The sequence below is a fragment of the Carassius gibelio genome, chromosome B3 (assembly GCF_023724105.1).
Source record: "Carassius gibelio isolate Cgi1373 ecotype wild population from Czech Republic chromosome B3, carGib1.2-hapl.c, whole genome shotgun sequence".
NCBI classification, from domain to species: Eukaryota; Metazoa; Chordata; class Actinopteri; order Cypriniformes; family Cyprinidae; genus Carassius; species Carassius gibelio.
In genome coordinates, this window is record NC_068398.1 from 1,084,941 (window position 1) to 1,156,751 (window position 71,811).

At 40.5% G+C, this 71,811-nt stretch overlaps 6 protein-coding genes across 7 annotated transcripts in view; 2 read left to right on the plus strand and 4 right to left on the minus strand.

Annotated features, from left to right (window-relative positions):
* Positions 1-13,288: 13,288 nt before the first annotated feature.
* LOC127952180 (E3 ubiquitin-protein ligase TRIM39-like) lies at positions 13,289-22,345 on the minus strand. Its single transcript, XM_052550574.1, has 6 exons — positions 21,723-22,345; positions 21,126-21,221; positions 20,660-20,890; positions 20,551-20,573; positions 20,359-20,480; positions 13,289-14,010 (listed from the first exon to the last, which is right to left on the minus strand). The coding sequence occupies exons 1-6, from the start codon at positions 22,116-22,118 to the stop codon at positions 13,517-13,519; spliced, it is 1,362 nt and encodes a 453-aa protein (XP_052406534.1). The 5' UTR covers positions 22,119-22,345; the 3' UTR covers positions 13,289-13,516.
* A 6,166-nt stretch (positions 22,346-28,511) lies between these two features.
* Positions 28,512-29,535, minus strand: ndufa6 (NADH:ubiquinone oxidoreductase subunit A6). The gene is made up of 3 exons (XM_052550639.1): positions 29,368-29,535; positions 28,785-28,900; positions 28,512-28,713 (listed from the first exon to the last, which is right to left on the minus strand). The coding sequence occupies exons 1-3, from the start codon at positions 29,507-29,509 to the stop codon at positions 28,582-28,584; spliced, it is 390 nt and encodes a 129-aa protein (XP_052406599.1). The 5' UTR covers positions 29,510-29,535; the 3' UTR covers positions 28,512-28,581.
* A 587-nt stretch (positions 29,536-30,122) lies between these two features.
* Positions 30,123-38,194, minus strand: triobpb (TRIO and F-actin binding protein b). Its single transcript, XM_052550534.1, has 12 exons — positions 37,997-38,194; positions 36,266-36,322; positions 36,103-36,171; positions 33,857-33,946; positions 33,648-33,757; positions 32,692-33,109; positions 31,864-32,092; positions 31,579-31,681; positions 31,342-31,501; positions 31,008-31,118; positions 30,796-30,882; positions 30,123-30,707 (listed from the first exon to the last, which is right to left on the minus strand). Exons 1-12 carry the CDS (start codon positions 38,000-38,002, stop codon positions 30,534-30,536), a joined length of 1,614 nt encoding a protein of 537 aa, XP_052406494.1. The 5' UTR covers positions 38,003-38,194; the 3' UTR covers positions 30,123-30,533.
* An 8,920-nt stretch (positions 38,195-47,114) lies between these two features.
* nol12 (nucleolar protein 12) lies at positions 47,115-49,420 on the minus strand. Its single transcript, XM_052550625.1, has 6 exons — positions 49,221-49,420; positions 48,718-48,823; positions 48,595-48,643; positions 47,653-47,792; positions 47,499-47,581; positions 47,115-47,402 (listed from the first exon to the last, which is right to left on the minus strand). The coding sequence occupies exons 1-6, from the start codon at positions 49,325-49,327 to the stop codon at positions 47,192-47,194; spliced, it is 696 nt and encodes a 231-aa protein (XP_052406585.1). The 5' UTR covers positions 49,328-49,420; the 3' UTR covers positions 47,115-47,191.
* An 8,015-nt stretch (positions 49,421-57,435) lies between these two features.
* LOC127952159 (zinc finger protein 845) overlaps positions 57,436-71,811 on the plus strand; it is a 177,127-nt gene continuing 162,751 nt past the window's right edge. Inside the window, exon 1 of the mRNA XM_052550520.1 lies at positions 57,436-57,575. The gene's annotated coding sequence lies outside the window, so the exon portion shown is untranslated. The remainder of the gene's footprint in view (positions 57,576-71,811) is intronic.
* LOC127952147 (zinc finger protein 501-like) overlaps positions 57,436-71,811 on the plus strand; it is a 106,464-nt gene continuing 92,088 nt past the window's right edge. The window contains exon 1 of one of the 2 annotated variants that reach the window (XM_052550475.1): positions 57,436-57,575. In XM_052550475.1, coding sequence (XP_052406435.1) covers positions 57,473-57,575 — 103 coding nt within the window. In that variant the 5' untranslated portion in view covers positions 57,436-57,472. The remainder of the gene's footprint in view (positions 57,576-71,811) is intronic. The other variant, XM_052550480.1, reaches the window with a different exon arrangement.

Genomic DNA, 71,811 nt, shown 5'->3' on the forward strand with positions numbered 1-71,811 from the left:
ATCTCTCTATTAGTGCTTTTGGATCTTAGTGCTGCGTTTGACACAATTGACCGAAACATTCTTTTGCATAGACTTGAACACATTGTTGAGATTAATGGAAGTGCATTAGCATGAAGAGGTATCATATCGATCACAAGTGCAGTATATGCAGTATGGAGTACCTCAAGGCTTAGTACAAATGCACAAATGTTAAACAGTGCAGACTTGGGTCCTGAACTCACTACTGCGCAGACTTGGGTCCTTACTCATACAGGTTTTGAACAACTGAAAGGGTGAGTAAATTATAACATAACTTTTATTTCCTCGTGACCTACCACTTTGTTTGCATGTTAAAATGTATAGCTGAATACATTAACCCTTAGATATTGATACAAGATGGATAGGCCTTTCATTTTGTTGATCATTTTGTAGATTATAAGTCTACACATTGTAATTGTAATTTGTCCAAGAATGGTTAAAATTTTTACATCCAAAATGAGCCAATATTTGGCATGACATTTCAAAATGTTGTTGTAAACGTGTTGTATTTACTTACTGAATGTGAGCTACAACTTATATCAATGAGATAGAAGAACCTTGGTGACCCCCAATTCTTATTCATTGTTTAAATGTGATGATTTTGGCTCACATTTAACAAAAACACACCGAGTTGAGGCAGTAATTAAAGCAAAAGGAGCACCTACCAAGTATTGAGTTCTTGTACAGTAAATGAACACTTTCCAGAAGGACAACAATTTACTATTTTTTATTTTTTGGTCTTATGAAGTATTCCCATTGGTTGAGATTGTGAATTGGTGGGTGATTGTTAAATATGAACCAAAATCATCACGATTAAAAGAACACAAGACTTAAACTACTTCAGTCTGTGAGCTGAATTTATTCAATACACAAGTATTACAATTTGAGTTGAATTACTGAAATAAATGAACTTTTTAATGGCATTCTAATTTATTGAGATGCACCTGTATACTCACCTAAAACTCATGAGAATGAATGGAATAAAGAGTGGCTGTGTATTTGGGTACATATTTAATTAATCATCTTGAGTCATTACACTTTACAAATCTGACGAAACCAATGAATTCGTACAGGGTCAAGACACCTTTCTTGTATTTCCTGAAAAAGACTGGGAATTATTTTCAAATCACATCTGTTCTCCATTATAAAGAACCGTAAGTCAGCCCTTCCCACCACACATTTCCACCATGTCTGAAGAAGTCTCTTTACAATGGGATTATGTTCCTTTCAACCTCAAAGTCTCTGATGACAATGCTAGCAATTATATTCCGACAGGAGAACACCACTTAACTGCGTTACGAATCAATCAGACTAGTCAAAGAAACCATGCTTTGGGGGTCAAACACGGACAGTGTGAGTTTATCCTAACAATTCAGTTATTACATGTTGACTGCTAACTAACTGTAAGAATTACAATGAATAGTTATGTAAAAAAGTCACTTATAAAAAATAAAAAAAAAATCGATAATTTATCAAAATATTTAAAAATGTTTGTTGCATGGATAAAAGACTCTATGCCTATAAAAAAGTTTTTAGAGAGAGAGAAAAAGTTGAATTTTTTATTTCATGCAGATATAGGCCTAATGGCGATGCAAAATGTTTACAGTCATTACAATAAACACTGTAAACATAGATAGGCTATTTTAGTGCCCCTCTCTTTAGAAAAGAACAAGAATTAAACATATAAGAATTGATAGCTACATAAACGGCAAGCCAAAACTAATTAATTTAGGCTAAAACTAAACTGAAACAAACGTTGCATCTATCATTCGACACAAAATCAAATGTTTCCATATTTGCAATGTATTTGAATGGCAAATGATTATATATGTACTTCACTCGTGTTCTAATGTACAGGTAAAACAAAATGCTTTTCATAACATCATGTTGGTATGGTGATAATGCTTAATGGCACAGATTTTACAACATATTTCAACTGAGCAGTGTTTTTCTCCATATGATAGACCGAATGTATTCTATTATGATAATGAACAGTGATTAATTGATTTAAAAAAAATGTTTCTTTTTTACATACTATATGTGTGTGTGATAGACTGTATGCAAGTTTTTCTTTCCGCGGTGAAGAAGCAACAAATCTCACGGTTATGAGGTTAATCACAATCTTCAATAAATTTTGATTATGAATGCATGCAGGTTGTAAATAATAATTAAGTAGTCTCCTTTATTATAAAAAAAAGCAAAGTATATCAACAATATTAAGACAAAATGTATTTAGATATCTTTTGAGTTTAATAGGGATTATGGAATTTAAAAACACAAGTAAAGAAGAAAAAGAATCAACAGATACTAATGTGATACTAGATACTAGATACTAGCCAGTTATTTTACTCACTTTAACTGAACATCCACACAAGGACAATCTGAAAACATGAGTTTTTGTGTTTGGGAATGAAAAATAAAGGTATTGCCCGGTTCAAAACGGCTCCAAGAATTACAAACTGGTGTCTTGTGGATAAATACCACAAAAACACCATTAGAAATAAACCCTGTCTTTCTACAGAGCACACACCATCTGCTCCTTTACATGTTGAGCAGCAATCTAGCACAAACCTGAGGAATATTTCTAGACAAAGTCATTAAAACAAGTGTGTTAAATACTATTTAAGAGCATTTAAAATTGTGTTCATTAATGAAAACGTCATGTAATACAGCTGAACGTTTCAAAACAATAGTCAAGCCATTAAAACTATATTAAAACCAAATGTGAATTATATTCAGTAATATAAATGTAATACAGGAAGATATTAAAGCAGAAGATACTGTTACATGATAGTCTTGTAAAACAGTATTAAAACGAATTAAAATAGTATTTACACAGTTCATTTGTTCAGTAATTAAAATGTAAATACAGCTAAAACTGATTAAGACGATGCTCAAAGTGATAAATTCATATAAAGGCAAGTTCATTTGTATTAACACATTTTATACACAATGGTTATTCAAAGTGCTTTAGATGAAAACAAAATAAAAGTAACCACAAAAAAAAGTAATGGATTAAAAAACGCTCTAAATCAAGCCTTCAATTATTACAGCTTAATAGGAAAAAAAAAAACCTTATTCATTTAAACCTTTTGATATTAAAATCATGTTTAAATAGTTTACATTTCACAGGTCATATACAGTATTCTGGGGCTGTTCTCAACAGAGGGGAATATATGACCCTATCTATCTGCTTCTGGGAAACACACTCCTGGCCTAGGATCTGATGATATTAAACTTTTCATATTCCCTTTTGTCTTCATTTTCTGAATATGTGGACACAGACATCTGTCCATGATTTTAAATCCAGTTCTCTTGTATTTTGTATGGATTGATGTTCGTCTTTGCTCTTCCAAAACACTGTCTTCTGTCTGCTCTTTTTCTTGTAGTTGTGTCTCATTCTGGTCAGGATTTGTGCATCTTGTCGTCCATCTGTGTTTTCTAAAATGACATTATTAATATTATTACTATTACTATTATTATTATTATTATTATTATTATTATGTTATAATTCTTCCAATTGTAAGGTTTTAAACCCACATAGTTGCATTATTGTATTAGGGATGTTTCACCTAAAAATTAACGTCTACTCAACATTTAATAATAGAAAAGAAATCATAATATGGAAGTCAACGGTGACCAGCGGCGGTTCTGGGATTTTTCTGTAATTGGGGCCAATAAGGGGCCACATGTGACATTCAGGGGCCAAGTACAGGGTACAAGGGTATTCAAGCACACAAAATAATTTATTCAGTAGGGTGCAAATACATTTCAGCTCTAATAAAAAAATATGAGCCAGTAAAGTTATTAATGATTTTTTTCAATTATTTATACTGTGGATAAAGGACACAACGCATCACGTTTCACACATTTCATTGACTAACCTGTGCTGTGTCCAAGCAAACACAACACTTCTGTGATGTTCTGCTGATTTGCAATGATCTCTAAAGCCACCATTTCTGCACAGTGCTTTTTTCAACTAGAGAACCCGGATTCTGACCTGAATATAGACATTGGGGCATTTGGGAGCGAAACGTGGCGACAAGCAAAAAACTGAGTCTCTAAAGAGAATACTCCAGCCACGTAAAGAATGTACCGTCGGCCCTGATGGTAGGACACGCTATCAGCTTCCAGGGGAAAGCCTTCAAGACTTCAGAGGCGCGACAACAGCGTTGTAATGAAAACAGCGCTGTACTGGCCAAAGTAAGTTTATTCACATGTGTTTTAGTGTGTTGTAATTACACATTGCATTTAGCAGACACTTCTTAACCAAAACGACAAAGTAACTTAAATAATCTTGACAGTTTCGTAAAGAATTGATTGTAACGAGATGTTCAATGTACACAAACGTTTCCAACATGTTTTGATGTTGGCTAAAGCTGTGTATGTTTAGTTATGATTTGATTTTAGCCCAGTGACACATACTGTACCAGGTTTTTGTGTTGGGGGCTGCAAAGTGGACAAACCAGTTCTGGGTTAGCTAGGGTAGTTAAATGTGTGATTACGAGATGTAAATGTCTGGGTTAGATTAAAGCCATTAACAACGTGAACGCAAGGTGTATGAGATTCAGACGAGGCTGCAGACTGATGCTGTGTCCATATGTATCGTGAGAGGTACTGGAGCAGTTTTTAACGCAGCAGTAACTTCCAGGAATGGTAAAACAGTGTGGAATTGCGAGAACCTCCTCTACTACAGAGATAAAAACACATGTAAACAATCCTGTTTCGCCGCCGGTGTCCTGCTAACATGGCAGAGACTGTGATATCGAGGGGAGGGGCTGTGTGCTATGACCACAACTCCTCACTCTCAATAGCGGGTGATGGGTGCCGCCATGTTGGTTCACGCTGAATCAGAGTTGTGGGATTTACATTCATCCGAATGTCTATAAATGCTGATCCCAATGCATCTTTTTCATTATCAACATGGATATTAAAACCACCAACTATTAAAACTTTATCTGCAGCCAGAACTAACTCAGATGTAAAATCACCAAACTCTTTAATAAAGTCTGTATGGTGCCCTGGTGGCCTGTATACAGTAGCCAGTACAAACATAACAGGGGATTTATCATTAACATTGGTTTCTCTGGATAATGTTAAATGAAACACCAATATTTCAAACAAGTTATACTTGAAGCCTGCCCTCTGAGAAATCCTGAAAACGTTGTTATAAATTGAAGCAACACCTCCACCTTTGCCTTTTAGACGCGGCTCATGTTTATAACAGTAATCTTGGGGGGTGGACTCATTTAAAATAATGTAGTCATCAGGTTTTAGCCAGGTTTCTGTCAAACAGAGTACATCTAAATTATGATCAGTGATCATATTATTTACAAAAAGTGTTTTCGTAGAAAAGGATCTGATATTCAATAAGCCAAGCTTTATCATTTGTTTATCCATATTGCATTTGTTTTTTATTTGTTCAACCTCAATTAAATTGTTAATCTTAACTTGGTTTGGTCGAACATCATTAGCGCCAGCATGAATAACAATCTTATTGTATTTACATTTAGCATTAGCCAGCACTTTTAAATTTGCCAAGATGTCAGGCGCTCTGGCTCCCGGTAAACATTTGACTATGGTGGCTGGTGTCTCTATATTTACGTTCCGTACAATAGAATCACCAATAACTAGAGCACTTTCATCAGGTTTCTCAGTGGGTGCATCACGTAGAGGGGAGAACCTGTTTAATCTTTTGATCGAAACAGAAGAGCGGTGTTTTGACCCACGACTACGCTGCCTCACCGTCACCCAGTTGCCCTGCTGCAGGGGCTCTGTTTCCAGAACCGAACAATGTACAGGAATCCCTGAGCTAGACGCATCCAAAGCCGTATCTAGAGCCCTAACATTCTTACTGTCCTCAATTAAAGTTTGGATGCATGTCTCTAATTCTGAAATCTTCTTTGTCAGCCTAACCATTTCCCTGCATTTATCACATGTGAATCCCTCATCAGCGACAGAAATAGATAAACTGTACATGTGGCAAGAGGTGCAAATAACGATAGCAGGAGAAGCCATTACTCACCGTGCTTGATGAAATATTCTTACTGCGGTTGTTTGATGTTTGATGGAGCGAGAGAGAGGAGAGGAGAAAACGCTAATGACAAGCTAATGAGTGCTAACGCTTTGCAGGTGTACTGCTCTCACGGATATAAAATAAAAGTAAACGATCAAAGTTAATCTGATAAGATTATATCAGAAATATGGTGTGAATTAAGTTATATTTTACCACTTTAAAAAAAAACAGAGTTATAGTAAGATAAAGATTCTAGAGAAAAACATAAATAAAAACAGCTACACGGAGCTACGATTAGCTACAGAAGGCCAACAGGAAGTAGAGAAAACACTGTCCAACAGCGACACCCACAGGCCATAGTCAATTCTGTTACTGTTAAACTCTGTTACCAAGGTAGAGTAACAATGCTGCCAATATTGTAACAGAATTGACTTCACTGGACAATTGTTTCTATTCTGTTACTTTACAATTCTGTTACTTACAGGGTCAACTCTGATTAGCAACTATTTTCACAAAAAAAACTACAATACAATTGTTGTTTAAAATCTCATAAACACTATTGAGATATGATGCACCCTTATTTTTATTTAATCTGGATATTGTATATAATGAAAGTAAAGTGACATTCAGCCAAGTATGGTGACCCATACTCCGAATTTGTGCTCTGCATTTAACCCATCCGAAATGCACACACACAGAGCAGTGAACACACACACACACACACACTGTGAGCACACACCCGGAGCAGTGTTCATCATTTATGCTGTGGCGCCCGGGGAGCAGTTGGGGGTTCGATGCCTTGCTCAAGGGCACCTAAGTCGTGGTATTGAAGGTGGAGAGAGAACTGTACATGCACTCCCCCCACCCACAATTCCGTCCGGCCCGAGACTAGAACCCACAACCCTTCGATTGGGAGTCCAACCCTCTAACCATTAGACCACGACTTCCCCCTAATACATTATCAGATGTAAAATATTTGCTCCAAGGGGACTATTCTGTGAAAAAAAATCTTTCTTTTTTTGTATGCATATGTGAAATATAATCTCAGTTCCCAACGCTGGAATGTAAGGACTGTTTGTCTAATGATACAAGAAGGATATTTTCTTTTATGATTTATTGTTATTTCTACACATTTCCTAATTTGTCTGTAATAGAGTTGACAAACAATAAAACATCTGTTTTTTTTTTTGTTTGTTTTTTTATTCATTTATTCCAGGCAATGGCACAAAAAGTACAAGGTAGACAAATATATTTAAATCATATAGTGCAAGGAAAACAAAAAACAAAACAAAAAACAAAATATACAGTATTCAAATATGACGATCGAATTCTGCCTGAAAGGGAGTGGGAAGAAGACAACTTATTTAATCCCACCCCAGTTCCACATTTAGTGATAAATAATTGAGCTTCATTATTATTTTGCTCATAGATTATTTACAAATATATCATGGTGGCGTTTACCACAAGTAACAAGTAATTATTATAATAACAGTTTATACCAACAATGTAATAGGAATAAGCAATGCCAACAATGGTAATGGACAATATACCAACGATGGTAATGGACAATATACCAAAACACTGAGCACATGTTAACGCTATGAGACAGAGTACAACATAAATTTAACTACAATATAAAATAAATAAACAATGGCAACAATTGTAATGGACAATATACCAACCATGGTAAGGAAACACTGAGCAGATGTTCACACTATGAGACAGAATACAACAGCACTTTAAATTAAAGACCTTCATCTCTGTATTTTAACCAGACCCAATGTTTATATAACAGTTTAAATTGATAAATAGTTCGGCATTGCTTTTGTTGCAAGTCCAGTTTGTTCCAGAGTTTCACTCCACATACAGACACACAATAATATTTACGAGTGGTTTGGGCTCTCAGTAATGAAAAATGTCCAAAACCTCTCAAGTTATGAGCTCGCACAGGAGTTGTAAAAAAACGTTGTAAATTAGGCGGTAATAATTTGTTAAATGCTTTATATAAGAATATTGATGTATTATATTTTACAAGATCATCAAATTTTAGCAACTTTGACTGCATAAACAGATTATGAGTATGTTCTAGAAAACCAACCTTGTGAATGATCCTCACAGCTCTTTTCTGCAATATAATCAGAGGATTTATTGTGTTCTGATAAGTATTCCCCCACACTTCAACACAAAAAGTAAGGTATGGTAGTACCAGGGTGCAGTATAAAGTACGGAGTGCATTTTCATCAAGGTATAGTTTTGCTTTATTTATAATTGAGAGGCTTTTGAGATTTTTGTTTTTATGTATCTGACATGGGGTTTCCATGACAATTTACTATCAATTATTAGTCCCAAAAATTTAATCTCACTCACTATTTCAATTTGAATACCATCAATACTTATTCTCTGTTCAGACATTTTGTTGCAAATACCGAACATCATTACCTTAGTTTTATTTATATTCAAGGATAATTTATTTGTGTCCATCCACTTTTTTAATATCTTTAGTTCCCTGTTTACCGTATTAACGAGCTCATTATAATCATCACTACTGTAAAATATATTTGTGTCGTCTGCAAATAGTATGAATTTCAGTAAATTGGGTGTATTAAACATATCATTTATATACACATTGAACAGTTTTGGCCCTAATACTGACCCCTGGGGGACACCACAAACAATGCCAAGAGTATCTGATAAATACTGACCCATTTTAACAAACTGTGACCTCCCTGTTAAATAACTTTTTAACCAGTCTCCAGCCAGCCCCCTAATTCCATATTTTTCCATCTTTTTTAATAGAACTGAGTGATCAATAGTGTCAAAGGCTTTTTTTAGATCAATAAAGATACCAACTGCATGCTTCTTTTGCTCCAGTGCATTAGTGACTTCTTCAATAGCTTCAGTTATTGCCATTGAGGTAGTTCTTTTGGACCTAAAGCCATACTGACCATCATTAATTACATGGTGTTTCTCGAGAAACTTTTCAAGTCGAGAATTGAAGAGTTTCTCTAAAATTTTTGAGAACTGAGGCAAAAGAGAGATTGGTCTGTAATTAGTAAAAGCGTGTTTGTTATCATTTTTGAAAAGTGGAATTATTTTAGCGATTTTCATTTTACTTGGAAAGCAGCCAGTCTGGAATGACAAGTTACAAATATAAGTTAAGGGTTTTACAATATTCAGTATAACTTTTTTAATCAATTTCATACTGATACCATGACAGTCAGTGGAGGACTTACTTTTACATTTCCACACAATATTTGTCACTTCCTGTTCATTTGTAGCTGAGAGGAAGAATGACAAAGAATTCCGTTCGATAGTTGATTTTTCGACTCCACTGTCTGGAATATCAGCGGCCAACTTGGGGCCAACATTTACAAAAAATTTATTGAACTTATTTACTACATTATTCATATTATAATCTTCACCATTTTCATCAATAAAGTGATCAGGATATGTCAACTTTGATGATCCGTGTTTGATTAGGCTGTTCAAAACATCCCAAGTTCCTTTTATATTGTTTTTATGTTCATATAATTTTTTTTGATAATATAACCGTTTGCTTGTTCTTATAATATCAGTAAATTTATTTTTGTACTTCTTATATCTTTGTTCAGCTTCTTTTGTTTTTACTTTAATAAACAATTTATATAGATTGTTTTTCTTTTTACAGGCATTAATTATTCCTTTCGTAATCCAGAGGCTTTTATTATGTTTTTCCTTTATAAAATATTCTTTCACAGGGCAGTGTTTATTATACAAAACTTTGGGGAAGTCGTGGCCTAATGGTTAGAGGGTTGGACTCCCAATCGAAAGGGTTGTGAGTTCTAGTCTCGGGCCGGACGGAATTGTGGGTGGGGGTAGTGCATGAACAGTTCTCTCTCCACCTTCAATACCACGACTTAGGTGCCCTTGAGCAAGGCATCGAACCCCCAACTGCTCCCCGGGCGCCGCAGCATAAATGGCTGCCCACTGCTCCGGGTGTGTGCTCACAGTGTGTGTGTGTGTGTGTGTGTGTGTTCACTGCTCTGTGTGTGTGCATTTCGGATGGGTTAAATGCAGAGCACAAATTCTGAGTATGGGTCACCATACTTGGCTGAATGTCACTTCACTTCACAAAGAAGTGAAAATATCAAAAAAATTACAATAAGCACTGTCCACATTATGTTCTCTGTAAACTGAAGTCCAATCCTGGAGCGCCAAACAATTGTTAAGGGTACTAATCATGTCCTCAGTAATTTTCCGTTTAGAGATTTTTATCATAGTGTCTTTCGTTTTCTTAAGATTACAGTCATACAAAGTAAAAACAGGTAAGTGGTCAGTGATATCACATATAAATAGGCCACTGATGATTTGATTTCCCATAATATTAGTAAAAATGTTGTCAATGATTGTGGCACTATGTGACGTTATTCTGCTCGGTTTCGTTATAGTTGGGTACAGAGACAAGCTATACATTGTGTCAGTGAAGTCATCAACGTTTTTTAGTTTGGTTGGATTTAACAAATCAATGTTTAAGTCACCACAGATAAATATGTTCTTTTGGTTCACAGTAGAAAACAGTTTACCCATCCACTCATTGAAAGATTCTATGTTTGAACCAGGTGCCCGGTATACACAACTCATGAAGATATTTGTCTTTTTATCATTATGAATTTCCACTGTTATGCATTCAAATAAACCATCAACAGCTAAGGTCATATCAGTTGAAACATTAAATTTAAAAGATTTATGAAGGTACAAAGCAACCCCCCCTCCTAATTTGTTTATTCTATTTGTATACTTTAATTCATAGCCATCAAGACAGAAATCAATACCTTTATCATCGTTAAACCAGGTTTCAGTAATTGCAATAATGCTAAATGGATGAGAGAAATGTTCCAAGTAATCTTTGATAGCCTCAAAATTAGTGTACATGCTTCGACTATTAAAATGTATTATTGACAGGTTATCTTCTGTTTTTACACTGTTTTCATATTGTTCATGGGTAAAATAGTTGCAGTTTTTTAACAATCGAAGAGAGAAAATTATTGTCAGGGTCTATCTCAGTATCGGTCTCTGTTGTGGTGTGCTCTTTATACTCACACGTTCCCAGTTCCATTTGTTGATGTTGTAGGATGTTCTGTAACATGTCTATATCAATACTTGGTGTAGTCTGTGTTCTTGGTATGTTAAGCATTTTGATGAGTCACAAGCTACTTTGATACCAGGTGCTGCATCAATGTCAATACTTCTCAAGATCTTCTATCCTCTTCACCACTAAGACTTTTGCTTCCTCCGGTGTCCCATTTAGTTTGATGAAGATCTTACAATTAGTTACCCAGGTTTGTTGAATCTTGCCTTGTTTTCTAAGTTGTCGTGCAATCCTTGCGATGTCAGCATTTTTCTTTGTCAAGTGTTCATTTATGAAAACATTTGTGCCTTTCATTTTGCGTCCTTGCTTCAGAAGTGCTATTTTCTTTTTCCGATTGGTAAACCTCATAATGACCGCTGGTGGTCTCCCGTTCTTCGTGGGCAGTGGGTGACACGCCTCGATGTACTCCAGGTCCGTCTCTATCCCCCTGCTCTGGAGGTAGGAAGCAACCTGTTGTTCCACTGACTGTATCTCCTGGTCGCTGAGCTCCCCGCTGTCCGCGGCCACCGCACTCGCATAAGAGCGCGGCCTGATCTTGATGCCGGTGATGACCACATCATTCACGCGGGAGTATTGCTCCAGCTCATCCACTCGCCGCTCGAGATCATTAAAATGTAAAAAAGGAAGTAACTTGTGTTTGTCAAGCACTGAATTATTAAATTAAATATGTTTTTAATAAGATACTGGACAGATTTCTGTCCGTGAACAGTTTTTACACACGATACTTCACACTTTATGTGTGTGTGCAGTTTATAATGATCAGTGGAATAACGCCATTTAAAAGAATGGCGTTAGGTAACGTCTTTATTTTTTCAGTAACGGGGTAATGTAATTAATTACTTTTCCCGTCGTTATAACGCCGTTAACGTTACTGAACGTTAAATGCGGTGCGTAACTATGCATTAATTGAATAAACTGTAAAATCCGAACGCACCCCTGGCTCACACAGCTAGTGAGGAGGTGGGTTAATAACGAGATAAGCGATTATGATTCATGTGTTTCATGGTAGCCAATCAGAGACAGTGTTTTTACGCACATGCCAGCACTCGCGCCAGCTGCGCCAAACACACACATGCAACAGCTAAACAGATTCGCAGCAGCAGCAGCAAAGATGGCGAGTCAGGAGCAATCCGATGAAAAGTTGGCATTTTCAAGGTGGAGATATAAGCACTACTTCAAATTCATTGTGGTCAAAGGCAAACACGTGCATGTAATGTGTGTATTATGACCAGGAGCGAAGACTTTGTCGACATCCGTTGTAAGCAACTCTAATTTAATGAAGCATCTCACAACGACACACGCACCTACAAAGCTAGTGGCCAAAAACACTTTTCTTACAAAGATAATACTTGAAGTGCAGGATATAACTCTTGCTGTCTGCTGACGTGCAAAAAATATCAAAAGTTATGTACGAACACCTGTTTATTTTACTCATTTCAACTGACTTGTTAAAACTGCTCAAAAAATACAAATTCTTTGACATATAGCAACTTTTTTTTTTTTAAACAGTAACGCAAATAGTTAATTTCCCTGGTAACGAGTTACTTCTATTATAGAGTAATTCAGTTACTAACTCAGTTACTTTTTGGAACAAGTAGTGAGTAACTACAACTAATTACTTTTTTAAAGTAACGTTCCTAACAGTGATAATGATACATTAAGCATTTTATGAACATTAATCTTGTGTCATTTAGATATATACCGTTATTCGTTTCATTGTATGATGTAAGTTATTTTCTGTTTGTGATATTAAAAATAATGTTTGAACTTTATGGGCTTTTTATATTAAATACATTTTAATCACAAGATTCAAAACAGATGTTTACTCCAAAGATGTTTACTCCAAGTCAAGAACAACACATGCATCATACATTTTTCTATATGAAAACTAAAACATACAGGCATCGAATTGGTCTGCTAACAGATTACGTTATCAGACTACAAACATTAAACACTTGTGATTAATCAGACAACAGTTACTGTTCCATGGATTTCTGTTGTGGTTTCCCAGTTATCATCTTTATGGGAGATCTTTGATCACATTTCTTGAGAGACACACTTCTTTCTTCTGTAGAAACCCCCCCCCCCCCCTCCCCCCCCCCCCCCCCCCCCAAAAAAAACTCTTTATTATCTGAAGAGTCTTCATTGAAACTCATTCATCAGGGAGAGAAATATTGCAGAAAGACTAAAAACTTACAAATATGAGAGCTAGCATCTGGTTATGGTTGTTATTAAGATGTTTCTCACGTTATCTAACTGTAATTATAGTATAACTGTAGAACTTATCTCTTACTCATGTGATTAAATACTGAAACATGATGAAAGATGGAAGTAAGAAGATCCAGAGGTACAGATTACTGACTACTGATCGATAAGATCCTCAGAGAGGAAGAATCATAACACCAGAAGAAAGGAAAGAGTGTGTGAGTGAAGGAGGTTGTGAATGTGTGTAGATGCGTGTTAGTTACAGGATCAGAGAATGACACTGTTCCTCTGTCATAGTCCAGATTCACTCTCACACGATCAAGATTACGTTTAACACGAACACCAGAACCTGGAGACACTCCATACCACACACACCAAACACCAGTCTTATAGAAATCCCAACCCTTCCTCTGGTTTGATGCTGTAGTTACTCCTATAATCCAGAGTGAACTCTCTTTAACCTCCACATCCCAGCAGTGTGTTCCTGAGTTAAAACCCTCTGAACCCAGAACACAGGAAAAATACTGAAATCTCTCTGGATTATCAGGAAGATGTTGATTGTTCAAGATGTATGTCACACTGGTCAGATCATCAGACAGAACGAGGAGTGGATGAGCCGTGTTTGGATCCAGAATCACAGGAGCTGATGACACACAATCAACAGATCATGATCAAGAGTGAACACAACACAGATGATATGTTTGTTATAAAGCAAACATACAATAATTAAATATGATAAAAAAAATCTGTATCAGTATCAGCCACTTTACTTGATAATTATTCAGTAATTAAAATAAACGTTGAATAATAAAAAAAAAAAAAGCATTTTAAAAAAATTACATTAAATTAATAGGAAAATTGTTTTAGCCACTACTTGAAATAAAATTAACAAAACTGAATAGATTTTTTACAGTAATAAAAAAAAAAAAACATACAAAGTTTTTATATTAAAATAATAAAAAAGATTAAATCCTAATTAAAAATTCTGTTAAACAATGTAGTATATAAACACCAAAATAAAAAGTTTTTTAGACAGTAAAAAAACTTTCTTTGTTTTTATCTTAACCGTTGCGTTACACATATTGGGTCAATGTATTGGGTAATCTTAAATTTTGTTGGGTCATTTTTTTTTCGTCGTTGGGTTATTTTTAGTTATATCCCAACTGTTGGGTTAAATATGTTTCCCGCTTCACTCCGTTCAAATATTAACGGTCCAGTCAGAGACTCAGCGCGGACATCAGCGGCAGCCTGCATGATTATGTAAGGTAAGTAACTGTTAATATAATCGTATGATGTATATAACTGTTATAACATTAAGTAATGTTTCTTATACGTTAATGATTATGTTTTATATTTTAAAAACGTTTTTATTCCCTTTAGTCCGTTTGTTTCTGTGACGATTGTGCACCAGAGTGACACAGGGAGAGGGAGAGATCCAATTGCAGGTAAGGCTCATTAATCAATAAAGGGTATCCAAATAAACAGTCCAGGAAAACAAACAAAAGAGGGAACAGGAAGGAAAGGAACGGGAACTCAGAGGACGAGAAGGCAAGGGTAAATCTCAGGAGACGAGAACGCTGGTAACACAAAGGGTAAGGACTCCATACAAACAACAGGGAAAGACAGGTATTTATAAGGAGGCTAATGACAATAGATTGCCTGCACCTGGTGCAATTAACTGGAGTGCAATTACTGTGAAGACAGGAACAGACTAGAGGAATTATAGTGCCTATGGTGAAGTGCCTAAGGAGAAGTGAGCCCACTAGTGGACACCCAGGGAAACCGAGACTAGACAGCGTGACATTACCCCCTCCTCCACGGAGCAGCTGCAAGATGCTCCACCCGAAAACCAAACAGACAAAGAGACTAGGAGGGAGGTGGGGCGGCGAAGGACTAGGGGGAGGGACGGAGGGCCAGATAAAATGGTAAAACAGAGACAAGAGGACCAGGTAGAATGGGGAAACAGAGACAAGACAACCAGGTAAAATGGGAAAACAGAGACAAGAGAAGTGCAACACAAAACAAGGAGTCCAGGAGGGTGGTGGACTGGCGGAGGATCAGGGGGAGAGATGGAGGGCCAGGTCCTAGAGGGAAACGGAATGACAGACACAGACTAGAAACCCAGGAGGGAGGTGGACCAGCGGAGGATCAGGGGGAGGGACAGAGGGCCAGGTCTTTAGGAGGAAGACAGACAGAAAAAAAAAACACAAAAACATAAGTCCACGAAGGACATCACGTGACGCCCACCAGGGCGGAGCAGAAGACCACCACATCTGTGCAGCCGGGCCAACGGTAGGACAAGTCTGGTTGGGCAAGTCTGAAACATAAGACATGAACATGTTAGGGGTAGCCTCCGTGACCACAACAGGAACAGTTGGGTGCTCAAAGAGTTTGACTGCGACATGATGAGTCTCTGGAAGTTCCACAGAGGAACAGGAACTAGCCCTGACTCTGGAAGGTCAACGGTAACTAACCCTAACTCTGGAAGGTCGACGGTGACTAACCCTGACTCTGGAGGGTCCATGAACACCTGACTCGACTCTGGAGGGTCAACCGGAACCTGACTCAACTCTGGAAAGTCAACAGGCACCTGACTCGACTCTGGAAGGTTAACAGAAATCTGACTCAACTCTGGAGGGTCAACAGGAATATGACTTGACTCTGGAAGGTCAACCGGAACCTGACTCAACTCCAGAAAACCCTCTGTAGCTGCTATCCTCTGCAGTGGCTGCGGGCTGGCGGCCGCCTTGTGCAGTGGCGAGGAGAGGCTTGAGTAGTTCCACAGAGAAGTGACGAAACTCTGGTAATCCCATGGTGTTTATACTGGATTCCAGAAGATCGGTGCTGACTTTACTCTGCTCATGAAGATTATTGGTGACTTACATTTGTTCATGAAGATCATTGGTGACTTGTATTTGTTCATGAAGATCAATGGTGACTTGCCTTTGTTCATGAAGATCAGTGGTGACTTGCCTTTGTTCATGAAGACTCGACTCTGGAAGGTTAACAGAAATCTGACTCAACTCTGGAGGGTCAACAGGAATATGACTTGACTCTGGAAGGTCAACCGGAACCTGACTCAACTCCAGAAAACCCTCTGTAGCTGCTATCCTCTGCAGTGGCTGCGGGCTGGCGGCCGCCTTGTGCAGTGGCGAGGAGAGGCTTGAGTAGTTCCACAGAGAAGTGACGAAACTCTGGTAATCCCATGGTGTTTATACTGGATTCCAGAAGATCGGTGCTGACTTTACTCTGCTCATGAAGATTATTGGTGACTTACATTTGTTCATGAAGATCATTGGTGACTTGTATTTGTTCATGAAGATCAATGGTGACTTGCCTTTGTTCATGAAGATCAGTGGTGACTTGCCTTTGTTCATGAAGATCACCGGTGACTTAACTCTGTCCTTGAAGATCACCAGTGACTTGACTTGACTCTGGAAGGTCAACAGTGACTAGCCTTGACTCTGGAAAGTCCATGGTAACTAGCCCTGACTCTTGAAGGTCAATGGTGACTAGTCCTGACTCTGGAAGGTCAACGGTGACTAGCCCTGATTCTGGAAAATCAAAGGTGACTAACCCTGACTCTGGAAGGTCAACGGTGACTAACCCTGACTGTGGAAGGTCGACGGTGACTAACCCTGACTCTGGAGGGTCCATGAGCACCTGACTCGACTCTGGAGGGTCCATGAGCCCCTGACTCGACTCTGGAGGGTCCATGAGCCCCTGACTCAACTCTGGAGGGTCAACCAGAACCTGACTCAACTCTGAAAATTCAACGGGCACCTGACTCAACTCTGGAAGGTCAACAGGAACTAGCCCTGACTCTGGAAGGTCAACGGTGACTAACCCTGACTCTGGAAGGTCGGCGGTGTCTAACCCTGGCTCTGGAAGGTCGATGGTGACTAACCCTGACTCTGGAGGGTCCATGAGCACCTGACTCAACTCTGAAGGGTCCATGAGCACCAGACTCGACTTTGGAGGGTCAATGGGCACCTGACCCAACTCTGGAAGGTCAACAGGAATCTGACTTGATTCAGGAGGATCAACTGGAAAGTGACTTGACTCTGGATGGTCAACAGGAGCCTGACTCGACTCTGGATAGTCAACTGGAATTTGACTCAACTCTGGAAGGTCAACAGGAACTAGCCCTGACTCTGGAAGGTCAACGGTAACTAACCCTAACTCTGGAAGGTCGACGGTGACTAACCCTGACTCTGGAGGGTCCATGAACACCTGACTCGACTCTGGAGGGTCAACCGGAACCTGACTCAACTCTGGAAAGTCAACAGGCACCTGACTCGACTCTGGAAGGTTAACAGAAATCTGACTCAACTCTGGAGGGTCAACAGGAATATGACTTGACTCTGGAAGGTCAACCGGAACCTGACTCAACTCCAGAAAACCCTCTGTAGCTGCTATCCTCTGCAGTGGCTGCGGGCTGGCGGCCGCCTTGTGCAGTGGCGCTGGGTTGGTGGCCATCTTGTACTGTGGTGCTGGCTCAGCTGACGTGGCGCGAACAGTCTCTGGATCGACAGACGTTACGTTAACACTCCCGGGAATCTCTAGGATCTTTGACAGCATGGAGAAATAATCCAAAAACGTCTCAGCGGCCATCTTGGGCGTTGTCGCTGAGCTGGCGGCCATCTTGCACCGTGGCACTAGGCTGGTGACCACTTTGTGCTGTGGTGCTGTGTTGGCGTCCATCTTGGCTCCTGGCGCTGGGTTGACGGCCATCTTGTGCAGTGTCGCTGGACCTGCGGCCATCCTGGGCAGTGGTGCTGGGCCAGCGGCCATCTTGTGCTGTGGAGCTGGGCTGGCGGCCATCTTGACTCGTGACGCTGAGCTGGCGGCCATCTTGTGCTCGTGGTGCTGGGTTGGCGGCCATGCTGGGTTGGCGGCCATGCTGCGCAGCAGCGCTGAGTTGGCGGCCATCTTGTGCAGCGGCACTGGCACAGCCGATTTGCGCCTCCTCTCCCCTCTCTGTCCATAATGGGGAAACGGCAGCTCCCATCCGAACCCCGGGTCAACGGGAGGCCATAGTGGAGATCGCTGCCAGACCTCCTCTCGAATTCACTCCTGAGCGACCTCCCCTGGTTCCACGGAACACTACCAGGCGGGTACCCTCAAAACCATTCCTCACCCGCTCGGTGACTGGGGAGGAAATATGATTAGACATACTGCTGGATCTTTTGTGATGGAGTCCTTCTGTGACGATCGTGCACCAGAGGGACACAGGGAGAGGGAGAGATCCAATTGCAGGTAAGGTTTATTAATCAATATAGGGTATCCAAATAAACAGTCCAGGAAAACAAACAAAACAAAAGAGGGAACAGGAAGGAAAGGAACGGGAACTCAGAGGACGAGAAGGCAAGGGTAAATCTCGGGAGACGAGAACATTAGTAACACGAAGGGTAAGGACTCCATACAAACAACAGGGAAAGACAGGTATTTATAAGGAAGCTAATGACAATAGATTTCCTGCACCTGGTGCAATTACTGTGAAGACAAGACCAGACTAGAGGAATTATATTGCCTATGGTGAAGTGCCTAAGGAGAAGTGACCCCACTAGTGGACACCCAGGGAAACAGAGACTAGACAGCGTGACAGTTTCCCCCATAGAATCAGATTGATTGTAAATGAATGCTATTCTTGTTTGTTCGCCAGCATTAATACATTAAAAGATTAGCTGCAAAACTTTTTAGACAAGTATTACTTAAAGTTAATAAAAATGTCTGGGGAAATGTGAAAGTTTGACGAAATCATTAGAATTAAGCTAGAAAAGCCACACGGACCATTTATCGGATCGAACCAGTGAAAAGCTGCTCTAGCCAGCTGAGCTCACACATCAGTCATGCGACAGACAGACTCCGTGAGAATCGTTTGAATGAACCTGCAATTTTCTGTTATAAAAGTTCAAAACCCAGACGAAAGAAAAGCGCGCAGTTGTGAGGCAATCCGCTCTTTCAGCGAAAATTTATAACAGTGCCGCAAATTTACATAACATAACGTTACTCCTACAACCAACCCTTAAGACGGCAGCGTAAAACAGAAGTCAATTTAGTCTTAGCGCACCAGCACCAATTAATGGTACAGTAAAAGTGTTTTAATGGTTTATTCAAATTGAATATTGTTATGCATCTATCAGAATACCCTATAATCACAGCAATTTCTCTTATGAAGCTAGATTGATTGACATGTTTTTGAAATGTGTTGTACTAAATGTGTTTATACATATATTTTGGACAATGGACTTTTTCGTGAAGGAAGAATTGCAACAATCGAATTTCTGCCTGTTAATTGAAACATTTCAAGGTAAGTAACCTATTTAAATTAATGATACATACGTTTTCAGTTTTACTTAGACCTATGACTTCCAAAAATTATGAAAAAAAGATAAATGAGGTGAAATAAATGTATTGCCGCATTCCGTCCAACAAAGCTTCCCATTACTTTTGTTCCTCCCTACAAGTCCAAAGAGTAAAGGGTGGGAAAATGTACTCACATTAGCCGCAAAAATAGCCAAACTTTCTGGAGGGAGTGAAAACTGGTTTAGTCTGTCTCTTATTGCAAATGATAGTAGATCCCCACAAAGACTCTAAAAATGTGAACTGTGAGCTTAGTTTTTTTTTTTACTTGTGCTTTCTTTGTACTTTTGTCATTTAAAGGCTTTCGTGCAGAAATTTTCTTTAAAACCCTTCCTGCCATCTGCACCATACCGCACAAATGGAAAAATTAGTGTGTAGAATTGTTTCTGTTCGTCTGATCAAATAAAGAGTGTTAAAAACTGCTGAAATCACTTCTGTGTGTTTCGTGAGACTGAAAATGAAAGTGAAGCGCACTGAATTGTGGGATTGATTATTTCTAGAAGTGAGCTGCTGATTTTGGTGCAGTAGATGATCAGGTTCTTCACAGATCATGCTGAAATCTGTCAATATTGCATCATTTCCAGTGTGTGTGTATGAAGCTCAGATCTTCTGCAGTCAGACTCACTGTTCTGGACGATGTCCTGCATCTTCTTCCAGACTCTGAAGGACAGGTTCCCCAAGTAACGTGGCACATGAATCAAAGCTCCAGAAGGAGTCTGTGGATCCAGCTGTGATGAGATCTGGACTCTGGAAGAACATTCAGGATCAGAACTGAAGTGACTCTGGATCAGAAGCAGAGAGAGAGAAGATCACTCACCTTTCCATCGAGACCGGAAACTCCTGCAGAACAAACACAACGAACATTGATCAATCTATCAATCAATCAATCATACATCAATCAATCAGTGTATGATCTGAAATCAGACCTTCAGAAAGCAGACGTCACTGGCTCTCATCTTCTCCTCCGTGTCTTTGATTGTGTGTGAAAGAGCTGAGATGTGTCTGTTCATCTCCTCCAGCTTCTCCTTCATCATCTGCTTCTTCTGCTCCTCTTCCTCTCTCAGTGCAGTGATTGTAGCTTCTTCTTCATCTCTGAGAAACTGATGAAGCTTCTCAAACTGCTGTTTAATCTGACGCTCTGTGTGCTCAGCTTGAGACTGAAATCAAACCACATTCACTTCAATCGTCTCCATCAACACACATCAACACAATCACATCATTCAGATCTGAGAGAAACTCAGAGACAGACATATAACAGATCCAGAAGAAGATTGATGATCCTCATTTACACAAATAATCAACTGGAGTCCATTATATTAAATATATCAGACCATAACTGTATATAGTGATCTACAGCTGTAATGAAAATTACTCTGGATTCTGTTTCCTCACCTTGATGTGTTCAGCTGTTTTCTCAAACTCTCCTTTAATGTTTTCATTGTGTTGAAGTTTGTCCTGTAAGGACTTCAGTGCTGTATTGAGCTCCTCCTAGAATTAAATAAAAACACATAAAACACCAGATTACAGTAACAAAGCAAAAGACGATACAGTGATATTATCATATAATGCAGTGCAAAAGTATTTGCCCCATCCAGATTTCTTCTGTTTTTGTGAACATCTCATACTGAATTAATTTAGAAATTAAAACCTGTCATAAAAACACAACCTGAGTGAACACAAAGCACAGTTTGTAACTGACAAAGTTATTTACTGAAGCAAAAATAGTTATCCAACACCAACTGGGCCTGATTACTTTTATAATAACATGAATTTGCCCCATCCTAATTTCTCATACAATCTCATATAAAATTAATTCAGAAATTAAAATCTTCCATAAAACAAAGGCAACCTGAGTGAACACAAAGTTATAACTTTATTGATAACGGAGTTCAGCTGAACTAAACACAACCAGATCTGATCAGATCTGATCAAACACTTAAACAGGACTTTTATAACAACATGAAGCTGGCTAAAAGCCATTTTTCTCACCTTATATGATGAAACCACTTTATCGATGGGTCTGAATGTGTTATTGTCGTGTTTCTGAGAGTTAACACACACTAAACACACCGGCTGTTTGTCCTCCAGACAGAAGAGTTTGAGTTTCTCACGGTGTAAACTGCAGATCTCCTCAGATCCTGATGAACGAACCTCATTTCTCTCCTTCAGGAACGACTCACACAAGTTTTTTAACACAAGATTTAATGGAGGAAGGTCTCTTGATGATCTTCTCCTGCAGACGGGACACTCCTGAGTTTTCTTAATTCTCCAGAACTGTTGAAGACACTCTTTACAGACACTGTGACTACATGATAAAAGAACAGGATTCTTGAAGATTTCCTTACATACAGGACAAGAAAAATCATCTTCAGATAGAGAAGCCATTTTCACTCTTAGAGCTCCAATGATCTAAACTTTACTTATGACAGTTTGAAAAACAAATCCCCTCGAGAATCACAAATATCTAATATCTATTCAGAACCAAACTCCATAAAGATCCTTCTGTAAAGTGTTTCTCTTGGTTCTTCACTGATGGCTGGTTCTTTATTGTTTTTGTCAGTAGAGAAGAGAGTCAGTGTGAGAGAAGCAGAAATAACACGTCAGTCTCTTCCTGGTAAGAGCTGTGAGAGTGAGGAGCTTATGATCACATGACTGTGTTTAAACAAGTCTGACAGGAACATAAGAATTTCTTCAGGTAAAATCTTAACAAATTGCATTCAAAATGAACTTTGAAACGTTCAAATAAACTGCTATAAAACACACACACACACACACACACACACACTCACACATGCACACACACACACACACACACAGACACACACACACACACAGACACGCACACACACACAAAAGAACAATGAAGAATACACAAATGTTTAAGGGGTCATATGATGTTGCTAAAAAGAACATTATTTGGTGTGATGAAATGTGTTTATGTGGTTTAAATAAAAATAAAAAAAACTTTATTTTTTTTCCACATACTGCACATTATAGTCCCTCTGCTATGGCCCTCCTTCTGAAACACATACATTTTTACAAATCTCATTGTTCTGAAAAGTGAGGTGTGCTCTGATTGGCCAGCTATTCAGTGCGTTGTGATTGGCTGAATACTCCAAGCGTGTGACAGAAATGTTACACCCCTCACTATACTGTGATGTGTGTCCCAGAGCGCCAAGACAAAAACATTCAAACCCATTATAAACGACATTGTTGCATCCATTGAGGACATAATTGCAGATTTTAATGACACAAGACTGTAAGTCAGAACTGTACCGGCATTGTAGTCTTCTCTCCCATGACCAGGAAACAGTCCTCCATAAAATGAGCAGAACATATATGAATATTTGGGTTGAACTGTTCTGGAACAGTGTTGAAATACAACTTAACCACAGATTTCTAGTCGTGTCCTCTTTTGGAAGAACAAACAAAGTAGCTTCACTTTCACAACCAAACACACAGCGTCTAAACAACATGACAGCAGCAACAGAGACAAGAAAAGCTATACGTTCTTTCTTTGCGTGAACAATAGAAATGAAATAATAAAACCCCTTACATGTTAAGAATTCAGAGGCTCCTGGGCACAATGTCTTGTAAAGCCCAAACCCCACCCAAAAGTATGTCCAAAAGACGTCTTTTCAGTGTCTTTGCAGTATGGTAAAATGACGTCCCCTGATGCAGGAGCACTAATTATAATAAGTAGGCTATTTATAAAATAAATAACTAGAGAAGGCTGATTATAACAAGCACATTGCTAGCATGCTACTTCCATGTTGCTTGTATAACTAGCAAGTTACTAGCATGTCACTAGCCTATTTCTCTCCTGATTAGCATGTGATTGGCATGATTAACAAGTGACTAGCATGTTTCTAGCATGATCAGCAAGTTACTGTCATGAATAGAGAGAGGACCCAAGAGCAAAAGGCGATTTAACAGTCTTTAATGAAGAATCACAGTATTCAAAGGAAACACAGGTAGCTGTGTAAGCAGATTGATCCAACACAAAGTCTCTGGGTTATAACTCCAACTGATAGTAGTCTCAGCCCCACAGGAACAGAAGGTCTTTTACAGAGAAGGAACAGAAAACTGCAGACTGGACCGGCCACGGGAAATCCCGGGAGGCAGAGAGAGACAGAGAGCGGCTGGGTGCGTTCAGAGCACGGATACACCAACCGCGGACCACTCACGTTACTGGAGGATGAACAGAGCAGAGGCAAGGTGATAAGGCAGTAAATCATGTTGACTCCTCAGATAGGACATGACACCACTGGACTACACAGAGGTAAGGAGAAAGGTTATGGGTAAACAACATCAGGCAATAATCTGAAAAAGAGCAGAGGAAAGGAAAGCCAGGTCTCTCCTCAGGACCGTATCCCTCCCAATCGATCAAGAACTGGTGACCACGGCCCCGCGGTCTAACATCGAGGAGCTTGCGAACCCTATAGTCAGGAGCACCCTCAATGCGGATAGGAGGGGTGTCAGAATGGGGAGGGGGGGGGGGGACCGGACAACAGGTTTAATATACGACACGTGAAAGACAGGGTGAATGCGCCGGAGGTTGGAATGTAATTTGAGTCTGACTGAAACAGGGCTAAGAACCTTAAGGACGCGAAACGGACCGATGAATTTGGGAGCTAGTTTACGCGACAAAGCCTAAAGGGGAATATTAAGGGTGGATAGCCAAACCCTCTAGCCAACGGAATAGCGGGGGCTCTTAACTCGACGCTTATTAGCGGCTCGCCGAGTACGAGAATGGGTCTTGGACAGGACGGATCTGACCCTTCTCCAAGTGCGTTTAGCGTGTTGAATAAAGGCAGTGACGGACGGAACCCTAGAGTCAGCCTCTTGCGAGGAGAAGATAACCGAAGAGGTTGATAACCGAGACAGCACTCAAAAGGGGATAAACCTGTAGCAGAGGACAGGGGGGAATTATGAGCGTACTCTGCCCAGGGAAGCTGCTCTGACCAGGTGGCGGGATAACGGAAGGCAAGACTACGGAGGAGACGTCCGGTTATCTGGTTGTCTGGAGGAAGGCGAGACGGGCGGAAGGAATGAATAAAAGGCCCTTAGGACAAAGACGGGGAGTGACGGAGTGGGCCAGAGAGCGTTTGACTAATCGTTCAATTCCCCAGACGGCTGCACCCACCACTCTGTTCTGAGGGAGGATCCTCTCCTCCGTGGGGACGACCTCTGGCGAAGTGAACAGTCGCGAAAGTGCATCTGGCTTAAGGTTCTTAGAACTTGGGCGGTAGGAGATTGAAAAGTCGAAACGAGTGAAAAAAGAGCCCAGCGAGCCTGTCGAGCGTTGAGTCGCTTAACGGAACGGATGTATTCTAAATTTCTATGATCTGTCCACACAATGAACGGAACAGGTGCGCCCTCGAGCCAGTGATGCCACTCTCCTAAGGCTAGACGGATAGCCAATAGCTCGCGATTGCCAACGTCATAGTTGCGCTCAGCGGGGGTTAGACGATGTGAAAAATAAGCGCAGAGGTGAATCTTCTCATCAGAGGGTGAGCGCTGGGAGAGGACGGCTCCCACGCCCACCTCCGACGCGTCTACCTCCACAATGAACTGTCTGGATATGTCGGGAGTCTTTAGGATAGGCGCAGATGTAAAAAGGGACTTAAGGTGATCGAAAGCGGCTTGAGCCTCCTCTGTCCAGAGAAAACGGACTCTGACAGATGTGAGGGCAGTGAGTGGGGCAGCGATCATACTATAGTTACGGATAAACCGACGGTAAAAAAGGAGTCGACTCTGAATCACTGAAACGAGTCGTTATAGATTTCAAATCTTTTGCCCATCTCTATGTACGTCATTAGGTACACTTTGCATAATAATCTCCACCTACCATCTTTGGAGAAACTGACCTCTGACCTGCCCCCCCCCCCACACTGACGCTCTGTTTGGTGTGATAGCATCATGTCAAGGTTTTTAATTGTAAAGGCAAGTTTGTTTTATTTTCACTGCCAAAGAATGAAGATCAGAAGAACCAATGGCTAAAATTCATTTTCAGCACAATACCAGAGCAGTACAACAAATCCCTTTTGTTGTGTTCACAACATTTCACTGATGACTGCTTTTCTAATCTCGGTGAGTACAGCGGTATTTTCAAAGCATTTGGCCATAAACGCGAAGTATGATTATGAAGTTATGTGTCTGTTTTCTCCCGAGCATCTTATCAGTAAGTGTGCTGTCTGCAGCCTTTGTTTGTGCTGATCGTCATGTACAAACTCGTCATTAAAATGAAGTGTAACAAGTGCTGCTAACAGATATTCTGTGATAAAGTAAACAACGCGATGTCTGTTTTTCATGTCTCCCTTCATTATATCTAATGTGACCACGCCCCCGCGCTGAACGCTCTATAGAAAGCTTGACATGTCTACTTTAAAACTAAACAAGTGCTGCCGAAAAACAGATATTCTGTGATAAAGTAATCCATATGAAAACAACGCGATGTCTGTTTTTCATGTCTCCCTTCATTATATCTAATGTGACCACGCCCCCGCGCTGAACGCGCTATTCAGATTCAAACTGAAGCGTGCAGCTTGAATACACACACACAGAAGAAAAAGCAACGAGACTGTTCAAGTTTTTTATTTCACTGTTTGCTTCGCGGTGAGAGGAATAAGACATAATTCACCCCAAACAGATGCTAACACTTTGTTTACTGTGAAGTTGTGTGCGGAACAACCAATCAAAACTGACAGTGTCAGTTTCAAAATGTCAGTTGACCAATCAGAACACAGTATGATACCGAAAGGTGGGTTTAAGGAAACTGAATCTTTTGAACAGCTTCGCGCGAACCGTTTGGGGATCTCTGAGAATTGAGGTAATTTTAAAATGATATTTTGACAAAATGACAATGTTTTTTAAACTTGGATGGATTTAAACCTAATGTTCAGGACTTATAAACAGTGATAGGAAGTTTAGAATTTTCATCTTACTGGCTCTTTAATAAATTAAAATACTTTAAATAAATTAAACATGAAGTATACTACTTTTTCTTAAGGTTATACTTGGGGAACATAAAGTTGAAATATGCCAATAATAAAGTCAAAATGTGTCGAGAGGTAAATTGTAGAAATTAAAAGTTATCATTTTTTGAGACTACAACCTATATTAAACATTGACAGCACAACTGTGTTCAACACTGATAATAATCAGAAATGTTTCTTGAGCAGTAAATCATCATATTATTCTGATTTCTGAAGATCATGTGACACTGAAGACTGGAGGAATGATGCTGAAAATACAGCGGAGCATCACAGAAATACATTACACTTTAACACAGATTCACACAGAAAACAGATGATTTAGATCATAATAACAGATCATAATGTTCACAGTGTTGATGTCCTGGAATCTGAGGGAGCAAAACAATCTAAATATTGAGAAAATCATCTTTAAAGTTGTCCAAATGAAGTTCTTAGCAATGCATATTACTGATCAAAAATGAAGTTTTGATATATTTACAGTAATAAATATCTTCATGGAACATGATCTTTACTTAATATCCTAATGATTTTTGTCATAAAAGAGAAATGGATCATTGTGACTCGTTCAATGTATTTTTGTCTATTTCTACTAATGGAAAAAACATTGGACTTGTGCTATGGAAATATACCAAGTGCTTACATCTCCAAGGCACGTCCGCCTCTTGGTCGTTCTGCTGTTCTGCTTCTTCCTCGATATAAACAAAAATTAAAAACTGAGAAAGTGCAAACTAGGATTGTCCAGGTATGGGACTTTGAATCCACTGAAAAACTAAGAGGATGTTTTGAAGTAACAGATTGGGATGTATTTGTTAAGGATTGTGGAAATTATGTAGATATGCTAAATGCTTCCATATCTAGGTACGTAGATTTCTGTGTTGACAGTGTCATTCCTGTAAAAAATGTGAGGTGTTAGCCTAACAATAAGCCTTGGGTTACAAAGGATCTGAAACATTTTTTAAATCTTAAAAAATAGCTTTTTTAAATGGAGATAGATATGGTTTTAACAAATTACAGAAAGATCTGAAGCTAAAAATTAAGCAGGCCAAACAGCAATATAAACGCAAGGTAGAGGAAAAGTTTACAATGGGGAATGCACGGATGGCATGGCAGGGCCTAAATACTGTGATGGGAAGAAATCAGAAGCAACACAGTATCCAATGCCCTGACTCTGCCAGCTTTGCTACTGAACTGAATCAGTTTTATGCCCGTTTTAATGATGACCATTTAAATGAACTCTGGACTTTTTTAATGGAAGTCAAACCCCAAAAGGCATCAGGGCCGGATGGAATAAAGGGCAAAGTACTATTGTGACAGACTCTACCCATCCTCTGCACAGCTCATTTGATTTACTTCCGTCTGGTAGACGATTTAAAGTACCTTTGGCAAAAAAGGCCAAATATAAGAAGTCTTTTATCCCGACGGCCGTTGACATTTTAAATAGGAAATAGGTGAGGGGGTTATCTTAAATTGTGTGGTTGTCTGTTGTATTGTATAGTTGTTAGCTGTGTATTGATAGTTGTATATTGTTTGTTGAGCCTCTTGTCTAAAGACAATTTTCTACCCCTGTGGGGATAGACAATAAAGCTTTTTTGAATTTGAATTGAATTAATACATGTGTCTTGTGCTGCAGGGACACGTGTGTGTGTGAGAGAGAGAGTGTGAGTGTGTGCGTGCAATGTGCATCCCGTGTAAGGATGTGAGAGTGCACTGAGAGACAGACACACACACACATCTGATGAAACAATGATCCAGACTCAATGAAACACACACAGACCACAGAGAGCTTCAGCATCAGGGTTTATTTACAGTCCAGAAGAAGAATATATCACCACACACTCCGGGGTCAGGGGTCAGGCGTCGTGTCCGTGGTAGAACTTGGACAGGAAGTCGTTGGGACGCTGGGATTCGGTCTCGTGGAAGAAGCGCATGATGTGTGTCTTCTGCTTCCAGATGTTGATGGTCTCCTCCAGCTCCATCTTCCCCTGAAACACACACACAGAGTGAGTGATCAGATCATACACACACACAGACACACACACACACACACACACACCTTGATGACCAGCAGGTCGATGACGCGGGGGTCCGTCACGTGTCTGTTCCTGTCGAACATCTCCCTCAGCTTCTCATGACCCTGCTGCGGCGTGATGTCCAGCTGGAACGAGTGCACTGGAACACACACACACACACACACACAAGTACAGAGGAGATAATCAGAGAGATTGGTGATATTGTGACAGATGACTCCTGATAATCTAGCTCAAGTCCCGTGATCAGCCCAGCGGTGTTCATTCAGGTTCTACTGTACTGCAGTGTGAGGAGTGTGTACTGGACACAGCATGAGAACAAACTATCGCTGTGCTTCTTAAAAACAATATCACTAGAAGAACATCAGTTATACTGTAATCTGAGTGATGGACACTCGAGATGTTACTGCATACTGTTGTTACACACGGCAAACTTCAATTCTTTAACAAAGAACTCAATCGATTCACTAATGAATCATTTACAGTTCATTTAGACAGAGGAATTTAACCAGAAACAGCGACTGTTTATCGGAGTGTTTGTTTATGTTGTGTGTGTGACCTTGACTCGGCTCTCTCTCTCTCTGTCTCGGTGTGTGTGTGTGTGTGTACCTGTGTTGGGCACCTCTCGGTACCAGGCCCGGTAGAGCTCTCGGGCCCTGCGCCTGGCTTCACTCAGGTCGCGGCTGAAGATCGGTTTAACGGCTTTAACGGCGGCGGCTCCGGTGCGAGTCGCTGCGCTGGACGCCATCATTAAACTGCGCTGCTGCTCTGCGCATGCGCTTCAAAGCCGAAGCAGCGCCTCCTTCCGGCGCGGAGCGGAACTGCGCAATCAAAACATCCGGTACAGAGGCTGTAGCGGACATTCACATAAAGTCCACAGTTTACTGTTATTTCTATAATTACATCATATCGATCTACAATAGTCATACATTTTCCGCATACAACATGCAGGAAGCTTGTTTATTCATCATTTATGTGTATCTATATCAGACTAATGTGTCAACAACTGTTATTCTGTTATAATGTTCTTTTGATGTTAAATTATGAGGTCAAACATGCCATTTTGTTAATTCTGTAGTAGTCGCTGTTTGGTGAAAACTGGAGGGACTGAGTAATTAACACACATTTCAGGTTTTTCAGTGAGTGATATGAAGAAGACAGGATTAGGACTAAACGCGTTCGTTCACAGAAGACCTCAGGATACAGTGTGTTTAGTGTTACTGCTGGTATAAATCCCCTCAGATCATCTTCCACACGTGAATGACCAGTGTCTAACACTCATCTGATCCGTCCTGGACGGTTTCCTCTCTGCTTCCTGAACACACTACAACACACACTCTAAAGAAGTCACTCAGGAGGCCACAGACCAGAGAACCCATGTTTTATTAGTCCTAGTACGATGTCTACAGAAGCGTTACACTCGTATTAAATATGACCACAAGAAATGCAAACATCTTTTAAAAAACATTGGCTCATTAAAGCAAAGCTCTTTGTTTTTGTGGCACTAAGGCAGTTAAACCCACACACACACACACACACACAGGATGATAGTTTGGCAGATGAACCCAGTGAGAGACTGATTACGTGTGTGTGTGTGTGTGTGTGTGAGAGAGAGGCGTTCCAGTTCTGCTCCCAGGAGTCGAACACACAGAGAGACATGAGAAAGTGCAGAAGCGTTTGTTCCAGTGTCCCGCAGCTGATTGGCCGGTGGTGACGGCTGCAGCTGATTGGGCTATAATGAAGGCACGTGTGTGTGTGTGAGTGAGGCTCCTCCCTCAGGAGGTGTGTGTGTGAGTGTGTGTGTTGTCGGTCTGCTGTCCCTCATGCAGTGCGCTCAGTGCCAGTCTCAGGTGTTCTCTCAGCGTCTCGGCCTCGCGCTCGCTGCGGCTCTTCATCACGCTCAGCTCCTCACACACCTCACGGTAGCGCTCGCACACGCTGCTCTTCTCCTGACACACACACACACACGCGGGAGAAACACACGTTACACAAGAGAAACATGAAACACACACACACAGAGAGAGACGGGTGTGTTACCGTGCTGAGGAACTGCAGCTGGTTGCGGAGGCTGCTGAGCTGCTTGTGTAAGTACTGTAGTTCATTCTCTCGCACACGCAGCAGCACCTGACACACACACACACACACACACACACACACACACACACACATTTGGTTCATAATCAGTCTAATGCTGATCTGCCTGATGTGTGTGATGTACAGAAACACACTACAGAGAGTCACTGCTTCACCTGTGTCTCACACCACGACCTCTCAGTGCCATCAGTCACTCCGTCTGACCCTTGACCTGTGACCAGAGAGCGAATGACCTTGACCTCGTCTGAGAGACGCGCCTGGAGGTCCTGGACACACACACACACACACACACGTTAATACTCAGAGATGCAAACATCATTATTATTATTAATGGTATGGATGATCTAGATTCTACTGATTGTCATAATAGGCTGCTGGACTAGATGTATACTGTAATGCACAGATCAGTGTATTAATACTCATGTAACGCTGACAGTGTTCATGTGAACTGTTATTGTGTGTGTGTGTGTGTGTGTGTGTGCTGAGCACCTGGTTGTCTCTCTTCAGCTGCTCCATCTGTGTGTCTCTCTGGCTCACGAGTCGCTCTGCGTCCAGACTGTGCTGCTGCGCTCGCGTCAGCTCCACACACTTCTGAGAGTATCGCTCCGACAGAGACGCCAGCTCCCGCCGCAGGGACGCCAGCTCCGCCCTGCACACACACACACACAGAGATGAGCTCCAGACACCACTCCTGCAGCACACGTGTGTGTCTGTGTGTGTACTCACTGCTGCTGTTTGTCAAGTGTGTGTGAGTCCGTCCCATGAGTCTCTCTGAGCTGGCTGGTTTTCTCCAGCTCCTCTCGGTGTGCTTTCTGTAGCGCCTCCATCACTGACAACACAACACACACAGTTACACACACACATACATCACTGGAGAACTACACAACTGAACACCCACTGGAGGAGTACAAACACACTCGTATTCATGCAGACCCTGTGGTTCTGCAGACGGAATCATGGCAGTGAAGCTCCGCCCACTACAGGCGGTGCTCTGCAGTGATTGGTGAGTACCTCGTGCAGTGGCATCACTCTCCTCCTTCAGCAGTGCGTCTCGTTCCCGCTCCAGTGCACTGATCTGCTGCGAGTGCTGCTTCTCCAGCTCGTCCAGCACCTCCCTGTGTGTGCGCTCCATCTGCTGCAGCACCGCCCTGCAGCCTGACTCCGCCCCACACTGCCCCGCCCCCCGCCCTGGCCCCGCCCCCACCCCCAGCTCCGCCAGCTGCTGCCTCAGAGACGCCACCTGCAGGACACAGAGGGACAGGCCGAGGTAAAGCCTTCTGCAGCTCGAGCGCTGGACAGAAGCACGCTCATGCACACACACACACACACACACACACACACAGAGAGAGCAGCACAAATGACTGTGTACCCAGAGGGTACATAATACACTTTATAAAGCACATCCAGTCATTTGTGCTGGTGACTGTTAACCCTTATTTAATTATGTTAATATAATGTAATTGAGTGAAAAAAAACAAACTAATATATATATATATATATATATATATATATATTTCACTGGGATGTTTTCAAACTAAACTGCACATATTGTAATTAAGAAGCATACTAAAAAGTAGCTTGAAAAAAATATAATGGTAACTATATTTTACACATGGGAATAAAAGTGTTTTCCCGAGTATCGGCATAATGTCATGTAAATGTATTTGTAATGTAATGAATGATGTACTACAGCCTTGATGTATTTTCTTACTTTTTCAGAGTTTCTGGGGTTCAGAAATGCCCCGGCTGCATTATATAAGGGTTAACGTGTCTCTCTGTGTTCTATTCAGTTCTCATAAAGTCATTCATGAGAGCAGATAGACTTTATTCACGCACTACCTCCCTCTCCAGCGCCTGATTGGCTGACGACCTCGAGCCCACCAGTGGGAGTGACCTCGTCTCTTTGAGTGGCAGCCGCTCAAACTCCGCCCACTTCCTCTCAATCTCCTCCTCTATCCGTCTCTGTTCCGACTGGTGGCCCGACCCCTTCCGTGAAAGCACCGCCTCCCACTGGTTGTGGGCGTCGGCACGCTGCCGCTCCTCCTGCCATTGGCTGTGCTCTCTCACCTGCCCCTCCCCCGACTCTCTCTGATTGGTGGAGGCCGGGGTAGAAGGCGTGGTTACCGGAGACAGCTCAACATAGTCAAATTTGCGGTGGGCGGGGTTTGTGGTGGTGGAGGTGGCCTCTGATTGGCTGCGGAGGCGGAGGGATGATGAATGATGGGTGTTTTCTTTATCGCTGCTGCAGTTGGACAGCCTAAAACACACATGAACAGATTCCACACGTCAACAGGATTTCAAATTACTCAAAACAACAACAATACTCCTAACACTGTAATACAATCGTACTGTGAAATAAAAAGTATACTATTATTATAAATATTATTATAGATACTTCATTTAAAACAATTGGTAGCTTTATAATACTTTAAACAATATAAAAATTAAATATACTTATTACTTAAGTACTTGAATTACGGTTATTTAAATATTTCATGTTATCAAACCATGAATTTATCAATGTTACTATCGTAATGACATTTAAACTTTTAACTCTATGACCGCACAAGTACAGTGATTCCAGGAAATGTTGACCTTGTAGAGACACGTTTAGTTCGAGGAAACACATTTAAAAAAAAAAAATCACACAGAATGGAGTGTCATACAAATCTGAAATAGCAGAAAGTTTTCTGTGGTGAGTAGGTTTAGGTGTAGAGTGTCAGAAACTACAGTTTGTACAGTAATAAAACCATTATATGTGTGTGTGCGTGTGTGTGTGTGTGAGCTGGACTGACTGTGTGAGGTCTGGAGAGCTGCTGGGCTGGACGTTCTTCCTCAAGACCTCGATCCAGTTCCTGCGTATACCAGCCGTCATGGCGGAGAGCGTGTAGACCGCATCTCTGGTCTGCAGGACACACACACACACACACACACTCTGTGAGTATCTGCAGATCAGACGATCAGCGCAGGAATGCAGCGAGTCCAGACGCGATCCTGTACCGACCTGAATCTGAAAGCCGTAGTTCTTCTCCACGTCAAACTCTGAGACCTTCACACACGCCTTCAGGTCGATCTCCCCATCCACCTCGTCCCTCTGAGCACATAACAACCATATAACAACAGCCGTATAATCAGCAGAAACAATTCAGCCAATCAGCATATCAGAATGACTTCTGAAGGTCATGTGACACTCAAGCCGGGAGTAATGATGCTGAAAACAGCTTTGAAATCACAGAGATCAAGTATTTCTGAACAGTGGTAAAAGCGTGTTATTAGAGTGCTCACAGGTGTTCATGTGTGTTTGCATAATATTAGCGTGTGCTTTGTGTGTTATAAGCATGTTGGCATGTGTTTGTGTATATATTAGGGATGCACCGATCATGATATTTCATGGCCGATTCCGATACCCGTTTTTTTTTTTTATCTTTAAGCAACAAACAAGAAAGAAGGAAAGTGTGCATAAACAAGATGTTTATTTGGTGTTTAATCGGCCAAACTGAATTTTGACTATACAAAACAATAACTGTAACCATTTGAAATGAACAGCAGTAACTGCACAGTAAGACTACATTCAGTCCAAACACAGATGATACACACATCAGACTTTAGCTTCTGTTTCTGAATTGTGTTGAAACTACAGAGAACTGGCCTTAAATAAAAGATTAACTGTAATCATGTGAAATTAAACTCAATAACTGCACAGTTCTACAATCCACACAACACAATCAACACACAGTCAATAAGAGGTTTCTTAATCAGCATTCAGTGTTTTAGTTTTTAAATAATAATACAAAAGATCTTTACCAGTGTCTTTATTTACAGACTAAATAAAATTATGCTATTTAAACACATTATTACAAAATGTTGAAATCAAATAATGTTGGTGCCAATAAAACAAAGTTCATCCAATAAAAAAAAATAAAATAAATAAAGGTAATGATTCACATCTATATATTTTTTTTTCACTTGAGCCAATGAAAAATAAATAACTATCGTCTCAAGTTAAAAATACAGATGTGAATCATTACCCTAATTTTTTTAACTGGACGAATGAAACACTTTTTCTCAGTGTGCTACAGCAGGTGATTTTTAAATCATATTAAGTCGATGTAATTTCAAGGTAAAATAAAAAAAAAATAATCATCCTATACAGAAATGACGTTTATTTCTGGCAACGTGTATGCAAGTTCTACTAAATAAAAAAAGTTTTGTCACAGTTTAGTCTGTTTCGTTTCTCATCCAACACGTGAGAAGTTGATCTGAACATCTCTTCACGGTCTCCTCGTGTTCTGGGTGCGCAGTGTGCACAGAAAAGGGACTCTTATTTGTGCGCCAGTTCACCAACGACTGACCGCTTCCTGTTATCTTTGCCTCAGACGTGTAGCTGTATCGGCTGCCCGTGTCCTACGCACTGATTTTGAAATACTTCCACACAAATGACATCGCGAACCATAATAAAGTCTGTGCACGCGGGCGCACTTCCGGGAAAAACGACCGAAAAAAAGACCAAAAATCACAATTGCCGATCGCGTATTTTAAGCAAAAACCGGCGGGTTCTGATTTATGGCCGGTCAACCGGTGCATTCCTAGTATATATGTGTATATTTATGTGCTATTAGCGTGTACACATGTCTGTGTTTGCAAATTATTAGCCCCCGTTCACGCGTGTTAACATGTTATAAGCATGTGTTTGTGTGAGTGTTCATGTGGTTTTGTCGTATATATGTGTACGTTTGTATGATATTAGCGTATACACATGTGTTTGCATAGTATTAGCATGCGTTAATATGTGTTTGCATGTTATTAGCATGTGTTTGTATGTGTTCATGCATGATCATGTGTTATTAGCATGTGTTTGTAAGCGTTCACTTATGATCATATGTTATTAGCATTCATTTGTGAGAGATCACATGTTATTAGCATGCGTTTGTGAGCGATCACGTGTTATTGGTACGTGTGTGTGAGCATTCATGTTATTAGCATGTGTTTGTGAGCGATCACGTGTTATTGGTACGTGTTTGTGAGCATTCATGTTATTAGCATGTGTTTGTGAGCGATCACGTGTTATTGGTACGTGTTTGTGAGCATTCATGTAATTAGCATGTGTTTGTGAGCGATCACGTGTTATTGGTACGTGTTTGTGAGCATTATCACGTCTTATTAGCATGTGTTTGTGAGTGTCCATGCGTGATCACATGTTATTAGCATGTGCTTGTGAGTGTTCATGTGTTATTAGCGTGTGATTCTCACCTCCTCCGCAGCAGAGTCTCTGTAGTACTTCAGCCCAGCATCTGTCAGCACAAACCAGTGTTTCCTCCACTGCGGGCGCACACACACACACACACACACGCGGACAGTCGTCAAACACGTCTCAGTATCATCTCACACTGAAGGACAGACAGACGAGTCTCACCTCTCCGCTCTCGTCCAGTTTAGACATCCATCCCTTCTTGAAGTTCAGCAGGTCAGGCTGCAGACAGAAGAACGGACAGGTTCATCAGACCACACACACACACACACACACACACACATCAGTGTCACCATCAGTGTGTGAAGAACAAACACAAGACCACAGGAAACATGAGACAGTGATGGTGAAACTGTTATGACTGAATAACAGCACATGCAGTGTTGCACACACCCACACCCACTCATTACACACACACACACACACACACACACACACACACACACACACACACACACACACACACACACACACGCGCGCTCACTCATCATTGCATTATTGTGTTTCTGATTAGTAATGCATTTTGACATTTTCTATGTAGGCCTATGTTTTGGGTGTTTTGTTTTACACACACAACACGAGAGTCTAATATCTCTAATCTATGTGTGTGTGTGTGTGTTGGGTCCTGTGTACCACGGTTTACTCTGATCATTAGTTCATGTGTAGTTTAGTAATAGCAGGCCTGGACAGGCCATGTTTCTGATTACCCAGCAGGCACTGGGGTTCATGTGATCAGGAAGAAATATGACAAATTCAGAACGAGTCAGTCGAGCAGCTGAGCTTCAATAAAAGCTCTTCCTGAATGAAACAGCTGCTGATTCACAGTTGATGATATGAATCCGATCCAGTGATTCAGTGGACGGTTACAGAAGCACAGGCACACAGACGAACATCAGAAAGACAAACCTAATGCCTGCTCTGAAGCGCCTCTGAGCAGCATTACACAGCACACATACATCACAGAGACGGCTATCTGACATCTGCAAGACATCTGTACTTCCTATCAGATGTCAAAGAGACGTCTGTTAGATGTCTTTAAGATGTTTATGCTTTTGAATGCATGTAAAACTGACATCTCACAGACATCTGTAGGATGTTTTTAGATCAAGAGATCTTCCACAGACATCCAGCAGATGTACATGAGCTGTCTGTAGCTATGTTTCCATCCAAAGAAGCAAGTTTATCTGGTCTGCAAAACTGGAATATCACATTAAACATTTGTGAATAAAGCAATGTTTCCATCCAATGAGTCAAACAGACCAACCTGGCACTAAATATCACTAAGAAAAGTATAATACAATTAATACTTACATTGATTTTTTTGATGCGCATTGTGGAATTTCATTGGTAAATGAGTTTCCATCATAGTTTATGCACATTTTTTCTTATTGGACAAAAAGTTTATCCAACTCATTTGTGAACATGTTTTTATGCCCATTTTTTAAGAATTGGAATAGAATTTTCAAATGATTTGAATATTGATTGCAACATTCCAAAATGCGCTTTAAACGAGAGGATGGAAACACTTCAGAAGCAGTGTAAGTTTGCAGGGTACATCATAAGGCAGGACAACATATTTAACTGTATTAAACTGAGCTCCACTGAGTTTGTTTGTATTTACATCGAAAACAACAAACCAGCAGAGATCAGCCTGAGCCATGCGCGTGCACGTGTAGGGTGTGTCGCGCGCGCAGAAACACACACATATAAAAACAACAAGTTGTGTTTACTCACACACACACACACACACACACACACACGGGCAGAGACTGCGCAAACACAAGACACACTACACAGCAACACACAAAGACAAATACTTATACGACATCGAATCAAACTAGCATCGTGTTTACACTCAGAGCGACGGTTATTAAAGTGAATTAAAGTGAAACTGACCGTCATGATGTTCAATCCAGCCGCGGCACAAACACAGAAACAAGCACTGATTACACAAATCGCACTTGATGAGCTTTAGGTTTCCCTAAAGCTGAAGATAGTCATGTTTAATCACACTTTTAATCGCTGAATCGATAGATCGGAACGTAAGTTTGGCGGAACTCGCGCTGCTGTCGCTGTTACCGGGGCGGAGCCTGATTAGAGCTCAGCGGAAGGGAGCGGCCAATCAGAACCACCCAGCGCAGCATAGCAACCAATCGGAAGCGCTAAGTATCAAGCCAATCAGAACCACCTAGAGCAGCCAAGTAACCAATTAGGACCGCTCAATGGAGCGTGGTAGCCAATAAGAACTGCGGAGAACAGCCCAGCAACCAATCAGGACCGCGCCATTCAACTCTGTACTTTAGCGCTAAGCTCTTACCGTACTAAAAAGGCTAAAACTTAGTCAATCTCTTAATTTCTTTTAATTTAAAAGTACATATATATATATATAGGTTTGCTTATTTTAACCCCCCCCCAAAAAAAAACAACAACAACCAAGATATATATAAAAAAAAAAGTAATTATACCAGTCAAGTAAATGCATCTGATTTCAAGAAGGAAAAAAAAAAAAACAACAGAGACCAAGACTAAAATCTCAAGGAGGAAAATCATTTGTTGCTGTGTACACAGGAAATGACTTCACTTCACTTTTGTGTTCTGTGGAAGATGGTCAGTCATGGTACAACAATGGAGAGTAAATGATGAGAGTTTTTAATTAGTGGGTGAGTGCTCTCTTGAATGTCGAGTGAGTGTGGAGTGTTTGTTACGTGCCTGTTGCACTGGTTCTTCGTCGGCCTGCTCCACGGTGCAGGAGAAATACACCGACGGTCTGTGTGTTTTCTGCAGAACAGACACACACCTGGTGAGCAGCGTTAGAAATACAGCACCTCTGAGGCGTCCGGATGGAGGTATTACTGTACCTGTCCTGACGCTCTGGACAGCTTTCTGCCAGACTCCATCTGATCCACAACAGGACTGCTTGCTCTCTGTCACAAACACAGGTCAAACAAGAGTCAACACTCTCAGACCTCAGCAGACGTGTGTGTAAACACCAGACACAGTGTGTGTTTGGATCACTATAACGATAACTATCATGATTACAATAATGCAAACTGTAATGATTAGTATGATAGCTACAATGATAACAATAATGACAACCGTACATCTATATACAGTGAATATTATCTGTAACAATGAATATAATGATAACTATAACAATAAGTATTAGTTGTCTGTCATGTCAAACGCTTGAGCTCTTTAAAGCTCGATGGGTTGAATTGGCTGTCAATGTTTTATATCGTTCATTACCTGAAAAAAAGACAAAAATTTCTCTGAATTTTTTTGAAATTGTGGTGTTGACCAGGGCAGCATGATTATGACAAAAATCATACTGGTCAATTATTCCCTTGATATTGTTATTGCACTAATTAATTGCGATTATTAAAATTAACATTGAATGATGTTTATACCATTGTTTAAAACAACCACATGGCATATTTTTAGATACAAATGACCAAGCTGAACCACTCTACCTGAAAAACTTCTATCGCTTTTCTACAGTGTTAAGCATCAAATGTCAACTATATTTTAGATTGCTTTCTACTTTAAATAAAAATGTAAAAATATGCATGGCGTTTCAATGTTATACTTAAACTAAAATTAAAACAATGGGAAAACCCTTAAGATAACCTGTTTGAACAACTAATTAACGCTTTGAACGATTACGCAATTGTAATCTCTGTTAAAAATACGATTAATTGTGCAGCCCTTGTTGTGCAGTCCTTGCCCTTCTTGTTGTTGCAGACTTAGAATAGATATTAAAACATTATGGTTTTTATTGTTATCATTATAGCTATCAACCATTGTGTGAGTGGGCATTTAGAAACAGTTTACTTGTAGAATCACTTATCCTTAGCTGATTATATTTAAATATGTTTATGTGAATGTTACAGGAAGTGTGTCTATTTACCTGTGTGTGTAGGGAGCTGGACGAGTGAGCTCTTGATAGTGTACCACTTTCTCTGTCTTCCTCCAGTTCATCCCAATCCGAAGGAGTTTTGCTCTGGGAGTGACTAGAAACACACAAACAGCTTCAGCTAACCCGTGTCTGATCCTCATCTGAAGATATGAATCCCCCCACAAAAAAATCTGGCATCATTCACAGCAGGGTCAGAAATTAACCTTTCCAGTAAGGGGCAATATTGACCCTCTGGAAATCATTTCCAGAGGATTTTTCTTTTTTTTTTTACATTTGTGTCTGCTTTTAATGCATGTCACATTCTGGCTTTGCGTTAGTGTGCAAACAACAAAGCTCAACAAAGCTCAGATATTTTCAGGGCTTACTAAATTAAGCACCTCTGATCGTCCAAAGTATACCCAAGCTCAACGGAAACACGTTTGATTGGTTATAACACTCAGCTTTGCACAAAACATAAAAAAATAAAAGCTATCTGATGCATCGTGAGCTAATCTAAATGTAATCTGGCAAATTGACGCAGTTTATTTATTAGTGCAGGAGATTTTTTCCCCCGGTGTCTTGAAGTTATGAGACATTTTTATTAATTTTGGTGGTAGTTTTACCATAAGCGCTTGTTAATTTCCGACTTGTTGTATATATGTGTATTTCATATTTGGGACAATTTGATAGCTGCCTTTGTGCTCTGTTATGTATACATCAATACATCAAATTAGTTTGATCCTGAAATAAGGACATCCCTGCTAAATACATCCTCTTTTTGATATTGAGTTAAACACAGTGATTAGACATTTTCTGTCCACCTGGCCGGTTTGTAGCGGGAAAGCTCTCGTTTCTGTCTGCTCTCCATCCTCCTGAGCTGGCTCGGACTCTCCCTCTGGAAGACTGTTTTGACCTTGGGAAGGTCAGCCATCATGGCATACTCCTCCCGGTTGAGACCCGACGACCCGGCCGAGAGGTGACTCGACTCGGAGTCCAAGGAGCTCTGAGAAGAGGTGTGTCTTTGGACCGGAGGCGAGGGGCTTCTGTGTCGACTCTGTGCTCGTCGGCTGTCAGACGTGGAGCTCTGTGCTTCTAGGTTGTGCCTCAGACTGCTCTTCTTACTTTCATCTCTTGGCTTTTCCCAGGTGGTTTTCGTAAAGGAACCAGTTGGCTTCTTCTCACTACTGTGGCGTGAGGGGGAGGAGTTTCGTGAGACTGACTGGCTGTGAAGAGAGTGGGCGGAGCCTCTCCAGGGTCCCGGCGAATCATGCTGTGATTGGTTACGTGTTGTGTTTCTTACATAAGAGGCGGAGCCACTCACAGTGTTCCTCAGAGGGGCGTGGTCTGCAATCTCACGCCTCAGTGTAGACAAACTCTCTGACTTGCGAGGAGGAGATTGGCTATGAGATAAGGGGGAAGGACTGCGGCTTTCAGAGCCACGGTATTTTGATGATTTGCTCGTTTCAGGCTTACGAAATGATGATGGGCCAGGGATTTGGTGATGACCTCTACTTGGGGAACTGTGTCGGCTCTCTCGGTTGTAGCTGTGAAGGGGACTTTTTGCTTCTGTTTTTTTCATTGTGGCTTGGCTTTGCATTTCATAGCTTTTTCTTGATGGGGAGGGGCTTTTTCTCTCATGGCTCAACCCATTAGACATCGATCTTGAATCTGATTGGCTTGGTTTTCCATAGCCCTTTCTGACTGGAGATGCACTTCGTCGACTCTCTTGGATCTGACTTGATATCCCATTGCTCTCTATCCTTCGCACAGGGGACGGGCTTCGGGAATTATAGCAGCTCTTCAAGGAGGAGACTCCCTGTCTGTCAGGACCATGCACCTTTGAAGGGCTTTTTGTTTCGGTTTGCCTATCATAACTCCGTCTGGAAGGGGATTGACTTCGGGATTCATAGCGGCTCTTCAAGGTGGAAGAAGAGGAGATTCCCTGTCTGTCAGGACCACGCTCATATGAAAGACTTTTTGTTTCAGTTTTCCTATCATAACCTTGTCTGGAAGGGGACTGACTTCGGGAACCATAGTGGCTTTTCAAGATGGAAGAGGAGGAGATTCCCTGTCTGTCAGGTCCACGCTCATATGAAAGACTTTTAATTTCGGTTTTCCTATCATAACTCTGTCTGGAAGGCGACTGGCTCCTTGAATCATTGCGTCCCACTGAGGAGAAGGAACTCTGTTTGTTGTGACCAGGGCTTTTTGTTTCGGTTTTCCTCAAAGTAGGACCTTCATAACTGTGTTTGGAAGGAGATGAGCTTCCTCGGTTCTCTGGGAAGGAGCGGTTGGTCTCGGGTTTCCGTAAAGTGCCTCGCAGATCCATGTGAGAGAGAGACTTATTGATGCTACTGACGGTGCCTGCAAATGATCGGAGATTTCCAGAGTAGCTGTTCCGTGTCGGATTGACCAATGGCTGATCGGGTCCATGCGAAACTCCGCCCAACCGAAAGCCAGCCGTGTTTAGAGAGGAGCTCGACTCGGCCCGTCTGAATGGGGAAGGGGAGGAAGAACGGGAGAGGACAGAACCTCTTTGGTGAGAGTCGAGTGTTCCATACTGCCGTATGGGAGATGTGTGGGCCTTCCGTCCAGCTCTTCGACCAGAGCCGCTGAGTGATTCTGCTTGTTTGAAAGGAGTGGGACTCAGGGCCCGGGGCCCAGCAAGGGCTTCCACCTCCAGACTGAGATCCAGTGGCTCCGGAGGGTAGTTTTCTTCAATTTGATCAGCATTCTGAAACTCAGAGGTCCTCCTTTCAGAAGCAACGCCCAGATCCGGGTTTCGAAATGGAATGGTGGCTTTGGGTTCGGGGCTTTTGTTGCTTGGCAGGGGATGTCCTCTCTCTGAATGCCTATAGGGAGGGCTTTGCTCAAGGACCGCTCTGCTGCCTGCAGCCCTTCCTAGAGAGAAATATCCACTCTCCCGTTCCCTCCGTTCCTTCTGGCTGCCTGCGGAGACAAGATCATGACCTGTGTTAATATGTGAAATGATACTGCCCTCATGCACTGTAACACAGTGCTCAGGAAAAGCCTGGTGCAACCCAACACCACCTGACACCTCAAACTGCCACTCTAACCATCCGAACAACACCGCAAGCTGCTCAATTGGTAATCAGATACTGGTGTTTTCCTCACCGTGAGAAACATCAAACTGCCCAAGACCATCACGGCGACTCTGGGACATCTCCGTCCATCCTCGGGGGCTCGCCCGGTACGGTGGCTGATCCAAGCGGGTCATTCTATGGCAAGATGAAGGATGATTAAGGAGGCTGGAGTATTCCTCTGTTCCAGTAGAGCTACTGTAGGTGGAATCGTCACCCTGACTGGGATTAAAGATATATAAGGGAAGAATAGGATATGAGGCTACAACCTAAATGGATGGATCTCAGCTCCAAAACACATGTTTAGAGCAAAGTTTACAATGAACATCACATTTACTGGAAGATAGACACTATAACATCAGCACAGACTCAACATGCCAATCAGATTTACAAGTGGTGAAAAAAGCGAGAGGAGGATGTTTAGCAGGATTACCTGTCCGAGCTTTGGTCGTCGTCTCCGTCACACAGGTAGAGGTCACAGTCCGGACTCAAGATGCAGAGGGAGCCGTCCTCAAAGCCCTGCCCCGCTCTGCTGACATCACAATAGCTACTCACCACTGACAGCACATCGGAGTCATCCTGATTGGTGAACGGAACACAGACGGCCAATCAGAGTGCAGCACACACAACTGAACTGATCTGTGTTCTCATGGAACATTGAGGCATTAGAACATAAGGATACTGCACTGTTAGAGATTTATCGACCGTGAACGTCTTATACTAATGCATGGTTTCTACATCAGTAATGTCAGGGATTGGGTTAATTTAAGACAAAATCACACAGCTCTTTATTAACTGTAGATATATCTTGTTCCAAATTAAGTTATACCATGCTTCAGGCTTGTTAACTAGATATTTCTGAAGAAATTAAGCAACTAAAATGGCACTTCAGATGCTATTCTCTCTCTCTCTCACACACACACACACACACACACACAAACACACACACTGTACTGGTTTAGGGTTTCAAAGCTGTAATTCTGCCTGGTTTGTGGCTTTTCGCCTCATCATTATTTCAGATCAGTAAAGAATTATCAGCTGAAATATCAGAATTAATCAAATACAGATGAACAGATAGTTATTTTGAGATCTTAAACATGATTACAACCTAATTCTGTTCTGTAGTAGATATTAATGTATCTCCAGTGGCTCAAAATCAGTAGTTTCTTTAGTATTGTTAGAATAGTCATCACTAGTACTAGATAGTAGCTATTGGTGCCAAGCTGGAACCGCTTGCAGTAACTATTAAAACTGAGTGTGTGTTGTGTGTTGAGTGTGTGTTGAAACAGCTGAAAACTCTCATATCTGCAGACTAGACGATCATAGACTCAGACTTAATGTCTGACAGGAAGAAAACACCTAGCGACCACCCAGAACCCTGAGTAACCACTCAACAGAACCTAACAACTAATCCATACACCTAGCAACCATCTAGATGATCCTAGCAACCATATGACTCAGAACACCCTAGCAACCACATAATAACCATAGGGCATTGGATGGTACTAAACTTTTTTAGTTCGGGTGAACCGTTTAAGGTTTAGTTCAGATCTCAGCGGTTGACGTCTATCTGTGAATGTATTGTGTTACTCTGATGCCACAAAGAGAAGAAAATGATCTGCCTTCATTCATTAGTAATGAGAATGTGCGCGCACACACATCCACTCTCTTATATTAGTTTAATGACTTTAATCTGTTAAAGAATCACACAGCTGATGATTCCAGTCAGTCTGAGCGCATCTGTGGCTATATATATGACACTGAGAGGACTGAATATGCTCTAAAGACACACAGACAGCAGAGGTGTCTCTCCCGCGGCTCTGAGCACATGTGTTTCTAGTAACGGAGGTGTTGCGGTCTCACCTTGGCGCTGGTGTCCTTGTCGTCGCTGTGCGCGGCCACAGAGACGCTCTGCTCGGGAGCGCGCTCGGCACAGGTGTGGTGCAGGTGTTTCTGGCGCAGGCAGTCGTGGCAGCGGGTGGAGTCGAAGATGTTGGGCTGGAACTTGGGACAGACCAGCTCGTCTCCAGCAAGAGGCATCATGGGTCACTCATTCACATGAGGTTTAACACACTCTCAAACAGTCAAAGAGCAGCACGTGCGGAGACGCTCAGACACACAGTGAGAGTGTGTTACCTGAGCAGCAGATGAGAGTCGATGGAGTTTGAGATGATCACACACACACACACACACACGTCTCATTGGCTCTCTCAACAATAGCAGACAGTGATGCTGCATGTGTGTGTCCATCTGCGGAGTGTATTAAATATCAGCAGCTTCAGAGACGCACCACAGCTGCTGCTCAACATCACACATCACACACACTCCCTCTCTCTCTCACACACACCTGAATCAAGAAAAAAAACAGGGCTCTCATTTATAAACGTTGCGTTCACACAAAATAGGTATAGAAATTGCGGATGCAAGTTATGTGTGCACTTTTCCAGTTGAAAATATTTTAGTGAGAACACTGATCAATGATGATGCGCACTCTGATATTATGGCAGACACTGCTGGATTCAGAGGAACGGTCCATTGTCTGGTTTGAATCGGTCCAGTGATGATATCTGACTGTTCAACCACAGATGCACAGAGGTGTTGATGATGTTACATGAAGTCATCTCCACAACATTATGAAAAATGCCACTGTATCTGAAGGATACCACTTGAAGAAAATGGTAATTTGCATGTTGTCTTTTTAAGATAGGCTACTCTGTCAGTGACTCGCCGAGTCACACAATACTATTTACACTGCAATGAATATAGGCTAAAAATAACTAAAAGATGTATAAACTGCATAAATTAAATTAGATTTTAATTGTTTAAAACAATTGAAATACTATTCGGCCAGTGGAAAGGAATGAGGAATATTTAACTATTTTAAACAGTTTTGTTTTTAGGTATTTTTTCATTTATTTATGCTAAAAAAAACTGATTTTTAGCAATACAAATTGTGTATGGCACAGATAGCATTTACAGTCCATATCTCATATTTCCTTAATGTCTTGAACCTTAAACGGTGTTAAATATGCAGTCATGTGGATGGGGATATGCATAGTAATGATATGCAGATGAGGTTATGCACAGTAAAACTAGGCGTTGTGAGCTCCATATATGGTGATTTGTGGGAGGAGTCAGGAACACACAATCTTCCTTCTTCTGACTGGGATTTATAAATGGATTTTTGCACAGGTTTTGGTGTACGCATGGTTTTATAAATCTGAAAACTTTTGTGCATAGTGCAATCTATCTTTTGCGCCGATGTACACGTTTAGAATGAAACCTACGGAGAGTTTTATAAATGAGGATTCTGCATGAAGGAAATGTGCCTGTTTTCGGAGCATTAATATGTTTTTCATTGTGACTGAAGCAGATTTAAACCATCAAACTCTCAGGACTGAATCAGAACGAGTTTAAACTCTCATGAACCTCAAAAGAGATTCTCTGTCACGAATCAATGAATCATTATAAAGGCAGTACAATAAGCACTAAACCACTGAAGTACAGGTGCATCTCAGTAAACTAGAACGACATGGAAAATATTACACATTAGATGCCCCTGTACATTTAGTTATTACAGTAATAAGAATGTAAGAAAGTAGTTTATATCTCACAAGTCATAATTTTCTAATCAGAATTGCCAGTATGTCTCACAATTGCGATAAAAAAGTCCAAATTGTGAGTTTCTCAACACTTACTCAACATACTTTCTCCATTTTAATTTAGTTATTACTATACGTCTAGCTATTAGTTATCGTTAGTTATTACAGTTATCATTATAGTTTTTATCGTTACTTATTAGTTAGTTGTTATAGTTATTATCATCAGTTAGCTATCAGTCATTTTTAATTTATCATTATCATACACTATTATCTTTATCGCTACACTTATTATTGTTATATTAGGTATCTTTATAATAAGTTACTATTATAATTTTAACAGTAGTTATCGTAATTTTTGCAGCTATCGTTGTTCCTGTTGTGAACGAGCTTTACTCATTGAAAGTAAGACACCGTGCTGAGAGATTCCTTGTTTAATGTCGTTACAGTATCAAACACAAACACATTAGCGTAGCATCAGTCGAGAGTCCGTTAATCAGTCCTGGCTGCGCTCGTTTCGGCCCGTTCGCTTGCGCCTCTGTGCTTTGGTGGATTTTCCCTGCCGTAACTTCTTGTTGTCGGCGAATGATGACGACTTCCAGTCGCTCTGACGGCTGCCCCGCCTCACTTCCTGTTTGGGCTTCCATTTCCTCCTCCTCTTCTTCTGTTTAGTGAGACTGTTCAGTGACGCCGTGAGCCTCTGGATCCTACACACACAGATAATGAATCGGTCACTACTCATTCAGGTGTCCAGTCACATTCGGATTCATCACATATCAATCAATCAATCAGTCAGTCAGTACTTTTCAGACATGAGGGGGTTTCCGGCCGTCCTCGGGAGGGCCTGTATTCTTTCACCATCCTCCTCCTTGCGCTTGTCATCTCTCTGCAGAAACACACACAGTTAGCCGGTGTCGTGGCTCTTTAGCGAGCAGCTGATTGGTCGGTGAGGGTGACCTGATCTCCACTCTCCAGTAATCTGTCTGCTGATAGGTCGAGGTCGCTGATGGTGGTCACGGTGACCGTGTGGTTGGGATGGTCGTACTGAACGCTCTCTTTCGTGGCTGTGATGGCGTCCACCAGCTCATCATCATCATCTACACACATACACAACACATAATCACTACACTATCAGTAACATATATCGTTAGATTACTCAGGTTTAGTAACTTAATCTAAATACTTTAGAATACTATGCTGCATCTCAAGCTTCAGAATGAATCCAGACACACCAAACACATGATAAGAGTAGCCAAAACTACTGGCACAGTTTTGTTTCATAAACATCGTTTCATTAATTAAACAGATTTGTTTAATGAATCGACCAAACTTTAAGTGAAAAAGAGTCGCAAAAGAATCGCGGAGTCAAAATTGACACGGTCACAAGTAATGTCGTTATTAATGATGCTTTTGGGAAACACCCCTCAGGGGTCGCAACATTTCTAAAACCCTTCTAGACCTTCAGGGAGACATTCTTCGGGTTTTGGTAGAACAGAATAAATGTAACTAGTCTTAATAAAAAAGACATTGGCTGAACTTTACAATGAACAAAACAGCATGATCAGCAAAAACTAGAAGCATATCTGGATGTAACGATTCAATAAACTTACTGTGCGATAACATTCACAATACAGATTACACCATACAATTTATTTATATATATATATATTTTTTACATAATTAGATTTAAGACTAATTATAAATTGTGTCCTTTTATTATTAGACAAAAGACAGTGCTGCATATTCCTTAGTGATATTGAAATGTTAAATGAAACTAACTTGAAATTTTAAAACAAATCCTAAATCAAATACAAAAATCCTACAACTAAAAGAAATCTGAATTTAAACGTGTTTTTTCTGAGCTCTATTTTAAATCAGAGGTTTGATCCTGAGCCTCACCCAGAGCCTGGCGTCGCTCCTGCAACATCTTGAGATACTCTCTGTGTCTCTGGAGGAAGATCAGAGCTGTCAGCTGCTTCATCATCATCATCATCATCATCACCTTCATCATCGCGCTCTCACCTCTTCTCTGACGCGCTTCTGCTCCTCCTTCAGCTTGCTCTTCATCTCCTCCAGCGCTGCTTTCCTCCGCTCCACCTTTCTCTTGTGGAAACCCGTCAGGAACTCCCTGATTGACACACGCACATCACATGCATCAGATATAGTTTCTGATCAGGATTTGAAATACGCTTTAATTTTTATCAGTAACTTTAAATGACATTGTGTAATTGAATCATTTTCTTTTGAGACACTTTTAGTGAAAGGAGTCGAATTGATTTTTTCCCCCTTGGCAACTACCTAAGTACACTATTTAGTTTAGTTTTTGTATTTTAAGTAATACAAGAGAGAGAGAGACAAACGGAAAGAAAAGGGAAAATAATAATCTTACACATGATTCTTATGCATTGTCGTATTCTATTACTTCTGTGTATTCGTGTGTAAGTTATGTGTAATTACGTAACGTTATGTTTATTCATCAGTGTTTCAGTGTATAAACGGATTTACTGATGCTGATGGTCTCTTACTGTCGGTCTTTATCATCGAACGTCAGCACGCATTTTCTCTGCTTCTTCTTCGGTTTCACGCCGCTGTTAAACTTTGATTTCGGCTTAAATTTGCCGTTCTTCGCCATTCTACGGAGTTTTAACAAACACGTGTGACACACTTTAATACTTCCGCTTCTGTGAGCGCCGAGCAACCGAGGGACCGGAAGTGCCAAAATAAAGGTCGGCCACCGCACACTGAATACAATTGAAGTCCCCTGTTGAGATCATTTATATGCTAGGGTATTTATTTAAATAACAATATTGCTATAATCCACAGGAGTATGTCGGACTTTTGACCAATGGAATGCTCTCTGAAGGCTGATAATTTCACTATGACTAAAATATGTGGGTTACTGATCACTCCTGTGAGGAAAAAATCTCATTTATCATCACTTATAAATGTGGAGGAGCGTCACGCCATAGATTATTCGACTTTTAAAAAAAAAAGAGTTTCTATACTTATCAGTTAAATGTTAATCCAAACATTATGTTATTTATTATATTATCTAAGAAATAATAAAAAACAATAAGGTTGTATATAACGTTTAAATAATTTTCTAAGTTTTAAATCCCCCGTGGGTTTTTTATCTTTCATTTCTTTCTCTCTGTTCCTTTGATGCTATTGTGAATGTATCAGATAATAGTCGAAAACATTCTCGGCACGTGACTCCTCATTCTCATTATATGTATGCTGTTTTACAGCTCTTATGGAATAAAACAAATAACTAACTAAAATCAAACTTATTTAAGAGGCGAACACTTGAACTTACATCAGCGTGACAAAAATTACATACAGAGACAAAACCAATATTTGTGATAAAAATATAGTGAGTGTAATGTAATTATTCAGTGAGTCTGGCGTCCCGTTAGATCAGATGGAGGGGGCGGGGTTTGATCGAGACGCGCTGACGTCACTCTGTAGCAGCAGGATCACTCGGTGTGCGCATGCGCGACAGACTGAGATTTGTATAGAGAGGGTGAGTGCTCTTTTTCTTCTCTTTCTTCGCTATTATTTGCTTTTTGGTGTCATGCATAGATTATTTTGCGTAATTAGGTTCGCTTTCAAGCTTCTCGTATGAATAGCGCTGGAGTGATTTACTTTAATAACACTTGTGTTCAGTGCAGAAAGAGACTTTTACTCTAGAAATGCTTTTCGTTCAAAAACGGTATTCATATCATATTATGTCTAATGTTCCTCTGTTCATAAAGGATGTTAATTGAGGTTAAGTATTAGAGTATTCCTCTTGGGTACTGCCCAGATAGCAAACTGACATAGAATCAACGTAGAATCGACGTTTCTCGCGGCGTCGAAACGACGGTGATCTCCGACGTCGATCCAACATCGTTTTTGCTCATCGGGTTTACGTTGATCCGACGTCAGGCACGCCATTCAAAACTAACGGAAAATCGACGCAATTGGTTGTCTTACCTAACGTTGAATCGACGTTGATTTTCAGTCAGTTGAAACGACGTCAGCGAATCAATACGTTTTCAACAAAAAATCGATCTAATTGGTTTGCTTACATAACGTTGAAACGACGTTGATTTCATTTGGGTAAAACTACTGTACTGTTCACATTTTCTGCTTGTTTTAAAAATTTCACATATTTAGTACTCAATAAATTAGCCTGTATAAGTAAAACTTTATTAAACACATCACATTCAGTCACAATTTCTTTATTATTTATACAATAAAGTTTATACACAGTTACAAATACATGTGTAGAGCACAAACCTTCTAAGTCAAGAAAATGCTTTTACACACAAATACACACACAAATAGGTATAAAGTATATTATAGGCTAATATAAATTGTGTCAAGTAACAAATTAAAAGCTATATTCACTGAATAAAAAAAAAAAAAAAAAAATATATATATATATATATATATGGCCAAATGTGTTTGACTTATTTTCAGTGGGTCACAAAAGAAGATGCAAGGCAGAACCTTAAAAAACTGACAGCCTTTTTTTCTTTTTATTACATATATAAAATGTAAACAAAAAATTGCTTGTGTTATTTAGCATGTGCTATTTAACTAATTCGCTTTTAAAAACTCTTTGGATCTACACAAAACATGCAAATGATTTTTGGATTCAAAATGTACATTTTTACTTAAAAGTGATAAGTTTGCATCCCCTGAATATTCAGTTATTAATGTCCCTGTTATATTTGGATACAGTACATCTACTGTACAATCGAGACACTTTGTACATTAATATAACAAAATTGAGCACTTGTGACATTGGAATTTGTATTTGTAGACAATATTTCAATAAATCATCAAGAAAATGTTTTTGGGGTTGCAAGCTTGTTTTTGTTTCTTTCTCTTTCTCTCACAAACACAACAAAACCTTCTCAAAATCTTCACTACAGGTGCATGAATCCTATTCTACAAATTAAAAAAATCACAGCCTCAGTTGTGCAGGATTTATGCAGGGCTGCATTTCATTTTGCTCATATTATTGAATAGTTTTTTTTTCCTGAAATGTGTTTATTAGAACTGGACATATTTACAGACTTTATGAGAATAGTAGTATTTGTAGATAAGATCATGGTAGAATGACCTGCCTTTATTAATTTGAGCAGCTGAGTCTTCCGCCATTTTCCAAAAGCACTTACATTTTCTATTCAATTAATTTCCATTCAATTTGCTCTAATTTGTAAAAAAATAAAATAAAGCATGTGCGAACTGTAAAAAAATATGTGCGAACTGTAATAAAGCAGAGATCAGTTAGTTCCTCAATATCCGTTCTGAAGCTGACATCGTTCACCAGCTTAAGAGAAACAAAACACGTCACGTCGTAATGTGTCTTTATGGTTTGTGTGTGAACGCACACACAGATTCTGGAAAATCACTGGCAGTGCGAATTAACCAAAATCTAACGATCCGGGAACAACTGCTAGGACACATTACCCGTGTATTATCTAGAATCTCAGTGTGAAAGGGGCTAAACTGAGCAATTTTATAGACCCTTTGCAAACACGTGAATACGACCAAGCGCCGATGCCATGACGGACGGCAGAATCACCGGAAGCACAAGCTAAATAGTAGTGGAAGTTTCAATCAGTTTAAAATAAATAACACTAAACTTTATGGCTTCTTCTATTAAACAAGCTGTCGTGTCATTATCGGTCGAGGTAGGGCATCTGGTAGGTGCTCACAAAGAACGGTATTTGGAGAATTAGGAGATCGTGGGATTGGATACGATCCTTACCTTTTTCCTCCGTTTTCAAGTTACCGTTGTTTACTGGGTGTGCCAATGCAACTTTCTAATGCAGTTAGTACCACCTCAGAAAATATTTGGCTGTCCAAGTACCACCACAATGACCAATATTAAAATTACAGTAGCGTAATAGGCCTAACTATTCAGCTAACGTTACTGCTCTGCACAGTTAAAAAACGATGCAGTTTTATTCCTAATAAGAATATTTATTGTTGTCAGCCACTTTAACATTGTAAATACACAGTTTGACCATTATCACTGCACTGTGCTTACAAGTAAAAAAAAAAAAACATTTTATTACACGAACGAACACGAACTCGTACTCGTTTGGCTTGCGGTCCGTCCTACAGCAAAGCTCTTCTGCCGTCCGTCATGGCGTTCACAATTCGCGCGAGTAGAGGGTGGTGTCACGTGCAAAGGGTCTATACTGTTGTTCTCTTATTTGTAGAATAGGGTTTGTGCACCTCAGAATATGAAATGGTGTAACTGTTGTGTTGTGTTTGCTGGAGAGAATTTTAGTAAAAAAAAAAAAAAAAAAAACATTGTTAGTACTAAAAGATTTGCAGTGCTGTGAAGTAGATTTGCTGACAAGTTCCTCCCTGAAAGTACATTGATAACACTGTGAAACTGTATTTTCATAGAGAATCGTTTAATAGTCACAATATTACTGTAACGGTATAAAAACTTCACGATCTCAGGAAGATTCTCACAATCAAACAAAGCTTTAATAATAATAGAAAACGGCTGTGTTTATGATGATATACTGATGTAGTTTTCTTCATATTGGTCGACAAATATGAAAGAAGTCAGTTTCGACTCTGAACAACCTTTTCTACAGTGGAAATACACGGAACAATCCAAGAACGGGCACAAACCGGGAACCGACCGCTGCACTCTGTGCTCACGCTTGCGCTTCATGCACGCTGCACACAAACAGGGCGCAAATTATTTCCATTCCTGCACTGCATCGTTTTTAATCAAATTGGAATTCGAACACTGGAATCATTAAGCAGAATCGAAATGCACGCATCTTATCTAATACCCGGTTCTTGGAAATTTGGAACCGGTTTTCGATACCCATTCCTACTCATTTCCCAATCACTCCACCGGCCTCGCTCCGTTCCCAAGGCTCTCGGCCCCACCCCACTCTTCACAATTACTTTTTTAATGATCTCAGTTATAACGTTAAATAAAATTAGCATTGCTAACAGGCGAGTGCTTATGAGAAAGGCATGCAACATCTTTTTATGTTCATTTACAGTCATTTACATTTGTATCATAAATACATAGGAGTACAAGCAGAAAATGTAGGAGCACACCTTAAATCAGCCTGCAAACTTACCTTTTAGGGCAATGATTACAATATAAGGATTATTTAGAAGCTTTGCATGTTCATCTATAGTTTCCATCATCTGAAATCTTTAGCCCCTTTCACACTGCACGTCGGACCCGGTATATTTCCGGAACATTGCCGGGTCGCCTTCTGTGTGAAAGCAACCACGTCCCGGGATTGATTCAGGCATTGAACCCGGGTCGGGGACCTAGTAACATTGCGGGGTTCGATATGGGAAGAGCGCTGTGTGAACAAAAGCCAGATCTAATTCCGTGTCGGACTCTTTTACCGGCTGTTTTGAAGGAAGATCAACGTTCGCGATGAAAACATATGTGCAAACTGTAATGAAGCAGGGATCAGTTAGTTCCTCACTTTCCGCGCTGACGCAGAGATCGTTTGCTTGCTTCAGTGAAAGTATAACGTGCTTAGCGTTGTCGACTCCGACAAGATGAGGACTTTGATGGATCTGTGGGAGAAGATTGATTAAAAAATAATGTGAGTGTATTGTTAAATAGTAGAATAAAGTTCAACTAAACTCACAGTTTTGAGACTGTGCCTTATAATCCGGTGCGATTTATGGTGCAGAAAATACGGTAGACAGGAGAGTAGATTAACTTCGGTGGACTTAAACTTGAAAAATGTTGTATAAAGACGTGTGACATCTTTTATTTTGTGCTTCAGTTAAATATGAATCAATCCGTTCATGTGTGCTGCTTGAACTGAGGCACTACAGCGATCTGTAACACATTAAAACAGCACAAAACACTATTTAATGTTTGAATTTCTAAAAAAAAAAAAAAAAGGGACCAAATTTGAAATCTGAAAACTTTCATACCAGAAGTGACCTTTTTTGTCTTCTTCTGTTAGTGTGTTGTCGGTTTCCTCTATGGTCCACGATGTGTTTTTCACTGTGTGAGAGCAAGGTGTGTACTGTGAGAGCAGCATGGCGTGTCAGACATAGCTACAGTATTTAAGGAGGGACGCTTGTTTTGCGAAGGGTCAGTTGATTGCTATGATCAAAGCTGATTTTTCAGCATCATTACTTCAGTCTTTAGCGTCATATGATCCTCCAGAAATCATTATAATATGTTGCTCTTTGCCAAAGAAACACTTCTGATAAATATGAATGTTAAAAAAACAGATCTGTTTTATATTTTTGTGTAAAAAATATAAAGTAAACTGTTTATAACAGCTTAGAGTTTATTTATTTATTTATTTTAAAGCTTGATTGTTATATAGACCCCAAACTTCTAAATGGTAATGTACACTACATTTTTCAAAATAAATTCTTATTTTTATTCAGCAAGGGCACATTAAATTAATCAAAAGTTACTGTCAAGAAGATATATCTATTTATCAAATAATTCTCTCTCTCTCTCTGTATATATATATATATATCAGCACAACTGTTTTCAACGTTGTTAATAATCAGAAATGTTTCTGAGCAGGAAATCATCATATTATTCTGATTTCTGAAGATCATGTAATGATGCTGAAAATACAGCTGCACATCACAGAAATAAATTACATTTCACCAAAAACTGCTATTTTAAATTGTAATATTATTTCAGAAATTGGTAAGGATAGCATTAGTGTATGTTTGGGGTAAACCTGCTAGTCATATGGATCAGTGTGCCTTGGAGATGTTGTTGGACAGGAGGTTTGCTCATCATGGGATGCAGAAGATCATCAAGCACTAGAAGAATCTAGAAATATAACAAGCAATCTGTCACAGAGACAACAATATTCAGTATACAACGACAGTTTTATCACAAGAAACCAAGCTACTAGAAATGTAGAAAAGAGAAAGAATATGTATTTAATAAATATCCTGAACAGTTTTTATCAATATTTGTTTATCAGTAGACGAGATCAAAATGCGTTTGAACTGTGACGCTGATGTAATGACGTCACTGATTAACGGTAACGTTAGTGTATATTTAGGTTAAATAAAAAAGCCTATTTTCAATCATCCATTGAAAAATGACCAGAAAATATTTTACAGAACTGTCAATGCCTCTCATATACACATAAATGTGCTATTAAAATCCCAAACTCTTTATAAAAGCTCAGTCTATGGAGTTAGCATACGTTACCTCCTCTGATAACGGTTCAGATGCTCACGGACTTGTTCGAAAACACTAAACCATTTCTATGAAGTAAATTCAACAGATGTTGGTCAAATACACGCAAGAGAGATGTCAGGAACAGTGGCATTTGATATTTGTGCAACTTTAATTTACTAAACTTACCGAAATCAGTGAAAACAGCAGCGAGACACGGAGCGTGCAGCTTGCCAGTGTTGTCGATCGCCCGTTTCCATGCCAACTCCCTCCGCTCCAGTGTTTGAATCTGAATGAACGCGCTCCAGTGTTCAGCGCGCGCTCATGAAAACACGCAGAATTTACAGAAACACTCAACTCCAGATTAGCCCATTACAAAATCTGCTTGTGTGTGTGTATACTGTGAGACCTAATAGTTGACTTGACCCTCTAACACTTGCACTCTCTCTTTGTTTTCTCACCGCTTGTTTCCTTAAAAAAAGAAGAAAAAAAATCCACTTTTCAGACTAACTTAGCCTATAATATTCAGTGGCAGACGGACAACCCACGAGGCTATATAAAATAATGAAGAAAAATACATTTAGTTACTCTTTTTCTTTCTGTGAGAGTGCACGCGCAGATCTCCGATGCCTCTGATCAAATTTCAACATAGATCCGACGTTATGATTTCGATCAGATCCGGCTGTGTCGGCTGATGAGTCAACGTGATTTCAACGTTGAATAGATGCTTTATTTTCCACTAAATAACGTTCTGATGTTCCGACCAAATAGTGAACGTTGATCCAACATCGAAATTTGATCGACGACCGATACTGACCTTTACAACCAAAAATCGACGTTGAATCAACGTCTGCTTGCTATCTGGGTGTGTACCAGAGATGTTCAAGTCTTTAAGGTGAGTCAAGTTCTCAGATATTTCAGTTATTTAAATCTCAATCATAATCCTCATGTACTGAAATCTTCTTATTTATGAAGGTGCTTTATAGCCTATAGACAAAATATATATTTTATGATCTGCTTTGTTAAGATGCAAGGTTATTGTACATCCGGTCTGTTATTTATAAGCTTTAGTCCATTACCACATTTTTTCTCTATTACAGTTCCAAGGCTTGAAATGTATTATTATTGTTATTATTTACATGTATTGCACTTTTACATTTAGATACAGTATCTGACAGGGTTCAGGGTTTCTCTCCTGAGATCTGTAATATTTTGTCCTATTTAAAACCATTATCAAAAAAATAAAAAATGTGTTTGCATTTTTAGCAGAAAAGAAAGATAAATAGTAATTGCAGAGTTTAAGGTTTATCCTAGCAATCCAGGGGCGGAGCCGGGGGCGTGGCCACCACTGACCTAAGCTTGGCCACCATGCTCAAAACCACTCCCCTTTTGTTGACAAGAAATGCATTTAAGACACAGAAACTATGTATATCTTTTATCATAATTGAGATGATATAATTGTCTGTTTTGCTTAAATTCTTCTAAACAGAAATTAATGTTCAGTAAAGCTACTCCCGAAACAGTCACACATTCAGCAGTTCACCAATAAATACTGGAAGATCTCCATCAGTTTACAAGTGAAGACAAGCATCCAATCATCAGGAAGAGATGAAATCTGTAAAGACTGAGTTTATTAAAGAGGAAAGAGAGAAGATGAGAGATCCAGAACCCTGCAGAATCAAACACACTGAAGATACTCAAGAACAAACAGGTTGGTCTTTATTCTTCAATCTTCACTAATAATGCTGATGACAAAGCTTGAGACAGTTTTATGTCATGACATGTCTATGTCACTATGTGTAAATGTTTGCGCAATGCCACCCAAATGTTCACGCAAAGAAAGAAGGCATGGTTTCAGTTACACAGTTAGTGTTGAAGCAGTCATATCAGGGAGATGTGTGTGTATCTAGGAGAACGCAAAAGCACTTTATTTGGCCTTCTGAAACTAGATGCATTTAGGAATCTTTAAGATTACTTTCAACAGAAAAGCAACATATTTTATGGACGACCGTTTTATGAACCTAGGAGAGGAGTACATTCTGACTTGCTACAACAATCTGGTCCTTGTATGTTTTGTTATTAGTTTAAGAATTGCTATTAACTGTTCAAATGCAGAGTTTTGTACGTTGACTACTAGCAATTTATACATGTAGATTTACATATCTGAATGAAAAAACCATGAATTCCTTAACATTGCAATATATGTTTATTGCTCTTAAAATTACAAAATAAAAGGCCAACTAAGAATGCATTACTTTGCACTTGTATACAGATAGCATTTTATAAAACCTTGAAGCCTTGAAAACACATAGCTCACTGAAACAAGCTTACTGAACACATAGGGCCTAGCTTACTGAAAAAAAGTTCTTCTTTCAGATGAAAATAACAACAACTTGATGTCTAGCATTCAATAAAAAAGGTCACCCAAAATACTTGTTTAGAGCAATTGAAAGAATACAATAACCAATGTAAACTTGAGGGCTTTAAGCTAATACAGAGAGTGCTTTTCCCCCAAAAAAAAAAATTTATATATATATATTAACAGTGGGAGCCAGCAGCCTGTCATGGAGAAAAAAAAAATCTCTGATTGCTCCAGGTGAAACTTTGGCGTTCCGCCCTTTTTCTGTTGTGTCTAATGATTTTGGTTAATATGCACGAGAGAGAGAAAGAGAGAGCAAGACAGCACTCGTGTAGTTTGAAGACTGAGTGCGCGAGCGCGCGTGAAACTTTGGTGTTTCGCCCTTTTTCTATCGTGTTTAATGATTTTGATTAATATGCACAAGGGAGAGAGAGAGAGCAAGAAGCACTCGTGTTGTTTGAAGACTGTGTGTGCGCGCGCAGCCGGGGCTCTCTCTCGTACGTGCCCTATCAGTCATTCTATTCTACATCACTCAACGATCAAATAAGGCTTTGACAGCCGCCAAAAAAAAGATCAATGCAGAAAACCCCCTGGATTGGTTATATAACGTTGGACAGAATGTTGATCCGGCCATCGCATATATTCAGGGCACATAAGGTAAACGTTTTGCAAATGTTTTTTAGAGAAATAAAAACAGGTCGACAAATCGGTTCGCATATTTTGCGTCGACGTATTTTTTGCGTCAACGTCATCAATTACCTCGACGCGTTGTCCCAGCCCTAGCTTGGATACAGCACTCTGTGATATTTGATATAGTAACCCATACTCGGAATTGGTGCTTTTCATTGAACCCATCCAAGTGCACACACACAGCAGTGAGAAGTGAACACACACCCAGAGCAGTGAACACACACACACCCGGAGCAGTGGGCAGCTATAGATCCGGTGCTCGGGGAGCAGCTGGGGGTTCAGTTCCTTGCTCAAAGGCTCTTCAGTCATGAGTATTGAGGAGTAAGAGAGTACTGTTCATTCACTCCCTCCCACCTACAACTCCTGCCAGCACCGAGACTCAAACCGGCAACTTTCTGGTAACTAGTCCGGCTCTCTAACCATTAGGTCACAGCAATGATTGTCAGAGTCAATTTTGAAGGCTCAGGAAACCTTTGCAGATGTTTTGAGTTGATAAGCTGATTGGCATGTCACCATATTCTAATTTGTTGAGATTGTGATTTGGTTGTTTTTTATTAAATGTGAGCTAAGACTACAAACCCGATTCCAAAAAAGTTGGGACACTGTACAAATTGTGAATAAAAACATAATGCAATGATGTGGAAGTTTTAAATGTCAATATTTTATTCAGAATACAACATAGATGACATATCAAATGTTTACACTGAGAAAATGTATAATTTTAAGGGAAAAATAAGTTTATTTTAAATTTCATGGAATCAACACATCTCAAAAAAGTTGGGACAAGGCCATGTTTAATACTGTGTGGCATCCCCTCTTCTTTTTATAACAGTCTGCAAACGTCTGGGGACTGAGGAGACAAGCTGCTCAAATTTAGGAATAGGAATGTTGTCCCATTGTTGTCTAATATGGGCTTCTAGTTGCTCAACTGTCTTAGGTCTTCTTTGTCACATCTTCCTCTTTATGATGCGCCAAATGTTTACCATGGGTGAAAGATCTGGACTGCAGGCTGGTCATTTCAGTACCCAGATTCTTCTTCTACAGCCATGATGTTGTAATTGATGCAGTATGTGGTCTGACATTGTCATGATGGAAAATGCAAGGTCTTCTCTGAAAGAGACGACGTCTGGATGTGAGCATATGTTGTTCTATACCTTTCAGCATTGATGGTGCCTTTCCAGAAGTTTAAGCTACCCATGCCACACACACTCATGCAACCCCATACCATCAGAGATGCAGGCTTCTGAACTGAGTACTGATAACAACTTGGGTTGTCCTTGTCCTCTTTAGTCTGGATGACATGGTGTCCCAGATTTCCAAAAATAACTTAAAATTTTAGTTTTTTGTGTTCACCGACAATTTCTAGAAGTATTCCGGAGCCCATGTTGTGATTTCCATTACAGTAGCGTTCCTGTATGTGATGCAGTGCTGTCTAAGAGCCGAAGATCACGGCATCCAGTATGGTTTTCCTGCCTTGACCCTTACGCACAGAGATTTTTACAGATTCTCAGGATCTTTGGATGATATTATACACTGTAGATGATGAGAACTACAAACTCTTTGCAATTTTTTTCTGAGAAACTCCTTTCTGATATTGCTCCAATATTTTTCACCACAGCATTGGGGGAATTGGTGATCCTCTGCCCATCTTGACTTCTGAGAGACACTGACACTCTGAGAGGCTCTTTTTATACCCAATCATGTCCCCAATTGACCTAATAAGTTGCAAATCGGTCCTCCAGCTGTACAGTGTCCCAATGTCTTTGGAATCAGCAGGCTTATCTATGTGCCGATTGATTGATTGCTTCTTCTCCAAGCTTTGCTTATCAGTTTTTGTTGGGGTTGCAACTTGCGGCTGTAGAATTTAATTATTTTCCAATTCTTTGTTGACAATGTAACAGCTACTCTGTAGTTACCAAACACTACTAAAACAGGAGCCTCAATGCATTTGCAATGCAACAACAAGATATTAGTAAGCCAAAAAATCATTTGGTTCTCCTTTATTGCACTGATGGTCTGATTTGGAGATCAATGTATCTCTTTCATGGAAAGTTTCAGGGACCTCTAATTATTAAAATTGCATGAAAAATCTAAAATGTTTATAAAACTATTGTCTACTTTACACTGTTATATCAATGTTAATTTTTATCTCCTTTCACTTTTCTGTTTATTTTTATTTTTTTACGGGTTACTGACAAATGTACTGTTTTCACTTTTATTTCAGAGTTGATTGAAGACAATGTGGTGAAGGAAGAATTGAGTGAATCTGAGGGAAAAAATCATGTCAGAAGTGTAGAAAACCCCAAACAGGAAGATTTAAAGAAAAAAAGAAAAAGTAAATCTGTCACCTGCACTCATTGTGGAAAGAGTTTTACATACAAACATTATCTTGAGCGTCACATGAGAGTTCACACTGGAGAGAAACCATACACATGTGATCAGTGTGGGAGGAGTTTCTCACAATCAACACACCTCAAAGATCATATGAACATCCACACTAGAGAGAAACTGTACTCATGTGAACAGTGTGGCAAAACATTCCTGTGCGCTTCAAACCGGAAGAATCATGTCAGAGTTCATACAAAAGAGAAGCCACATTCATGTAATTTTTGTGGAAAGAGTTTTTCATTTCTACAAAGTTTGAAAATACATCAGAAAGTACATACTGGTTTGAGAGAGCACATGTGTTTTGAGTGTGAGAAGATGTTTATTTCAGCAAGCCATTTAAAACAGCATGAGAGGATTCACACTGGAGAGAAACCTTACAAGTGTTCACACTGTGACAAGAGATTCAGACTGTCAGGACATCTGAAAAAACACGAGAGGATTCACACTGGAGTGAAACCTTACAAGTGTTCACACTGTGAAAAGAGATTCAGTGTGTCATCACATCTAAAAAGACATGAGAGGATTCACACTGGAGTGAAACCTTACAAGTGTTCACACTGTGACAAAAGATTCAGTATGACATCACATCTAAAAACACATGAGAGGATCCACACTGGAGAGAAACAGTATCACTGCACTGAATGTGGGAAATGTTTCAATCATTCATCTAATCTACGCAGACATACAAAAAACAATCACACTAACTCTTTCAGATCTGATCCTGTGTCCCCACCAAATGTGACATAATAATGGATCAAGCAATAAAATAGAATTTGGATAAATCTGTCATTACAAGCAATGACAAAGAAACATTATCTGAAGTTTTCATAGTGAATGAAGTTCATCTTCATATTCAAAACCAGCAGATTCAACTATAAGATTCTCCCTGAAGAACAAAAGTTTCATAAAGTTTTATTTTTGTTCATCATTTTGCTTCATGTTATAAATTATATCATTGTGCTTCCTTATGGGTTTCATATTATGTTCAGTTGTTTCACATGTTGTTCAATATAGTACAGGTGCATCTCAATAAATTAGAATGTCCTGGAAAAGTTTATTACAGTAATTCAACTCAATGTGAAACTCAACTCAGTTGTGAACCGTGTATTAAATAAATTCAGTGCACACAGACAGAAGTAGTTAAAGTCTTTGGTTTTTTTAATTGTGATGATTTTGGCTCACATTTACCAAAATACCACCAATTCACTATCTCAACAAATAAAAATATGGCGACATGCCAATCAGCTAATCAACTCAAAACACATGCAAAGGTTTCCTAAGCCTTCAAAATAGTCTCTCAGTTTGGTTCACTAGGTTACACAATCATGGGGAAGACTGCTGATCTGACAGTTGTCCAGAAGACAATCATTGACACCCTTCACAAGGAGTGTAAGCCACAAACATTCATTACCAAAGAAGCTGGCTTTTCACAGAGTGCTGTATTTAAGCATGTTAACAGAAAGTTGGCGGTGCATCTTTTCAAGCAGTATCGATTCAAGAATTTGAGTGAACTTCACAAGGAACGGACTAAGGCTGGGGTCAAGACATCACACACAGATGTGTCAAGGAATTTGCTAAACCAGAGACAATGTCAGAGGTGTCTTACCTGGTCTAAGGAGAAGAAAGTCCTCTTATCAGATGAGTGCAAGTTTTGTATTTCATTTGGAAACCTAGGTCCTAGAGTCTGGAGGATGGCTGGAGAAGCTCATAGCTGAAGTTGCTTGGAGTCCAGTGTTAAGTTTCCACAGTCTGTGATGATTTGGGGTTCAATGTCATCTGCTGGTGTTGGTCCATTGTGGTTTTTGAAAACCAAAGTCACTGCAGCCGTTTACCAAGAAATCTTGGAGCACTTCATGCTTCCTTCTGCTGACCATCTTTTTGAAGATGCTGATTTCATTTTCCAGCTGGATTGGCCCCTGCCCACACTGCCAAAAGCACAAAAAATTGGTTAAATTGCCTTGGTGTCGTTTGCTTGACTGGCCAGTAAACTCACCAGACCTGAACCCCAGAGAGAATCTATGGCCTATTGTCAAGAGGAAGATGAGAAACAAGAGACCAAACAATGCAGATGAGCTGAAGGCAACTGTCAAAGAAACCTGGGCTTCCAGACCACCTCAGCAGTGCCACAAACTGATCACCTCCATGCCACGCTGAATTGAGGCAGTAATTAAAGCAAAAGGAGCCCATACCAAGTATTGAGTACATGCACAGTAAATGAGCATACTTTCCAGAAGATCAACAATTCACTAAACATTTTTTTCCTATTGGTCTTCTGAAGTATTCTAATTTGTTGGGTGTTTGTTAAATATGAGCCAACATCATCAAAACTAAAAGAACCAAAGACTTAAAACTACTTCAATCTGTGTGCACTGAATTTATTCAATACTCAATTTAAAAATTTGAGTTGAATTACTCAAATTACCTTTTTTCATGATATTCTAATTTATTGAGATGCACCTGTATTTTATAAACAGATACCCATCTATACTTGTGGATGGATGATAGCTGGACAGCACAGGCTTTGAGGCAGGCAGGAAAGACCCTGTCTAGGCCTTTGGCTTTCCTTATCTTCTGCTTCCTGAAGACTTTGCATACATCCTTTCCACAGATCTTGAGTACAGGCTGAGAAACAGTAGGGTGAGAGAGAGGGAGGGTGTTGATAGCTGTGCTGTGAGATGGTTGGAATGGGTGTAGGGTTTGAGACCAGTCTTTTCAAACCTGCAGTAAAACTCATTCAGGTCTTAAGCCAGTTGTTGATTAGCCTCAGTGTTGGGGGATGGGGTCTTGCAGCTGGTGATGGCTTTCAGGCCTTTCCCCAATGTCAAGTCAAGTCACCTTTATTTATATCATGCTTTAAACAAAAAAGGTTGTGTCAAACCAACTGAACAACATTATTATTACAACTCTGAGTACAGTCAGAGACAGTTTATAAGAGACATGCCACTTCCTCAGTCCTCAATAAGGAAAACGTGTAACGGCAAAGATGGCAGTTGTGTGCACATGTCCTGACTCTCCCACTGCAAAGCCTATCATCTGCTTTTAACAGTCAAGCCGGGAAACATTTAAGCATATCGTCTGGTTCGACTGACGTATGCGCACAGTTGAGGAACCCTTGCGCATGCGTAGTAAAGGTGTAACCTGTGGGGAAAAGGGCATTTTAAACCTTATTTTGGGGCAAAGTCATCAAAATTTTTCAGTGATTTTTATCATATTTCTCTGCTGTTTCTATAAATGCTGTTTTTATGGTGACCAGTGAAGGTGCAGTTCTGACTCTCTGCCCATTCATTTAGAATGGAGCTGGTCTTGTTATTCTGAAATAGCTTGGCGTTGCCAAGATGGCGGCCAAGTGGCACAACTTGCCGGAAAGGACTTTGGTACAGTCAGTCACATGCATTTGGAGCTCAGTTCATTACAAGAGATTTTTATGTAGATGATGGAGTTACAAGTGCAGAGACAATAGAGAAGGCCATTCAGTTGACAAAAGAAGCACAGGGGCTGTGTGCAAAGGGTGGTCTCCGACTTCAAACGTTTGTGTCAAATGACAGCACTGTTTTGCAGAGCATACCAGAATCAGAATGTGCTGTAAACATTGAAACAAAAGTTTTCACCTTCACGGACATGCTGCTTGAGAGAGCGTTGGGTGTTCATTGGAACATACAGAGTGATTTTAAAATTCATATCCAACTAAAAGGTCAACCTACAACACGTCATGGAATACTGTCAACTGTTGCCTCCATATATGATCCTTTAGGCTTTGTAGCTCCATATGTTCTCAATGGCAAGAGAATTCTGAATTCTGCAAAAAATGTGTTGCCAAGGGACAGGCTGGAATGATCCGCTCTCCCCTACACTCAGCCCACAGTGGGAGAGATAGCAGAATGAATTTGTCAATTTGGAAAAAGTGAACATACCACGATGTTATTATGTACCTCCAGGTTTTTGTAAGGTTGTGAAAACAGAAATACATAATTCCTCTGATGCAATTACCTGTGATTACAGTAAGTGTTTCTATATAAGAATGATAAATGAGAATGATGAAATTTATTGCACTTTTTTCAATAGGCAAATCCTGAGTTTCTCCTTCAAAGTTTATTACGATACCTAGATTAGAGTTGACGGCAGCTATGGTATCAGTCAGAATGAGCAATATGCTCAAAGAAAGAGCGTAACCTCACCAATGTCACTGAATTATTTTGGACCAACTCAAAAGTGGTTGCTCGCCATTTTCACACTTTTGTAGCGAATAGAATCCCAAAAAAAATACTTTAAAGCACAGAACCTAAAATATGGATGAGAATCCAGCAGACAATGCTTCTAGAGGGAGAAGAATAAAGGAACTTCTCTTATATAACTGGTTCTCTGGTCCCACATTCTTGTGGGAAAAGTCAAAACAAGTCAGCTTTATTTATATAGCGCTTTAAAAAAAAGGTTGTGTCAAAGCAACTGAACAACATTCATTAGAAAAAAGTGTCTCAATAATGCAAAATTACAGTTGAAGGCAGTTCATCATTGAATTCAGTGATGTCATCATCTCTGTTCATTTTAAATAGTGTCTGTGCAGTCATTTGTAATAATGTCAACGACATCGCTGTAGATGAAGTGACACCAACTAAGCAAGCCAGAGGCGACAGCGGCAAGAAACCGAAACTCCATCGGTGACAGAATGGAGAAAAAAACCTTGGGAGAAACCAGGCTCAGTTGGGGTCAGTTCTCCTCTGACCAGACGAAACCAGTAGTTCAATTCCAGTCTGCAGCAAAGTCAGATTGTGCAGAAGAACCATCTCTTTGCTGTGGTCTTGTCCTGGTGCTCCTCTGAGACAAGGTATTTACAGGGGATCTGTATCTCACTCCTGAGTCAAATGCTTGACGTCTGAACCACTGAGGATGCAAGTCCGAAATGTGCATACTTTGATTGAGAAACGCGCGCAGACCTACGCCACCAGACTATTTGTCTAATCTTCTCAGTACTTTAGACCGTGGTGGAAACACAGAAATCAACAGGTCTGGGGCGAAAATAGCTCATGGGGAAAAAAGTTCCTGATACAATTGTTCCGGGTAATTTCGGTGGCAATGCTGCATACGGTGCCCTGGTGGCCTGTATACAGTAGCCAGTACAAACATAACAGGGGATTTATCATTAACATTTGTTTCTCTGGATAATGTTATATGAAGCACCATTACTTCAAACGAGTTATACTTGAAGCCTGCCCTCTGAGAAATCCTTAAAACGTTGTTATAAATTGAAACAACTCCTCCCCCTTTGCCTTTTAGACGCGGCTCATGTTTATAACAGTAATCTTGGGGGTCGGACTCATTTAAAATAATGTAGTCATCAGATTTTAGCCAGGTTTCTGTCAAACAGAGTACATCTAAATTATGATCAGTGATCATATTATTTACAAAAAGTGTTTTCGTAGAAAGGGATCTGATATTCAATAAGCCAAGCTTTATCATTTGTTTATCCGTATTGCATCTGTTTTTTATTTGTTGAACCTCAATTAAATTGTTACTGTTACATTGGTTTGGACATTTTTTCTATTTTCTAGTTCGGGGAACAGACACAGTCTCTATAGTGTGATATCTAGGTGAAAGAGTCTCTATGTGCTGAGAATTAACTGACCTCTGTGACGTGAGGCAGCTAGCAGACGGTCAGTTTAGCCAGTCTGTCTGCTTCCTGACCTGGGACCCAGTTAGTCAAGTATAAACACTAAGACTATTTGCCATATTTCTAGAGTGAAGAGTGGCGCCACCCAGGAGGAATGAAGACTATCTCTTTTCAACAATCTGCTATGCATCTTGTCACCACGGTAAGCAGGGAGGGGCCCAGAGCATATTACAGTGTCTGACAAGGAAAAGGAAATAACGACCTCAGATATTGAGCCAGATCCAGAAGTAAAGAAAATTCAGACATTGCAAACAAAGACCACAGAAATTAAAGATCTTGTAGACTGTTTGTCCACGTTCTCGTCTTGGTCTAAAACTATCAAAGCCATCAAATGCCGTCTGAGATGGATTAAGAAGGACAAAACTAATTCACTGGCTTGTGTGAGTGAACAAGATGATGCTAAATGTTTGATTATAAAGAATTTCAAATGCAAATGTATCAAAAAGAGGTCAATGTGTTGAGTCGAAGAAAATAACTTATAAGTCACAGTAGACTTCATCACTTGGATGCCTTCATAGATAAGGATGTTATGATCATGGTGGGAGGAAGACTAAGTCACTCATCACACACTCATTCATTTAAGCATTCACTGATCCCTCCTAAAAAGCATCATGTAACAAGGCTGACAATTGCACAATGTCACGAACAGTGTTGGGGCTAGTTACTCAAAAAAGTAATATATTACATATTACATATTACTCTCAAAAATAGTAATGCCTTACTTTACTTTATTACTCCCTGGAGAAAGTAACTAGTTATATTACTAGTTATATTACTAGTTACATCTTTTTTTCTTAATTACTCTATGATTGCCTGAGATGCATCAGATGGAGGGAGAACATACAAAGGAGGAGTGTTCTTTAGGGTCTTTATCAGTGGCGGCTCCTGCCAATTCTCTCAGGGGGGGCAAATGTTTGCTCTATTAATGAGGATAGGTCACCCATTCAATTGATAAATTAACGGGTAGTTAAAGATGTAAAGGGAACCAAACTACTATAGTATTAATTAAAAATAAACTGACATTAGGAATCAATCTCTTGCACTCCTTATTTTTCTATATCCGTGTTAACACTATTCAGCAGCATATGAAGACTAACACCAGGATGTGGTTTTTCCAAAAAATACTTTTTACTTTTCGATTTCAGTTTAATAAGAAATAATTGAAGTCACATAAATCACTGTTTACACAACTCACTTATATTACTGCTCGTCAGTACACCTGTTCTCTAATCAGCGGTTAATTCCATCAGGTGCGTGATTTCACATAGAGCAGCTGTTACTACACAGAGCCGTTATTAACTGAGAAGATGCGCAAATCCACGTTCATTTTCAGCGTTTATTGGCACAGTTGTATGAACATATGGTTCACGCACCTGATGGAATAAACCGCTGATTAGAGAACCGGCTTTACTGAGATGCGCATTAACGAGCGGCCGATCGTGATCGGAGCACTCCTACAAAATAATTACTGAATCTCCACCCGTCGAAACTAGCTTTCTGTTGCTGGGAACCTTCCTCTGAAAAAGAGCTTGCCATTGTTGACGCTTCCATTTTTCCCCATCTGTCTGAGCGTGCCGCTCTGCTGCCGGCTGTCGACCAATCAGTGATGGTAAATGATACCTCGTGCCAAACCCAGACCAATCACTGTTCCATTCACGCCCTCCTTCCCTTCCCTTCTGTTCTCTGTGTAGTGTGCCTTGTGTGTGTGATGAAGGTGCTACTGGCAAATGTAACGCAAGTAACTAGCTTGGGAAAACTGTAATAATATTACCATTTTCAGACGAGTAATGCCTTACACTACTAGTTACTGAAAAAAGTAATATTATTACAGTAACGCGTTACTTTGTAACGCGTTACACCCAACACTGGTCACGAAACGTAAATCATCAAGGAAAAGGTTTCACAATTAATGAAATCAGATAGATAGAAATATTTCAGATAGAAATAAATAGAGCACATTTTATGCATCGTGGTATATACTGCTTTGGTCCTTTCAAGTTCAAGTTCAAGTCTGCTTTATTGTCAATTTCCACATGTACAGTACATACATACAGAGAATCAAAATTGCGTTACTCTCAGACCCCGGTGCATACAGATAACATTAACATTAAAGCCTAAAAAAATAACTAGATCAAATATAAAATGTAGATACAATTATACAATAAGGGAATTATAAAAAAAGACATATAATAAAAATAAAAGTTAAAAATAAAGTTAAATAAAGCAGCGCAAGGTAAATGACAGATATAGTGCAAATCAATGAAGTGGACAACAGTGCAGTTAAAAGATTTTTTAGGTGCAAAAAAATCACTTATTAAAAATATCTTAAATCTGATTCAAGTGACAAGTGACCAAGAGCAGTTATTTAACTGACTGATGAGGTAGTTCCATGCCGAATGTGGTAGTGAGCGGTGAGTGAGCAGACCAATGCTGCACAAGTGACTCGTGCATGTCATCATATAATTAGTGGGGGGGGGGGGGGGTTGTTCATAGTTCAGTGGTGCCTGGGGAAGAAGAGGGGAGGGGGGGCAGGTTCGGGAGGGAGTTCAGCTTCCTGACAGCCTGGTGGATGAAGCTGTCCTTCAGTCTGCTGGTCCTGGCCTGGAGACTCCGCAGTCTCCTCCCTGATGGCAGCAGGCTGAAGAAGCTGTGTGATGGGTGGGTGGGATCACCTGTGATGCAGAGGGCTTTGCGGGTGAGACGTGTTCCATAAATGTCCTGGAGGGAGGGTAGAGAGACTCCAATGATCTTCTCAGCTGCTCTCACTATGCGTTGTAGAGTCTTTCGGCAGGACGCGTTGCAGGCGCCATACCACACAGTGATGCAGCTCGACAGGATGCTCTCGATGGTGCCTCTGTAGAATGCGTACATGATGGGGGGTGGGGCTCTGGCTCTCCTAAGTTTGCGGAGGAAGTAGAGACGCTGTTGTGATTTCTTGGCCAGTGCTGCTGTGTTTTCAGTCCAGGAGAGGTCCTCTGTGATGTGCACACCCAGGAACTTGGTGCTGCTCACTCTCTCCACAGTCGCACCGTTGATGGTCAGAGGAACGTGCTGAGTGTGTGCTCTCCTGAAGTCTACAACAATCTCCTTCGTCTTCTCCACATTCAGAGAGAGATTGTTGTCACTGCACCACCCAGCCAGGCGGCTCACCTCACTCCTGTAGTTTGTCTCATCTTTGTTGCTAATGAGAACCACCACTGTCGTGTCATCTGCAAACTTAATGAAGAGGTTGGAGCTGTGTGACGGTGTGCAGTCATGGGTCAGCAGAGTGAAGAGGAGGGGGCTCAGCACACATCCTTGGGGGGCCCCAGTGTTCAGTGTGTTGGTGCTGGATGTGTTGCTGCCGACCCCTACTGCCTGAGGTCTTCCAGTCAGAGTCCAACAGCCAGTTGCACACCGAAGTGTTGAGCCCCAGCTGAATCAGCTTGTAGATGAGCTGTTGAGGGATGATCATGTTGAATGCTGAACTGAAGTCTATGAACAGCATTCTGACATATGAGTCCTTTTTTTCCAGATGGGTGAGTGCTGAGTGGACGGTAGTGGAGATGGCATCATCGGTCGACCGGTTGGACCGATATGCAAACTGGAAGGGGTCCAGGGAGGGGGGGAGGGCAGACTTGATGTGGTGCATGACTAGCCGTTCAAAGCACTTCATGAGGATGGGGGTAAGTGCAACAGGACGGTAGTCATTGAAGCAGGATGGAGATGGCTTCTTTGGGACTGGGATGATGGTGGTAGTTTTAAAGCATGTGGGAACAACAGCCTGACTCAGTGAGATGTTGAAAATGTCTGTGAAGACATCAGTGAGTTCTGCTGCACAGTCTCTCAGTGCACGCCCAGGGATGTTGTCAGGACCCGGAGCTTTGTGGGCATTGATCCTGCTGAAGGATCTCCTCACGCTGTCTGGGGTCAGAGTCATCACCTGGTCGCCGGGAGGAGGTGGAGTCTTCTGTGCAGTGGTGCTGTTTTGTTGCTCAAAGTGAGCGAAGAAGGTGTTCAGCTCGTTCAGCAGAGAGATGTTGTTGTCACAGGTCCGTGGTGGGGGCTTGTAGTCCGTAATGGTCTGTATCCCCTGCCACAGGTTCCTAGTATCACTGCTGTCGCTGAATTGGTGAGCTATCCTCCTGGAGTGCTGTCTCTTAGCCTCTCTAATGCCGCGGGACAGGTTGGCCCTAGCTGTTCTCAGGCCCACCTCATCTCCAGCTCTGAAGGCAGCATTCCGTGTCTTCAGGAGTCTGTAGACCTCCCCCGTCATCCATGGCTTCTGGTTGGCCCGGACAGTGATAGTTTTTGTGATCGTTACATCATAAATACTAGAGTTGGGGTACTCGAACTTGGACTCGGAATCGAGTCCGGACTCGAGTCCAATTTTGAATGAACTCGGACTTGTCACGCACTCGAGTGAATTTGTACTTGGACTTGACACGGACTTGAACATTTTGGACTCTGAAAATATTCCGAGTACAGTCGAGTCCACGTCATGTGTAACAATAAAACCAGCATAAAATTGAAATGATAAATTAATGAATGTCTCCCCTTCTGTCATTTTACTGCACCACACCGGCAGGCAGAAGTCTCACGCTTGCAGACGAAACACACGCACCACTCACTGGATCTCAGTGTGGATTAGTGATGGGAAGTTCGATTCTTTTCCGCGAACCGGTTCTTTCGGACGGTTTGATTCAATAAACTGGTTGAAAAAAAAAAAAACTGTTCACCGGATACATAATCCATTGCGATGTATTTGTTATTAAATGAACTTACGTTTCGTCAGATTGCCCTTCATTCAAGCCCTCGGTTTACCCGCACTCATTACATTAGCACAAAATCAGTTCAGAATCAATC

Excerpts from the sequence above, each read along its gene's own strand:
- LOC127952180 (XM_052550574.1), bottom strand. The coding sequence starts at position 22,118 with ATGGCTTCTCTATCTGAAGATGATTTTTCTTGTCCTGTATGTAAGGAA. Across the intron at positions 21,222-21,722 it reads AAGTGGTTTCATCATATAAG|GAGGAGCTCAATACAGCACT; the intron begins GTGAGAAAAATG and ends ATTTAATTCTAG. Across the intron at positions 14,011-20,358 it reads GCAGGACATCGTCCAGAACA|CTCCTGTGATTCTGGATCCA; the intron begins GTGAGTCTGACT and ends GTGTGTCATCAG.
- ndufa6 (XM_052550639.1), bottom strand. The coding sequence starts at position 29,509 with ATGATGGCGTCCAGCGCAGCGACTCGCACCGGAGCCGCCGCCGTTAAA. Across the intron at positions 28,901-29,367 it reads CCGAGAGGTGCCCAACACAG|TGCACTCGTTCCAGCTGGAC; the intron begins GTACACACACAC and ends TGTGTGTTCCAG. Across the intron at positions 28,714-28,784 it reads TCGACCTGCTGGTCATCAAG|GGGAAGATGGAGCTGGAGGA; the intron begins GTGTGTGTGTGT and ends TGTGTGTTTCAG.
- triobpb (XM_052550534.1), bottom strand. Across the intron at positions 30,883-31,007 it reads GGTCGTGGTGTGAGACACAG|GTGCTGCTGCGTGTGCGAGA; the intron begins GTGAAGCAGTGA and ends TGTGTGTGTCAG. Across the intron at positions 30,708-30,795 it reads AGCTGCAGTTCCTCAGCACG|GAGAAGAGCAGCGTGTGCGA; the intron begins GTAACACACCCG and ends TGTGTGTGTCAG.
- nol12 (XM_052550625.1), bottom strand. The coding sequence starts at position 49,327 with ATGGCGAAGAACGGCAAATTTAAGCCGAAATCAAAGTTTAACAGCGGC. Across the intron at positions 48,644-48,717 it reads AGAAGCGCGTCAGAGAAGAG|AGACACAGAGAGTATCTCAA; the intron begins GTGAGAGCGCGA and ends ATCTTCCTCCAG. Across the intron at positions 47,582-47,652 it reads TACTGGAGAGTGGAGATCAG|AGAGATGACAAGCGCAAGGA; the intron begins GTCACCCTCACC and ends GTGTTTCTGCAG.